Source organism: Labrus mixtus, chromosome 7, assembly GCF_963584025.1.
Source record: "Labrus mixtus chromosome 7, fLabMix1.1, whole genome shotgun sequence".
NCBI lineage: Eukaryota > Metazoa > Chordata > Actinopteri > Labriformes > Labridae > Labrus > Labrus mixtus.
This window is the reverse complement of record NC_083618.1, coordinates 15452655-15509780: the sequence shown is the minus strand read 5'-3', so window position 1 is coordinate 15509780 and position 57126 is coordinate 15452655. Positions and strand designations below refer to the sequence as shown.

General features: G+C 39.7%; 1 protein-coding gene across 1 annotated transcript; it reads right to left on the bottom strand.

Moving 5' to 3' along the window:
* Positions 1 to 1533: 1533 nt before the first annotated feature.
* Positions 1534 to 44950, bottom strand: LOC132978159 (neurexophilin-2). Its single transcript, XM_061043254.1, has 2 exons — positions 44512 to 44950; positions 1534 to 3784 (listed from the first exon to the last, which is right to left on the bottom strand). The coding sequence occupies exons 1-2, from the start codon at positions 44563 to 44565 to the stop codon at positions 2966 to 2968; spliced, it is 873 nt and encodes a 290-aa protein (XP_060899237.1). The 5' UTR covers positions 44566 to 44950; the 3' UTR covers positions 1534 to 2965.
* Positions 44951 to 57126: the final 12176 nt, after the last annotated feature.

The window sequence follows — 57126 nt, the reverse complement described above, 5'->3', positions numbered from 1 at the left end:
GCCCTGCTAAGCATCTCATGTATTATTCCTGTGAAAACCAAATTTCGTTAATGAAAGTTACTGAAGGAAAATTAAGAGGAATTATCTGTCTGAGAGAGGAGCGTCGGGACACTGGCCAACATAATGGTGGTTGGAGGGGCCCATTTTGCCAAGGGCCCCAACAGACTCTCGAATCACCACTGTTTATAACCTCTTTGTATGTTTGTATGTACACATAACTTGTGCCCATATTTGTCAGATACATGTAATGGAGTAAGAAGTACTTTTTAATAGTAGTTTTTTAATTAGGCCGTAATTGGTGATAAATTCTGTGAAAAAAAGATAACAAGTTTTACATGTATCATTGTAGCCTATTGCTTTATGGATTTGGCAACTGTTGTGTGTTGTCATTAAAAGTTGCAGATACCATCTCACTCAATGTGTATCTGTATTAACATTAAAGAGACGTGGCACATTGCAATGTCAGTATATTTACCTTATTTATAAATAGTTTTTCCAATTCACTGTCCTTTTTATGAGTAAGGAACACCTTTGATTAATGAAATGTACGCTCAAAATCTTGAAATGTTTTGTAACAATGATGACAGGATGGAGTGGTTGTTTCATTTAAATTTCAACTTTTGTTTTTAAAGCTTGGAAGAAATGTCAGGATGGTTTATTTTCATTATTATAATCATTGTCTACTTTTGGTCTTTGGTCTCTTTGTATTAAAAATAGTGTCTTGTAAGCCTGTTTTGGGTTGGGCATATTCTTTATGCATGACACAAGAATCAAATTTTTCCCACAAATAGGGTTCCATCATGTTTTTCCACCAAAGTAATGGACCCATTTTCACTAATCAAGCTTAGTATCCCAAATGAGCTGCTCTCATTACACTCCAGTGTCCTAAAGTCACCAGACTGTTGTGTATATACCACATTATTAATGTTTCTATACAGCTATGCTGTTGTGAGGTGTTATTCATCTTTGATACAAATGTTTTCACAAGGGTGTTAATATTTTATTGTTTATTAAATGTTTAAATCGTTGACTTATTTTGAATAAAATAATAAACCATGAACTATTTTCTTGTTAACTCCCTTACAAACGCATGCTATGCAGTAGGATATCTTGCTTAATGGCGGAGATTTAGAATATAGTCATGTAAAATAATGAATTTATAAGTATTTACAGAAATTATGGTAAATATACCTGGATAAACATTCATGTGCAAAATAATTAGTGTCACACACCGACATTAACATGCATCAGAACCCTGTACCGCCACACCCACGGAGTGGATTGCATATATATACAATGATCCGTCCAGAACAACTAGTGTGGTGATCCTTCACAAACCACTGTAGAGAACCTGTGTAACAAAGAGCAGAACTCAGAGGAATCTAGGTCTCTGCGCCTCCATCAATCTCTGTGCCTGGACTGTCCACAGCAACTTGTGTAAGATACATGGACCTCCCCGGACCTCCATCCCCGGTGTAATTGATCAAGAGCATAATAGGGTATTGAGCCAGGATGAGATGAAGATTCAATTAGCATCGACTGTGTGTTTTCTAATGAAATTCTGAGCACCATTATCGTCACATCAAAAGTGTGGAGAGCAAAAAGCCAAAGACTCTCCCCTGAGGGAGAAAAAAAGTGAGCGAAAGAAGAGAAACACAGAGTAAGTCAGAGGTGTATGATGTTTGTTTTTTTGATTTAAAGAGGTGGGTGGGTGGATTAAACCTCTAATCCAGATACAGATACATTTTTTTGGCAGAAGTGAGTGACGCTATCCTGCTGCTTCACCTATCCATAATCTCATATATTTGGCATAAAGGAAGAAAGGAAAAAGAGTAAATATTAAGTAGCTGAGATAATATCAGTGTCAGAAGTAAATACAACATTCAATAAAATGTGAGAAAGCCACCTGGAGGTTTAGGTGCAACTGACAAATGTTTTCTCAGATGTCTTGTATTTTCCTTGCTTGCATGATCAAACAAGCAAAAATCTGTCTGCAGTATTACCTCCAATACAATAGTTATTTTCAGTTTCAGGGTAAATGTGATCAAAAATGATACCTCACTCGGATTCTATTAGCATAAATACAGGCTCCCTCAAAAGGAGTCATACACCACCCATCATCTTAAGAATGTTTCACGGTTGGGTTTCATGTTATAATTGAATCCATAACCAACTTCCCTTCAATATATTTCAGAAAATTAGACTTACATATCTTCACAGAGAGCTCGGGCATGAATTCCCAATCAGAGTGAAATGTAACTTTATTCATTAGTCTCCTAGCTGAGTAAGATAGATAGCATGAATATGCTGCCCAGCTTGTGCTCTGTGTGCTTCTAGCTCTGAACAAAAACATTCACAAATCAGTAAAAAAGACAGTTTAAGAGATTTTAATGTGCTTTTCGTACAGTATATTGTATGCATATCCAGCATAGCATTTCTCATACATATAACTCTCTTATATCCAGGGTTTGCAACTTAGAGCTGAGAGGATGATTAACAGTCAGCCTACCATAACATTAGGTCTGTCATACAGCGTCGGCACAGCACAGCCATTTGCCAGGCTTCTTCTGTAGTCAAAGGGCATAATTCTAAATCCAGCTGTTTTCAACCGAATTCCCCAAATGCAAAAAATAAATAACACTGAGAAACCAATATCTAAAAACAGTAAGAGAGCTGAGGCTGAGTACAATATTTACAGAAAGAAGAAACAAAATAAATTAAAACAGAGGGTAACAAATACAAAGTTTGAAGGAAAGTCAGAGAAATCTGAAATATTCTAACCATCCTTAACTCTGATTATATTTGATTTAAATCCACAATTCACAGCAGTTCAGAGGCAAAAAAAACGGTCCCCTGTTTCTTCATAGTAATCAATATGACTATCATTTCCTTCATTATCATTATAATAATCATCGTTGTAGTCATTAATATAGTCTCTATTTTTTGCTTCTCAGTTCAGTCTAATTTATCCTAAGTAAGGGCGCTCGCTTTGGAAGTTGTAGTCCGGACACACTTTTTGAACCAGCTTGTAGTCGATGCTAAAGAAAGAGATGAAGATGCAGATCACCTTGAAGGGTTTGGCACAGAGCCAGGCGGCATGAGACTGGGTGTGCTCCGTGAAGCAGGTCTGAGATGGATCATACAGGCAGGGTTTGGGCTTCTTTGATCTGTTGGTTTTCTCATACTCCACCCGACAGTTAAAGGTTTTTGTCTCTTTGTGGTCGACGGTGGCCTGCTGGGTCTCCTGGAGCCGGACTTCTTGTTGAGTGTGGGGGTGAAGCTGCTGCTGCTGAAGAACCTCAAACTCCACCACTTTAGTTGGCGGCACGATGCTGACCGAGACGTTTCCCAGGCTGGATGAGTTGTGCCGGAAGTAAACAGTGAACGTCCCATTGATGTGGTCCACAATTTTCCCTGTCACCAATAAACTGAACTTCATGGTCTTGACATTAAAGTAGAAGTCCCCCCAGCCAAAGATCTTTTTGGTCTTCATGGCGGTCTTTAGCGAGGGTTTACGCTTGGAGCGGTAGCCTGTCTGGTCTAGGAAGAGCGACTGGTTCCGGGCCGAGTCATACGGGTTGAAGAAACTGTAGGTGGGAGGCTTGGATTTCATTGGTGTCTGGTCGATGGAGGTGGAGAAGATGCGTGTTTGGTATGGAGGCTTAACAACTCCCCCTGTCGTTCCCCCTGCTGTGCCTCCACCCATGCCATATGGAAGAGTCTTCATCACAGACCCCACTGGGCCCAGATCTGAGAAATCCACCTGCTTCTCCAACCCTTGGACCTGGAGATAGGACAAAAGAGAAAAACATATTTTACAATGGTGCAAAGACTGATACATTTACATTTTAAAATATTCTCAAAGAGACTGTGCAACCACACAAAAATAACAGCATCAGTTATTTCAAATATTTGCAGTGCATTTTCCTATTTTTGACCTCGGCCTCCATAAAAAATTTAACTTTGGAAAAGTAATATTTCTTGTGAATATTGTGAATGGATTCACAAAATCTGCAGAGGTTAGGAGTCAGGGAGGAGCGGTTGATCAAGACTTTGCCATTGAAGGTTGTAGTTCGGTCTCGCTTCTGTTTTTGTTCTATTTTCTTTCCTGTATTTGACACGACAGCTTAAGGGAGACGGAAAATTTGGGGAGAGCGTGAGGGATGACATGCACCAAATGGCGTCAGGACCAGGGAATTGATAATTCAACAAGAGCATCAAGGACGATAGCCTCTGTACATGGAGCATCTGCTCTACCAACTAAGCTAAAGCAGCACCCCTGGTCTCTGTCCTCACCATCAGTCAATGCTGTTTTTCTTTGACCAAGACTTTAACAAATTGATTGCAACCATAAACATGAAGGTTCCTGATGTACAGAACTTTTTTTTTTAACACATACCATGATCTTTGATGTACCTTCAAGTCTTCAGCTAGCCTACACCTATCCAAACCTTTTTCACAGCACTATATCATGTTTGGGAAAGTGATCTGTTACTATTTAAGATGGTAATATAAAACTGTTTTGTCTGACTGTTACTGGCATCAAAAAACACTTGCTAAGGGAGGGCTGGCCCAAATTTCTATACTTTTGTAAGACTTAAAATGTATGGATTCACCAATAAACTCCAACGCATACAGATTTTCTTTTCAAAACAGAATTTCAAGTTAGGCAAACACTGTATGTTTTTTATGTAGCTTGCAGCGTTAGCTTTCCCGACTTGTTCTTTTCAACTCATTTGCAAGCAAAATAAAATCCTAGGCGTTGTCAAGACTACGTTCAGGAAAGGTGCTTTTTTAAATCTAAATCTGTATTTTGGCAGCATACTAACTAGGCTTATTGGTGACTGTTTTGATTTAATTAATCAACAACAAACCCAACAGGAATTTAACCCCAAATTGCAAATAATTTGGGGTAAAAATCTCGATAAAGCTGTCTGCCTGGCAGTTCAACATCCATGTAGCAGTTCCAGGGTTTCAAACCTTGGTTCAAGGACAATAAATAATAATACGATGATGAGATGTACTGTAATATCAGCCCCCTTCCTCACAATGCAACCAGTTCTCTGTGTGGCCTCTTCAACCTCTTAGAGGGTATTTTATCTAGAAATTTACATTAGGTCTGGTCTAGTCCTATTATACCAACAAAATTTTGTCCCAGTCGTATTTTACCCACATAATCATAGTCTCAAATGTTGTACAGGTCACTCTGCTGCAGAGATCTTCGTTTCTCACATGATTTTATTTCCTTGAGCATCCAAATTGTTAGATGTTTCTGTGTTTCATCTCTTGAATCCGAGAAAACAAAACCATCTATTTTTGTTAACACACTTTAATTTTGTTGTCAGTCTTGTTCCGGAGAGAAAAACAACTCTGCATGTGAGGTAATGGATGTGAGCCTTTGTTAGTTCAGACAGCTTTCTGCCTTTAAGCCACAGTCGAGGTGCTTATTTACAGGGCTGATTGACTGGAAATCTTCCTCCGCTCTCTTTCATGTCTCATCAATCACATCACTGCCATGCTCCCATCCATATGCATACATGAACAAACACACACTTTTAAAAAACACACACTCAGGCACACAGACACATCGGCACACATGCAAACTTCAAGCTCAGAGCTGTCATGAAGTGACAGTGAGAGGTATTGCAACTATCCAGAGGGGTTATATGTGCTTCCCCCGAGGATGCATTTGGATGGAGTTTAAAACAGTTCTTTGAGCCGATAAACAAACCAAACAACACAAAATAAATGAAGTCCGCATTTCAAAAACAAGCACAGGATCAGATCTTTGTGTCTACTCATGTTTCTGTCTCATTCCTTCACTTATATGCAGGGCAGTGGAACCGACAGGCTTGTTCCAAAGCTCTCCTCATCTTTCATCAATCACAGAACCTAATAATAACTCCATATTGCAACAGTGCAGCGCTCAATACGGCTTCTAATGTGTTCAGTCATTCAATTAATGCATCTATGTCTGTTGGCCATTCATTAACATACCTGCAGAGGGCTGGTTTCTAAGTAGATTGATTGAGGGGAAAATAACTGAAAGTTTATTGACCACCGGAGGAATGAATTAGTAAAAAAAAGAAAGGTGTTGATAAATGACCTGTGACTGGGATAATGACCCACTGAAGATTTTTAACAGACCCAGAGTAAATTTGCTGCCATGGCGAGAAATGTATGCTAGGGCAGTTCATTTGCTTTTTTAGAACTGACAGATTTTAAAAAGACAAAGATGTAACCAGGCATGGCATTTACGAACTCCTCCTCCTTGATAAAGGAATTTATAAGAAACTTAAATCTTTGTAAAGATCTTTGAAAAGAAGGGCGGGACGGACGGGACGGGATGGACAGGACAGGACAGGACAGGACAGGACAGGACAGGATAGGATAGGATAGGATAGAATAGGATAGGATAGGATAGGATAGGATAGAATAGGATAGGATAGAATAGGATAGGATAGGATAGGATAGGATATGATAGGATAGGATAGGATAGGATAGGATAGAATAGGATAGGATAGGATAGGACAGGACAGGACAGGACAGGACAGGACAGGATAGGATAGGATAGGATAGGACAGGACGGGACCAGACGGGAAGGGACCGGATGGGATTGGAAAGGACAGGACGGGTATGGGACGTGACAGGACGGGATTGGACAAGACTGGACGAGACTGGACAGGATAGGATAGGATATGATAGGACAGGACAGGAAGAGTACAAGATAGGACAGACCAAGATAGGACAGGATGAGAAATGAAACTAAAATTCATGAAACATTTGTATTGGACTTGAATGCTGCACACAATGAGCTGTCTCTTCACCATTATTAATAAATAAACAACCTTAAACAAAAAAAATACTTCATACCACATTTGCACGTTGCCTACATTGCCCACATTCCGCATATATGTAAAATGAGAGATAAGAGATAGGAGCACAAGAACACAATAAAGCTATATATTGCACAACCACCAAAGCCACAAGAACCATTATTCACAATTTTGATTTTTGCAAGAGATAAAAAATTGGTTTAAAAGGGTTCACTTAGAATTGGGGTACTCTGTGTTGTCTGGCCCGAATCTCATTTTGCTCGACATGTCTGGGCTAACAACAGACATTACAACTCATTGAGCTGAATTGCCTACAAACAAAATAATGCATGAGAGGTTACGTCTCCTATTGTTTATGTTTTTAAATATTTTTTTCACATGTATATATTTTTTTAGGGGTTTGATTGAGGTTAAAAAAAGGGCTTGATTGGCGCTATTGCTGCCAATTGGTATAGGTCGGGCCGATGCAGTGGTCTTGAAATTTTTAAGCCGCTGAATTAGTGATGTGACTGACTATGGCAGTGACAGGTAGGAATAAGCTACACTTGATGGCAGAAAAAACCCATCCAAATACGGACAGCAACAAACAGTGTGTACAGTGCATACAAGATAGGGACTTCCTGTGAATGCGCTGTCAGCAGTGCTGTCAGCTAGCTCTGTGTGTTGCCATCTGTCAGGCTAACACTCTGCTGGTGCAGTCCTAATCATTTCTCCTGCTGATGGCACACAGCTCGAACTAGCACCATCATCATAATCCTTAACCATCCTCGGCGGCAACATCACGCCGCGAACCTCCACCTAACCTTCAGGGTCAACTGTATGAAGCCCAGAAATGATTTCATGATGGGGTCTGAGGTCAGCCTGGGTTTTTCTGAGGGGGAACAAGCAACTGTACACAGTCAGCAGCTTTAACAAACATCGATCGAGTTCTGTGGCATAGAGAAAATAAATGCCAACAGAAGCCAATAAATAGACGGACCTGGTATTAGCATGAATATGAATTTTTTGTTGTGGACATTTAATCCATTTAACGGGTGAGGATTTGTTAGAAGAAATATCAGATATTTTCTCTTGACATGAAATCTATGAGTAATAGACTTTTTGCAAAATGGTGGATGTTTGCTATAAGGTCATACGAGGCTGCTTAAACCATCAAAAGATTCACAGTTTGAAAAAAAAGAAAAGAGAAACAGAACCACACTTTTCTTTCTGCTCAGCCTCTCTTCAGTTTGGATTCGATATGTGAGAAGTAACTTTTGAAGCATTAGCCAGAGGGATGATGCTGGGGGTATGAAGAGGAGATGAGACAGAGTACACACAGGTGCACACACATAATCACACATAATCACACATAATCACACAGTAAACACATTATATTTACACGCAGAGCAGCTCTAATAAGACAGACCTGCAGATTAAAATGTAAAGAATGTTTGTAAGAAACATGCACCGACTGGTATTAATCAGCGACAAAAAAATGTAAAGCTGTTGTTTAAAAGCTTTTACAAAGTTTTTCCTATGGTCAATCGACTGTATGTTTGAAACCACATCCATCAGTTAAAGTCGCATAAATGATTTCAGCAAAGTGCTCAAAGTGTTCTGATCTTACCAACACACTGATGTCAAAGCTGGTTCACATTTGCCAATAATCAGTGAGCACAACGTGGGTCTAAAGCTGATTCAAATAAAGTTAGTTTTGCTGGTGGTTTGTCATATACCAAAGTACTGAACTGAATACAAGTACATGATCACTCACATCAAAGATCACATAAAAGATTGACGTTCATAACAATAAATATAATTCTCCTCCTAAGAGGAACATAAACGTCTGCACTAAATGTCACGTCAATCCATCTGATGGTTGTTGAAACATTTCATTAGTGCTAAGAGCTTTCATTAGATCTTCATTAGCGCTTAGAACTAAAGTGAGCCTTGAGAGGAGAGAAGTCAAGGGAGCATGAATATAGCTGGGATGTATCCTGTGGGCACCATGAATATCTAAATGATAACAAAATGATGTCAAAAGTTGTCGAGATATTTCAATCTGAACCAAATTGGTGAACAGATTGGCAGATAATGCCAGAGCAACGAGGTTAAAAATCTTCATCTTATTTGGATCAGGTGAAATTTAAGGCAATGACACAAAATAGTTTTAAACAATTTTACATGAAAATTAACCTGTCATGCTATGGGTTCCCTCTTGTGGCTGTTTTAGGCTCCCAACCCTCTAACGTTCCTCACATATTGAAGCTGTACACATGTCAACGAGGCATTAGTGTTTCCCCCATTCAGAAATGAAATTCCTGTTTGGTTGGATGCAGTAGAAGATGGAATGAGCATTGTGGTGGACTTATACATATGTATGATACAGACAACTCAATAAGAGCACAATCATAGGAAGAACAATCAAATTACAGAGCTTTGGAGATAGAGGGAGATAGTGAAGAAAATGTTATTAGTGGAGAAGTGGGATGAGCAGAGGAGAGTGTAAGGAGATCTTGTACATTTTCTAGGAATGGGGAACATTAATCATCTTTAACTTCATTTGGAGGTTCATATGAGCAGAAAAGCATTTTTAGTAGCTGCTTATAGGAGGGAGGAATATAACCTACCTGGAAGAACATGCAAGAATGAAATGTAGGGATTGTTCAATGAGGGGGTTGTGATAGCAGATCAGACAGGAGGGGGAACATGAGTGACAGAGAAAAGAGAAGCACATAATCAGATAATCAGAGAGAGAGAGAGAAATGTAGTCACACTAACAGATGAATCAAGCAACCTTTGTAAGTGTGTAAAATACAGGAGAAAGAAACACATCAAATTCATGCCACACAAAGAGGCACATCAAGGGGCGGCACACTCTTAAATCTGATTGGCCACCACAGGTGCTATCCCAATAATCCTATTGGCTATCAGGCCATTCGGAGGTGAGTTTGAGATCTACATTTCCTTTTTGATTCCAAAAGTAGGGAATATTTAAAAACATTAAAAAACATGTACTTTGTTCAATATAGGGTCCATATTGTTAACTATGTGTGTATAATATGGTCTGGCCAAACCTCCAAGTTCCCATTAGGTTAGTCTTTATTCCCAAGGTGGGCCTAGCTTGATGAAACACCCGTGAAGGGGGGGTGCAAACTTGATAACACCAGTGATCTGTAGGTTCTTGCTACATATATAGTATAGTATAGTAAGGGGGGGGGGGGGGGGGGGGGGGGGGGGGGGGGGGGGGGGGGGGCATAAAGGGTCATAAAGGAAATATAGTATCAGCATTGTCAATACCTGGAGCTTGCATGTATGGAGACTTTGTCTGTTGAAGGTGGTTTTGCTGGTTTGCGGTGGCCAGTAAGGGTCATATGGGAGGTAAGGTAAATTATGAGTAGTCCAAAAGCATGAGGTCAGAATGTGAGGGGAGGGGGGGGGATTCATCACTGAGGAATGCTTACTGCTCATCCTTCTTATTGGGGCACAAGTATTTTTTATTTTTCTCTATTATTATTTATTTTGCCTTATGAGCTAAAGTTTGGTCAGTAAAATTTGTATCTTTTGGGTAAAAGAAAATAATAAATAAAAAATCTCCTGTTTGAAGTGTTGCTTTGGCTCAGTAGGCAGAGCAGGCATCCTGTATACAGAAACTACAGCCCTTGAGGCACTGACCACTGGTTTGACACCCGGCTGCTACCAATTGATGCAAGCCATCTCCCCACATTTACCATCTCTACAGATTTCCCTGTCAAATGAAGGTCAAAAGTTATAGAAAAAGACTTGTTTTCTTGTGCCTCACTTCCAGAGGGTTTTATAGCATACTTCCACTCCAGGCTGGGGGTTAGAGACAGCACTTTATGTAAGAGACCCTCCACGTGAGTGCTCAAACGAAGTGGAAATGCATAAGGGAAGGGTATCGAGTTAGAGAAAGGTCTATAGACTGCATGAAGAACTTTACACCGTCTTATTAAATGAGAGGTCAGGTGAGCTACCAGTAAAACCTGATACATTATCTGCTACCACAATTAAGATCTCTTTTCATCATTAAGGAAGCTCTGGATCAATGGAAGCACCTTTGTCTCTGCTCTCCCTTTCTTTCTCTTTCTCTCTCTCTCTGTCTATCAGGTAACTGATCATCTGCAGCTCACTCACTCTCACATTCTTCCATAACTTCCTCACCTCCTTCATAGTGAGGATCTTCAGGGGAAATGGACCTCACCCCCCCATCCCCCACTCCCTGAGGACTGATGAGAAGAAGAGAGCTGCTTGTCTTGGAGCTCTCTCCCTGGCTTGTTTCTTTGTTTAATTGGAGTTTTATTGGTGACAATCAATTCATTTCTATCTGTGCTCCAGGCTGCATCGATCTGCTGTCACAGAGAAAAGTTAAATGTACAGAACCCCTCCCAACACACTACAAACTGCAGCCTCTGATGCCAACCACTGATAGTTTTTTTTTTCGTTTTCTGTTCCTACTACTCTACGTCTTGTTGTGATTAGACGCGGCGATGGCTTCTGTTTTTTTTCTACACATGTCTTTTTTACTTGAAAACTTGGAGACGACACAATCAATTTCTGAGCAGACACAATTAAGGATGAAATGTTGTAAAGATGAATGCACGACACTTTTTTACTATAAAGTACTTTTTACCCTAAATGCTCCTTCATCATTTCTTCCATTCTTAGATATAAATAACATAAATCTGTTCAATGTTCTGGTGGAAAGGTTAAACTTTCAAGTTATAAGAGATGCCTTATTATGGTCTTTAAAGATGAAATGTGATAAGACCCTGAAATTAGATTTTTTTTAATTTTTTTTTATTATTTATTCAAGTATAGCGCCTTGAGATGAGGCATCTCATTTTCAAGGAGCTCTTAACACAAATACAAAGTAATACACAAATATACAAATATCGTGATTTCATTCATTGTCGGCCTGAATGGGCTGGGACATCCAACGCATGCTGTGGAGAGTGGAATGGGTTTGCTCACTGATGGACACTGAAGGTGTGTTTCAACTGATGAATAATTTTCTTAAACTGAAGTACTGCACATAAATAGCTGCCTTAACAGTAGTATTTATATGTAATAATATAAAAGCAAATGACATCCACCCTAACCCTAACCCTATACCAGTGAAAACCACCAACAGCATATATTAACTTATATTACCAATATTTCAAATGATCCACATATCACCACATGATATGTGAAAAGGTTATGCAGGAAGATATGAAGGTGAAGAACAGACAAAGCCTCAAAACCAGACATTTGGCTTGTCACTATGTTTGAGTGTCTCAGGTTGAAAAGGGTAAGGGGTCAGGAATTAAGACCTCCAGGAAGAGATTGAAGAACAGGCAATACCTGCATGGAAAGGAGACAGTTAAGGTTATTTTGGGCATCTACAGCTCTTGTGACATAACAGACACATCTCAATGGGATCTCAGGACAGACCTGTAGATGTCATCCCAGAAATTATACATCCCAACTGCCTTATGAATTAACTGGAAATGTAGAATGTTGTTGAAAAGAAAAACGCCTCGTCTACATTGCTAAACCTGCCATCACCAAAACCTGGATCTGAATAAGCAAAGAAAACAGATGGACAGACGTCTTTGGACTAAGCTGTGAACAGTCACTTAAGATATGATGTAAGTGAATCTATAAATTAGGTAAAAGGATATATCATAATCATTTATCACATACTGTTTCTCTTATGATTAAATTATTGTGAGGTAAATAAGACAGAGAAATTAACATATTAGTGCTCCTGTGGCTCATATATTTTCCATATTTGCAGCAGTGACTCTGCTCTGTTCTGACAACGATCATATAATAATAATGAAAAAGAAAATTTTTCTTCCTTCTTCTGAAAAAAAAGGGAGAACTAAAAATGACATTTAATTACAAAAAGCAAAATAAAGCCAGGAGGAAAAAAGATAAACCAGTGGGGGGAAAATGGAGAGAGAGAGGGGGGGAGAGAGAGAGAGAGAGAGAGAGAGAGAGAGAGAGAGAGAGAGAGAGAGAACGTAAGAGTAAAAAAGAGAAAAAGAAAAGGCAGTAAAAGCGATTTCGCAGTCCAGTGGTGTCGCTGGATTATCATGAAAATGAAAGCTACTGAGTCAGGGAGTATCAGGGAGCAAGGAAATGGAGCTGAGACAGATAACAATGTAAGGGAGGAGAAGAAAACGAATAAGAGAACTAGTGTAGAGAAAGCACAGAGCTCTGTAAGACAATATGAAAAAGAAAGTCCAAAGAAAGAGAGAGAAAAGGTAAAAAGACAATATATATACAGCACGCAGTGATATTATGAGTGCAATAAGCCAAAAAATGAGAATCACTTCACCCCATAGAGAATAATCAGGGGTTTCTCGAGAAGTAATATCTGTAATATTGTTTCAAGAAGACTGGCTCAGCTCCCAAATAATTTTTGGTTAAAAAAGGAATGAAGTCTTCTTTTCCTCATGTGTCAGGCAAAATGTAAAAATGTATCCCGGTTGAACATGAGCAGAAGTTTAATAAAGTACAGAGGTTGGACTTTCTGCATATTTTTGTAGCATTTACAGTAAATTTAAGCTTCATCTAAGCCTTGTTTGGATCAAGATTTAATGAACGAGAGATAGGAAGTGAGTAGACTGAAAGACAGAAAGATGAAGAAAACAAACAAGAAAGATGAAAGAACGAGTGCTGTCTGCCATTTGCAGTCGACATAAGAGGATTTATGAAGTTATTGTGTGCCGGCTTAAGTGTTATATGCCGACAATATTGCAACATATTGCAGATGCCACTATGATTGGACTCAGAGGGAAATGTAGAAGTCCCTGGTTGTAGCATGTGAACAGCAACATGTGCAATTAAATAAAAAAAAGGTAGCAAAACAAACCTTTAAGGGAATCATTTCTGTGGCATTGCTTTGTCACTTGGACACTCGTTGATGTTCTGAATGGTTTAATGCTACCTGTAATTGTCTTTACAAAGCTTCATGTTCATCAATGAGCATATTAAAGAAACCGTGAACAAGGGCCAGAGAAGTTCTTCCTAACTATTGCATGTCAAATTGAAGGAGACAATTGTTGAGTTTTGTTTTTGTTTTTGTGTTTTAGCTTTTGTTTTTGCAGTGGCAGAGAGTCTGCATCAGAGACTCAGGTGAAACAGAGAAGTCAGTAGAAGTCAGACAGGTTGAGAGACAATACACCACTGCTATAAAGGATTTATAAACCTTCCTTTCCTTTAGTATTACAAAGCAAATCTAGTCACGTTTCTAGAGCAATAGATCACAATTTTGGGAAATATGGCGATTTGCTATCATGCAGAGTGAGATCATTAAATCCATTTGACAACCAAATCAATTGGGTAAAATTAGGCTACAATATATATGTAGCTGGTTAGCTCATCTTAGCATTGTTGCATTCTTACAGAAAACAGGTGGAAATGTGCAGCCTGGCTGTGTTGCTATGATTAGCTTTTATGTCCCAAAAGCTTCACGACCAGAAAGCATTTGTTTGAGGGAAATTCTACATAATGTCTGGTCCACACTGGTTACCTGAGTAGTGCATGTGTGTTGAAACTCGGTGGTTTGCTTGGTTTTCATCCCAGTGCCCATGTTAATAGGTTAGAGCAGCTAAAACCACAGAGAAAAGAGTGAGTGACTTCAACCCGATTCTGATCTTCTACAGTAACTTCGGTGCCTTGGCCTGTCAAAGTACACGTTTAAAAATGGTTGCAGTTTGGTTAGGTTTAGGAACTCTAATAACTTACAGAGCATTTAGTTACCAAATCACTTGGATATGTTCAGAGACACATGATGGTTTGTATTAAAATAAGTCAGTGTTTGATTTTGTTTTTTCTTGGAGAGCATAAACAGTGGTTTGATCACAGCCATTTACAGAACAATATGTTAGAACGAGCTGAACATTAACATATAAAAACATGTAGGCTTGCTCTGTCTGAATCGCACAAAGTTAACCAACTCTCGCCTTTAAAACTCATTAAATATGGTTTTATATTGGGATTGTTTAATCAGTAAAAAAAAACACAAAAGTATGTGTAAAATAAATAGTTGTAGTTTTACTGAGTGTCATGACTATTTTCTCTGAGCAGAAATGTCTTGATGTCTCCTCTTGTTGCCAGGAGTTAAACACTAGTTTAGCTACAATATCTTTTGTGTTTATTCTTAGTTCAGGCAACTTGCTGCTTAGTTTAGCTGTATACTGTATTTAAAGGACAGATGCAAGAGCTTTATAGATTTTTTCATCCAATGTCCTGCACAAAAGAAGGAAGTATATTTACAAAAAGCCTCACTATTCCTTAAAAGGCAATTTTCTTGGTATTGAGGTCCCATAATACTGCTCTGGATCTCCTGCAAAAAAAAATCAACTTAGGAATTGAATTGCCATCATCTAACAATCCATTTTTATGATTATGTTTACACCCTAAGCCCCTCCTTCCTTTGGATCAAGAGTTAAACCTGCCCACACTGCCACACAGGGCTGTCCAGTGTACATTTGGATTACATTTAAGTGAGTCACACGCTTAAAAGGAACAAGACCAGCTACAGCCAAAGACTTGAGGAAAGACAACAGGTTGTTTTTGTCCTGGAAAAAGGTGCTGATACAGTCTCTGTAGACAAGATAATAAAGAAAAGTAACATAGATTGACTGCATCAACCAGACCACACTACTCGTGTTATAACAACTTTTTAAAAGATGGGATGATGGAAACCTGTTTGACAATACTGACCTTAGGACAATGCATTGAAGGATGGACCACTGCTTAATAAACACACAATGCTTTCAGCAATTTGGGCACGAGTTCCAGCATTGAGAAAGTTTCAATTCATTCATGTTTTATGGAATTCACACCACCAATAGTTGTCTGAAATTGTATTTTAATGCTATATCCATGTGTCATGATAGTATGAGATCTGCAGTGCAGTCACCAAATAAAGGATGATATCAGCCAAAAATGTTCAAACATGTTGCTCAAACCACTGCATAAAACACAAGTGTTTTTCCAAAAAATTAACAAGCCATGTTGTTGAAGACATCTCCATGAAGATATCTGCAGCAAGAAAACCTGGAGCTGTTTCAGACTGGCTAAATGCAATTTTCCTGCTCTGGATATTGTGTATCTGACTGGATATCCCACGTTTAACATGTATTTTGTCTATGTTAATAGGTAAGAATATTGTGTTATTGAAGCACCTATTGCTGAAAATGTTGACTTTTCTAGATTGACCTTTAAAAACAAGACTTAAATGGACATCTTATTTTCAGAAAAGGCAAAATATAAGCAAAGGGAAGCCAGTAACAGGTACCTTGTAATGTGTAAGAGGATGTGTTAGATTCAAATGTAAGGGTGGTAATGGTAACATATTGTGTTTAAATAACTTAAAATTACAATAGATAGAAGATATGCCATCAAATAAATATTTTTATATAACCTAATTTTGCCTTATAATCCAAAATCAGTCTTTTAAAATAAGTTTCCAAACAGGACTTTGAGCACACAGCCAGTGTTTGTTGTCCTGCATTGAACTTCTCCCTGTGTTGTCTGCAGAGAGGTAGACAGAGAAGGGAGAGAATACAAACTGCAGTATGCTTTATCTATAAAGTCATTAGAAGATTTTGCTCTCTGGAGCCTGACTTCAGTGGCCCATAGATCAACTGTGTGCAGCAGTCCAACCTTGTTCCTCCTATCTTACTGATCACATCAGATCAGCATGCTGGAGTGTTTTTTCCTGGCTGGCTGGCTGGGTGGGTGGGTGGGTGGGTGGCTGGGTGGGCATACTTCCCACTTGTCACCAGTGATGCCATGGCACCTGATCAATCACCCAAGGCAACTCATCGGGGACCCATCGAAGAGAAAGGGAGGGACGAAAAAAGAGGAGAGAGAGAGAGTGTCTCGTTTGCATGCAGGATGGCAGGCAATGCATCAAAAGATGACAGCGATCCCATTCTTCCTTAAATAAGAGTGGTGAGACTCCGGCTGGCTGTGCCTTAACTTTAATCATTCATCTAAATAACTGTTCCAGAAGTCTGCGACTGGAGGGGGCCTGCAGCGCCAAGCAGGCTGCCATGGGCGTGGGGGAGTATGAAAACTGACGTTGCGCTCCTGCTTTTCTCATTTGTAAATGTGTAAACATATATTTAAGTCAGATTGCAGAAGCAACAAAGCGCTTGTACTCAACACCCACAATCCTCCCCACACACTCTCTCTCCTTCTTTCTCTTGTATGTTTATGTATTGAAAGGGTTTCAATTCATAGAGGTTAGACTAAGCAAAAAAAAAAGGCTGGAAAAGAGGAGCAGGGTACTTGGGTTCTGGCAGCCTGAGCGACGTGTTGAGCAGCTAAGTGACAGTGATTGATGCCCTTGGTGTTTGCAACTTATCAAGCGCATATACACACTCGCTTGTCAGACAGACAAACAGCACAAACATTTGAGAGAAATAAGGACAAAATAAACACAAGGGAATGATAAAAAAAAATGGTGATAAAAACAAATCTGCATAGTGAATAGATGAGATAAGAGAAGGAGGGAGAAGCGCACATTCCCAGCGGGTGAAACGGAGCCCAGGAGACGTCAGTGGGGAGGGATGCAGGGACACATGGGCCTGTGACGACTCCGACAAGTCACCGAGGCGGCAAAATAAAGCCTGGCTTCCTCAGATTTGTTTCCAGCGCTCATCAGTAGGAGAGCTGGATGACGGATGGACTGGCGCTGGGCTCAACGCGAGCGTGTCAAAGTTACTCACCATAATAAAGACCTGCTCGTTTCCCCTCAATTCGCTTCCTCTTTTTACACAGCCACCTGCGCTCCCACTGCCTGAAACCCATTTCATTTTATTCTGCCTTTGTGTCTTCCTCCACCTCTCTACTCTATCCTTTACTTTAATCAAATCTCTCATTTGCCTTTTACCTCCCTATTTCTTCCTTTTTTTCTTTCATCCTCCCTTTATTCCTCCTTCTTGCTTCTTTCAGGTCTTTACCATCCAACCATCCACAACTTTAACATGACTACAGTTGGTGTCCAGCTCTGGCTAAAGGGTTCCCTCTTTTTCATTCATCTTTCTCTTCTTCCTCTAAATCTGCAACCTTTCCTAGTCACCCATCCTTCCTTCCCTCAAACGACCCATTCATGACTTACAGTAATAGATCTAAGACCTTAGACGCAGACTGTGTGTAGGAAGTAGACATATAGCCTTACACATTGGCTAAAGTTTAAAGGCTGGTCTGAAAAGTTTGGCCAATGGGAAAGAACCTTAAACCAGCATTTATTTGAAAAGCCGGAGAGGGGGAAGCCACTAGTTGCAAAAAGAAGTCTGATGGCACAAAAATGACCTGCTGACAGGCATTAATGGAGAGATGTCAGAGTGAGAGACTGGAGTTGGACAGCAGTTGGGAGTTAGGCAAAACTGGCACCTCTCCAGCTACCAGGCCAATTTCCAGACTTGGTCCATATCTGGACTTGAACCAGCAACTCTCTGGTGCCCAATCCAAGTCCTTACAAATTGAGCAAAAGCCGTGCCTGCTGTATGTATTATCTGTTATCCCCTCATTTTGCATCCTCTCTTTCTTTCCTTCCCTGTTTCCTCTCCATTTAGGAATATGACAATACTAGTTACAACTACTTCCTGATGCCCACCAAAAAATGCCCACCTATTCACCCAGTAACAACAGCTGTAACTTTCTCTTGATATTTTTTGATACAATGTAATGTCAGCCCCTCATTCTTAATTACACCTCTTTGAATTGTTCCTTTCCAATTCCCTTCCATCCTGCTACACAGTCCCATGCCCTCCAGTCTCTGTCCCTGCTGTGGGAGTCACACGACTTTAAGGATGTAATAGGTTGATGCTTAGGCAAATGATTAGGCAAAGATGAAAAGACTTTGCGTTTCAGTGTCTACTTGTTCCCTGCTGTGACAAATTCTTTCTCTCTTTGCGTTTGGGGCCTTAGCGAAATGTGAGGTCTGAGCAGGGGCAGAGTGGGGGCTTAATGTAGGCAAAGCTCAAAACTACAAGGGGATACAAGGTTCTCCGACTTGGGGCAGACTGTCTAAACTGGGGCTGATGGCAGAGTTAATTGGAGAGAAAACAGTGGGTGGTGCCAATGAATACAACCCCTTAGAGATGCTGACAGCAGGGCACGGCGACATTCCCCCTGTGTGCTTCAAGGTTATGCGCACACATGGAAACACACACCTGCTACTGAGGCTGAAAAAATGATATCTGTGTAGTATTATTTGCATAGAAAGCACAGGATTAGCGAAATGTTAAATTTATACTGGACCAGTGATTTGATTACAGTACATGGAAAATACAACAGGCAAGAGAGATGACAAAAAGACAACCCACACACATTATAACACACAATATAAGGTAAGTTAGCTCCTCTCCTGCCTTCTGGATGCCTTTGCCAGCGTATAAATCACCCGGTTTCAAGGACACAGCATCAGGACCCCTAACTGGGATCTTTCACATCCACCATCTGGACACAGAAAAGCAGAGTGCTGACCAGCGGCCCTGCTCTCATTCTGTTCCTCAGGATGGGCCACAAGACGGGAGGGGGGGGATGGTGGGTTTATACAGTAGATAGAAACCTAATCAATCCAAATACTGCTAAGTTTGGACAGGACTTCATCAAAAAAAACCCTCTCTGGAGATTGAGAGAGGCTGAATATTGCAGGAATGATGCGGTGAAAGGGAATGAATGAGAGACAATGGTTGGGAGTAAGAAAAAGAAAGAGAGAGCCTGTCAGTGTCTCTGCTCATCCAGAACTGTCCAAAATATTCATTCACACACTCCCACTGTCTCTCTTTTCTCTATCCTCCTCTAGACTCATAGTTCTTCCATCATTCAACTTGGTTTCACACTTGGAGACCCAATATAGAATTAGATATGAACAAAATACACAGTACAGGATTGTCTCTCTGCAGACAGTCATGTCCACAGAGGGTTTTTTATATCATGTAATCCACTGGTTTAGGTAAGCCTTTTTCTCTGTTTTTTTTTTTTAGCTCAGGTCGTCTCACCTGCAGGGTGCTGCCTGATCACTTGGTCACTGTCAACACTCAGATATGCACCAGCAGAGATGCAAAGTCACAATACTCTTGACCGCAGATGTCTGCAAGCAGCGGTGTTGTGGTGCCTGGAGAAGTTGGTGTAGCATGTTTAAGCCTCAAATGTTTCTTTAATGTAAGCAGCCTATCCAGCAAAGTATAAACACTCTGTTACAAACAGTGACATGGAAGTCCACTCATGCATATCTAGTTCACTTTCAAATGGGCCTTCTTTACTATTTGCACATCGACACTAAACTCCTGCTGCTTGACTTCAGGGCGTAATGATTATTATAAAATTACATTACAGAAGAGGAGCAGACTTTGCCGTCAATATCGGCCCACAAACTGGTGAGGGTGAGATAACTACATAATTATGCATTTTGACTGAACTAGTCCTTATTCCTTAGCAGTGCTCGGGGTAACACGTTACAAAGCAATGCGCTGGTCCACTCAGATTGAAAACCTATAATAATTTATCTGTCAATTAAAAATGTTGTTTAAGCTAGAGACAAATGTCCTTTGATTCCATGTTGACTTTATTTGTAGCCATCGTTAATGTCATGGCTCTGATAGAACTGTTCTTCAGTCCAGCTGCTGAGAATAGCTCTAGAGTTCGACATTACAATTATAAATAGACTTTTAACTTTACAGCTCGCTCATCTGCAACCTCTAGCTCTCTCTGGACTCTGACATATATTGTTATATTGTAAATAAAGTAGATAACAAAGAGTATGATCCATACCTGCTCTTATTGTAAAGTGTCTTGAGATACTGTTTGTTAAGAATTGTCGCTGTACAAACAAAGATTAAGATGGACAAATACAATAGTCATGTGTCCCAAATCAGTTTATGTTATGCTCTTGGTGTAGGTGTAGCACCACCGCTGAGATGTAGGAAGGCTAACCTGGACATGTTGTTAACAGGTCAATAATTCAAGCAGGTTAAACAAAAAGAGAGAACTTCCTAAACCAAAAAGTCCATCATGGACAGATGTGAAACTTTACCATTAGATTGAACCATAAATTATGACCGCTTCCTTTTAAAAAGAAATGTTGTTAAAACCTCTTAGTGCTCCTCTCTTGAGTTCTTTTTATCTAAGCACCTGTTTACCCCAATCATATCATTTAGAGAAAATGTCCATAAAACTATTGTTAACATTTAGTTTGAAATGTAAATTGTGCTTTAAAAGATACAACAGTTGACAGATTTTAATCTTCTCATTGCAACATAAGCCCAGTTTTGTGAGACTTCAGCACAAAGAAATCGTTTTGCTCTCCGGTCAGAACCTGTAGCAGCAGATTTGTGTACATATAAGGAAAATGATGGCCCTGCTATGATAGCTACATTTGTATCACTGACCTGCTCTCGCTCACTCTGCTCATGTTGATTCCACAGCGATAAAAGTCTGTGGACAGAGCGAGCCTTGTGACTAATAGTCCAGCAGGATCTGTGGTTCAATTACCGTGTGGGGCAGCTCTCCTTTGTCCCTGGGCTACACACTTTACTGGAATAGCCTCAGTAAAAAAAAAAAACACACACACACACACACACACAAACACTGCTTTTATAAATGTGATGTCACTGACCAAAGGATATCTACGCTGATACATTTCTCGCCCTCATTTTTTCTTCAAGATATGTCCAGGAGAAACGTATTGGAAGATTGGATATTGGCACTATCTAAATGAATGTCTTCAGGCCCTGGGGAGGCTCGCTGCACACCGTCTGGGTCTTTAAAAGAATCAGAGGACAGCTGATGAAAAGCTCAGCTGAAACCGTTTATCCACAATGAGGAGAGAAAACACAGGAAATGAAGAGTGACCTGTGAAGTCAATGCCAGCACTTTCACAGAACTCTTTTGACAGTTTAGACGCTGCAAATCTCAAACAGTCTCTGCTGGATTCATAGTCTCACTGGGCTGAAAACTGTTCTTTTGTTGGCTTGAATGGCGTGACTTTACTTATAACGTGCATCTTAAGCAAAGAAACAAGACATTATATTCTTTTGAGCACAGCCTCAGTTTGGACAATATGTGCTTCGGAGGACAACAGCTGAAATCAACAAAACCAGCTCATCCTTGGCAAAAATGACGGCTGCAACAAAGACATTACAAGATTTTTTTATTTACTTCCGACCTACGGCGACATAACTGAACCGACTGACACGCACACGCGCACACACACACACACACACGCGCACACACACAGCGCTAACACTAACACGAGACAGGTCTGAGGATCTGGCATGTTTCCAGAGCAGATGGGTGGGTGGGTCGGGGAGTCGGGTGGGCCTGGTGGGTGGGGGTTACAGGATAGTGCCAATCTGTCATTTCTAACAAGCCAGGAGACTTAGAGCCAGGGCAGGTCACAGACACAGGACACACACAGGACACACACACACACACACACACACACACACACACACGCACACTCACACACACTCCTCGTCCTTACGCAGGCATCACATTCCAACTGTGGCATTCCTGCTAATTAGAACAGAAATTAATGATCCAACATGTGAGACAGGCTGACTCTGCCTCCCTCTAGTCAACATTTAGCCTTCCTCCTGGTTTCATTTACCTCTGTGTTAGATTCTTCTTCTGTGTTTAATCCTTTTCTTTCCGTTTAATCCCCCTCCCCCTCTGTCTATGTATGCACCTCCTCCTCTTCCATGACAGGGGAGAAAACATTCTAGGACTGTTGCCTTCGAACTTGAGCCAGATTCGTGGACGGCAGCCTCTGTACGTGGGGAGCACGGACTAACCACTAGTGCACCGGCGCCCCATACACACTACCTTTAATTGTTGAATGGGGACTGTCCAAACACGTCTGCTTACGCTCTCTGTGTAAAGGTGTTCAGTTGGTAAATTATCTTATTACATATGTTTCTAAATTGAAAAACTTCTATGGAAAGTATCTGGGTAAGCTTAGAGGAGATTTTGAAAAAAAAGATGGTAATGATAAATCAAACCAGGGAGTGGGCGGGGGCAGGACAGCAACTGATACAGGATTATAAAGAACAGCAGTCCACATATTTCTCAAAAATTACATCTATATTTTCCACTCTGCTATTATAATCACTTGTCCATTGATTTGATGGAGTGCTGTATTTGCTGCCAGATTGGCCTTTATGTGTTGAACATCCATGTTGCTGTGAGATATAACAATGCATATAGTTTTCATGATGCAGCCATGTAAAAAAAATCTAAATTTGGGGTTAACCATGTAGTTAATCTCAAGTTGCCCAATCCCTTTGAAAATCCTGCTGTCTTTGTCTCTCTGAAATTACTTTTCTATTAGCATTAATGTGAAACTATCGGAGCATTACTTGAAACACCTCTGAAAAATGGAGAGTGTAACTTGCAGAACAAGAGCTTGTAGTCCCCTCTCAGTGTGCACTGCTGAATAAATTGCTTGTTCTGCGATTGTATCTGTTTTTCTTTCAGGAACCGCAGTGATAAATTCTGGGGCAAAGTCACACAAAACCACAACAACACAAACAACAAACTCAATCTGGCAGTGCACCACGGCGGCCTGGGACACCTTGCCCACGATGCATCAGTGCAGGTCTGACCTTGAGTGCTAGGCATTAAGGTCAGGAAGCATCATTAGTCCTGTTCTCGCCACTGCAGCGCTAAGAATAGGAACACAGACACAATCAGTCACTCATCATCTCCATACAGCTTTTCTTTCTAGCTCTTTTATCTTTCCATAAGTCAATATTTTTGTTCAGGATTTCCTGGGAAGACTGAAACACTTAAAGGGATAGTCCATGTTTTTTTTTTTTTTAAAGTGGAGCTGTGTTAGGTTTTCATCAATAGTAAGTGTGCTTTGTACAATAGTAAACAGTGAGCATGGTGTCTCGATGAGCCATTCTACAAAGAAGCTATAATATGTACAAGACAACATATACATTAACCAGTCAAGAAAATCCTATCAACATTTCAGTTTAATTTTTCACAACTTGTTTGATGTTTGTTTGATGTTTTGATAGCCTGACATTTTCATACATCACATGTGTTCTTATATTTGATATTGTTTTAAGCTTTCATCATTTTCTTACACTTGTGTTTTTTCATCATGAGGTTAAATAAAAATGAACCTAGAATACAAACTTTTGTGTCAGTCAACAATAGTCAATTTAGCCTCTTTCTTTAATAGTCCATTCTCTTCAGACATTGTGATGGCTTTTGAAGTCAATCCACTTTTTGTAGACTTAAATTGTGTGGAAGGTTCTCCATATCATGAAGTTTCTCAACAATGTCCAACCAGTTTTTCTGAGTGTGTGTGTGTGTGGTGGGGGGGGGGGGGGGGGAGTCATCCTTATACACGTATAAGTCTTAAACGTACAATTTGTAGAATTGTATTACAATGTTTACACTAAAATTAATAAAAAATGGACTAAACCTATATTTTTTTATTGAGTACTTTCATTATTTCAGATATTTCCAAAAGTTATCAAAGCCAGAGAAATCTGTAATTTTATAGTTTTAACGGGACATGTTTATCGTTGCCGTAGAAACACCGTATGTTACATCAAAGACAGCTAAATGAAGAGGCAGGAATCGCTACTGTAAGCCGCCGTACTGTTGCTGTATGTGGTAAACAATGGTAAACATATTCTCTTCCTCAGGTCTGTTTTGCCCATATGTCGTGTATATGGTCAACTCGGAATACATCATGTATTTGTTTTGATTGACCCCTGGGTGCGTATTTACAAACTGTGACTTTCATTTAACATAAAGAACTAACAATATTATTTTAACTTTCTATGGATCACGTGTCTTAGTTTCCTGTTTACTTTTAAGATTCAGATCAACTACAACGCTTTCCAAACTTTACTTTTTTGTCTTCCTCTCTAGGTTTCCTTTCTGGATGATATTGCTTTATTCAAACATTTTTAGTCATAGTGTTCCGTGCACCAAACACCACTACTTTTTGTTTGATTGTCTCTATATTCGAAGTCTTGTTACAGAAATGTCCCTGAGGTAATTTGTCAGCGACTGAAGTGCAATTGCTTTGATTTTTTGGGAATAAATAAAATCACCGTGCTCGTTTGAGTCAAGTATGATACAAAATAACACCTCAGTTGGCAGGGAAATTTTTTTTTTTAAATGCACACAAATCACATGCCGGTCTCAGCCCACACCCTCCATCTCTGTCTCCCTCTCTACAGTCCCAGTTGGGGCTCTGGCTCACAATCAATAGCTTTCACTGCTAAGCCAATCTGCAATAATAAAGGCATTACAGACAGGGAAAAATAACACCAAATCTTATTAAATATGAGCGATGGTTTCTTCTCTTACATGTCTTCCTGTCTCTTGTTGCCTAGGTGAGCTGTAAGCCGCTCCATTGGACAAATCGCAGCAGTTGGTTTGATCCCTAAATGTTTGGGGATGATCAGTGAGCTCAGGATGGGGGCCCGCATGGTGGGCTACAGGTAGAGTTTGGAGCTTAGCATTCAGCTTGACTCCCCCAGCAGCCATGTATATTTCAAAGGATTGTCTTTTATATTCAGTCTGGGGCTCACTGGAGCACTCATATTTATTTCATTTTGTGGCATTTTTTAATTTTGGCAGAGGATTTTTTTTTTTTTACACCCTCCTCTTCTTCGACTCCCTCCATCCTTCCTGACATCCCCCTCTGCTGACTGAATGAGTAATGACATTATGCTTCTTTCACTGTGGAACTTTCAGAAAAGTAACTTCTAGCAATACAATTTCTGCCACTACTGCACCAAGCACGGGAAAGGAGATACTCAATATAATATTCTATGTATAATATTTTGAAATAAACATTCTCTATCACAATAAACCATCCAATTAACAACTCACCTTTCTCATTTAAGGTCATCATTGTAATTTAAAAATAATTGAAACCTTTTCAGAAAATATGAAATTTAGATTTTACCCAAATTCAGTGTAAACTAAACACCTGCCAGTGTTAAAAGAATGTATTAAAAATGGGTATTTCTCCTCTCCACTTTGCAAAAATAATATACTTGTTGATTTATTTTTCGATGCAATACATTTTATCTTCATATATATACGAGTTGATGAGGTGACAATAATTCTATTTCATACATACAGTATACTGTCGGCAAGTTTGATTCAGTTTATGGACAATGATAATAGATTTGTAAAAACTGAACTTGCATTGTTACTGATAAATGGGTGGATAAATAAAGGAGTGAGGAGTACTTTGTGTCCCTCTAAAATGCATAGTGTAGAAAACTACAGAAAGAGAAATACTCAAGTGAATAACAGGAACCTCAGAGAACACTACTTAAGTAAAATGTCAAAATGAGAAATGAAGTGTTTTATGTTCTTTCTACCCTTTAACATCTCATCACATACATATTCATCTTAAACATGCTGCGGTTGTTTTTTCAGCAGCGTGAAAATGATGACAGAGATGTCAGATTATGTCAACAACAGTTTTGACGTACCAGCTTGTTTGTTGTCTTGGTTAAATTGGTCAACTGGACTATCAAAATGTCCTTATAATTGAAAGATTAACTGAAATGGAGTCTTCTTGATAATAAAATAATAATCAAACCACCCAAACGCAACTCACTCTGAAAGACAAACCAGAACTAAATCCATCATCCTGCTTGTAAACTGCTGCATAAATCACCCCAAAAACTTCTTCTGGAAAATTCTCTGAAATAAAACGCAGAGAGGAGTTCTTTTTTCTGCAATGACCTCTGCTGCTGTTCTATCACTTTGACCCCTTCTTTTGATGCAAAGTAGAAATGGATCAATCTGGGAGTGATCCAGCTCTTTTAAAATACAGAGTTTCAGTTTTTAACCCTGAACTAACCTCCATCAATGCAGAGAGGAAATAAGACTCGTCAAAGAACATCAGTACTAAAGCTCTAGTGCTGGGTAGAGAAAAACTGTTGTTATTATTATTATTGGTTATATGTTCCTGCACGTCTATAGAGAAACACTTAGACACAGAAATAGGAAATTGCAGCAATTAGTTATTTACACAGAAAAAAGCCTAACCATTTATCATCTGGCATGAGCAAAATAAGTTTGAACAACATGCTAATATAAACACAAAAACAATGTTATTCCACTGAGACTTCTTTAAGGGGCACATCAGGTCCACTAAATTTAACTGAGGACTGCATTTGAATTGATGACAAACTAAGTGATAAAACTGTTTGCTGAGCAAGTCGCTGCATAACATTCGTGAAACCACTCGTGATGATGATGAGCTAATTTTAAACAACCTCGTAGAGCACGATAAAATGTGATCTCTCATATCTCCTTTAAATGATACAAGCAGTAAGCTTGTAAAAAATAATAACTGAGAATAATTGTGCAGTCTAAAAGATTTATAGAGAACCTACCAGCAACAACTATTTCCTTTTAACATTTTTTTTTTTTTTATGCAATGCCTTAACATAAGGGCTGATACCAACAACCTAATACAAGGACATTTAATAATAAACACAACTTGGAGAAAACACAAACCTTTAAAATATAAAACATCCAGCTCAAGAGTGACCAAGCACAACAGTTAAATCATAAATCCTGCAGGAGCATGTTTTGAATCTCTATCATTAGAAACAATGAGTCTATTGTTTCCACAGGCTCACCAAAACATCGTTCTTACTTCACAGGCCTTGCATTGTAAAAATGGCTGCATGCCATATAACGTTTCCAGATTGTCCTGATGCAAGAATAGAAAACATAAAAATAAAAACAACGATGTAGCACAAATCCACAGCTGCAGGTATATGTAGAAAAACATCTGGGTCTTAAAGGATTGACATATTTTTATCTAACATGACATTCAGGCTGATCTATAAAACAAGTATAACATTATTTGGCAACAGATTGTAATCTGCTTTACTACAATAAAAAAAGGAGCCGCTGTGGTTTGATATCTCAATGGAGAACAAGAATGAAATCATTAACTACACCATTTGGCAGCAGAATCCAATCTTTGCTACATCTCATGTGGTAAATGAAAATGGGAGGCTATGTTGATTTCTCAACAAAGAACATTTGTTATCACGGATGAAAATCAATCCTTACCAGAATAGGAATCATTGTGGAGCTAAATGTGCATAAAGACACAGACAGAGGTGTTTTGGCTGGTAGGACGGGTACATAAAGCTGGATTTAAGAAATGTTCACAAACACAATATTTAAGCCTTTAAATCCTTGTCCTGTAAAGAACAATACAAAATAGAGCAGGTGATGTAAAAATGCAGAAAATGGAGGGGGAGGAATGTGAATTAGAGAATTGATATGGGTGACACAAGGGGGGCTTGTTGAAGCTCTGACCTCGTGGATTAAACATCGTCGAAAATTACAGAAAACATTTATCAGCGACATTCATTTGTAAATCTCATTTTAATCTCTCTTTAGTTGATGTGGCAATCTCAAAATAATGCACATGCAGTTAAATACAAATTGCTTTGCCTGATGAGATTTTTTGTAAGATGTGATAAACCTTGAGGCACACGATAATGCAGGAGCAAAATTTGTGGACACATCATTTTTTAATATAACTCTAAGGTTAAATCCTCAAGACGATCTCAAGAATGATGTTCGGATAGTAAACTGTGTCATAAATTGTGGGAGTGTGTCGCTCTGGGAGTCATGGTTTACTCACTCAAGGTCTGCACAGGAGCTTTGATGTCATACAGCCTACTGCACAGGTACGTAATACAGGGGTGAGGTTTTTTTTTAACAGTTCTATTTTACAAGGCAAAAGGGTAGTCAATCTCTCCTGGATATCTTTTTAATCTCTTTCTTTCTGTCCTTGTGCGTGCATGTGCTTGATTTATGTGGTTCAGCGGGCCAGCAGGACACGAAGTCGGCCTCTCAATACACCGCTGTCTGATGTAGCAAGACATGAGATCACACCGGGCTCCTTATCTGAACTACAAGAAAACATCTAACCACACAGTGACAGAGAGAAAATATAGAGGAAATGAACAACAAGAAAACGTTAAGAGCTGGGATAACACTGGCGATTAGACGAGCTAGAAGTGAAGGGGAGAACAAGACACTACCAACTTTGTGAGGATTTAAAGCCGTTTTTCTTTTAGCTAAATGCTAATGCTTGCGAGGCAAATGCTAACAATGTCAATGTTAACTTTCTGAAGTTTGGCCAATTTAAAGTTTGCCATTGTCACCACCTTAATCTATCCTGTAAGCATGTCATAATTTCCTAATTAGCCCAACTCACATAAAGTGAATAAAAATTTAATTGGACACAAAGTTTTGGGAACACAACCCATGAAAAGGTTTAGTTCATATCATGGAGATTCATAAAAGAGATACCAAAATATTTTAATAAGAAAATATCCATAGGGAAACCTATGGTGGAGCAACATGAAAAGTCAGGACACCACAAAAATTAGCGGTGAGATGGTTAGCGGTTTGGGAACAACAAAAATACGAAGAGTGATTAAAAAGACAACTGGACTGGGTTAAGGATCGAAAACATTTACTGCTTAAAGCTTGCTCTTGCACAACTCAGGAGACAAAACGTTTATTCTCCTTTCTTTTCAAAAAAGAGTCACAAAATTTGAAATAAAACATTTTTTCCGAGCTTGACGAGGTCTCTCTCTTTTTTATTAGATTACTTTTTGGCCTTCATTGGTAGTGGTGTGTCCAGAGGGGTGACCAAGGGTGCCATATGTGTCTATGTACATACTTTATGCAACCCCTACATAAATTAGTGCCCCAGTTGGGCCACCTCAGAAGTTTGGACACGCCACTATTTGTGGGACAGGGAAAGCTGAAGAGAGACATGAAATATGGGGAGAGAGAGTGTGGGGGATGACGTGCACCAAATGGTCGCAGCCGGGAGTCAAACCAACAATCAGTGCGTCAAGAATCGAGCCTCTGAACACCGGGCACCTGCTCTACCAACTGAACTAAACTAATGCCTGGATTAGGTCTCTTTTAAAATTAAAAGGGGTCTAATCTGAGATTTTGTGCATGTTTTTATTTGACAGTAAAAAGTGAGGCGGGAGAAAGAAAAGATGTAATCTGATTTTGCTTTCACACAGATCTCATATCATCTCAGGGAAATAAATAAATCCTTTTTGAGATCTCCTCCCCGAATGTGTTTTTCTCTGGGCCAGGCTAAAGTCCACTTGCCTTTTGTATCAAGCTTTGAATTACAAAGAGCTGGGTGACTGAAAACCTTTGCTGATATCATCAATGAAAAAATGGGATGTAAATTTCTATGTACACAAGGTAACAGCAGTGCAACTGAACAGAGCATGCACATGGCTTTAAAGCTAAACACTTGTAATCTAAGTGGTTCTCCTTTTGGTTCACCTTTTCCCTACAAATAAAACAATTAACGTGAAATTAAAAGAGTTGATTTGTTTGTTCTGTAAACTGACTTTAAATTTAGGGGAACATTAAAAAGTAGCACAGACAAGCTAGTTTCCAAAAGAGGAGGTAAGAAGTGAAGACATTTACAGCTTGTAGAAGTTGTTAACAGGAGGAGTCAAATGGATCGCAGAGTTTGCAAATTAACTTGATTCATTCAAGCGATCAGTCTATCCATCCCTTAACTGTAGTTAGCTGAACTTCACACGGTCACCCATGCAACATATTTGACTTCAGCCGTCATGCACTGACAGTTTAAGGCAACACCGCTGCCACCTCTTCTACCCAAAGACATAAGGAGAGGAGGATGAGTTTGATCAGCATTCCCTGGTCTGTCTCTGTCTTTGTTTTCTCTTCATCATATCGTTTCACAGTCTCCTCAGCTGAACACACAGATGCTCAGCTCTCTGCAGTGAGACATCCGGCCAATCGCTGTGGAAACATATGTGTCTGTTTCTCAGTCTGTCTCTTCCTCGCCATCATTCTCCTCATTCTCTAGGTGACACATTATGTCACTGTCACTGACTGGTCATGTCTGTACATGCAGGTCGGGGTCTGGTCCAAGAGTTTGCCGAGGGGAGGGTGACATCTGGTGAGCAAAGTGAACTCAGGCATCAGGAAACTGGTTCCATCTGTGCTTTTTGACCACACACTGACACACAGAGAGAAAGACGTTTTCTTAATTTGTATACAATCATGAGGGATCCGGCTGTGAATGACAAGGGCAGAAGTTTCAATTATCCTTATCAAGGCCGAAGTCTGAATATTTCTCAGAACCTCAAGTCACATTCATCTGCTGAATCTCTCAAAAATGATTAGTGTTTAATGTCAACCAGTGATGATTAGTTCACCAGAGCTATGTGCGGGAGCAAACAGAGAAACAGACAATGGGGCTTCAGTAACCCAAGAAGAGTCCAAGGAAAGTGCTTGATGTTTAAAATAAGAAAAGAAGAAGCTTGGCGTTAAGAGGGAGATTTAAGAAAAAAGATAAAAAATCAAGGATTGACAGCAAGGATGAATGTGGATGTAAATGTAGTTATCCTATTGGAGAGCACTGAAAAATGAAAGAAGTGTCACTAGCATGCGTCAACATTGTTTGGAAATTACTCTCACTGCTGGAGAAGACACAAAAGTTCTCTCTCTCTCAGTTGAACCACTTTATACAAGTGCTTAGTCAAGGTAATGGACCTTTACTGTGACAATTAACAACTTGGATTATTTAAAAAATAATGTCTCTTCAAATTTTCAGCTGCTTCTGGATGTACCAAAACAAAGAGTCTCTGGAGAAGCACTTGTGGATGGCTCAAGGTTTTTTCTTTTTAATACCAGTCAGAAAGGAGATCTTACTAAAAGTGTACAGTATTGTCAAGGGTTTGTACACCTTTCCACCCATCCCCAACCTACATTAAAGATATCTACACTGCATTTACAGCCAGTCAGAACAGCTGGAATATATCTACGTACTTTCTAACTAGTAAAAAATGAATCATTGGGTTGTATAACGAATCTTGTTTATAAAAATCAACACAAATTATGATTAGCCAAAACCCAAATGCAAGATACTACAGTAGGTTCTGTCAAAGATCAATGTCTGTCAAAAACAATAAATGAGGATCGAGTCATCAAAGGTATTGGTCGACATCACCTCCTTTTTTTCCCACCTTAAAGAAACCACATAGGGAGTCAATACTGTGGGCTGTTTCTACATAGAAAAGTAACTTTCTCACTAACAGCTACAGCCCTTCAGAATAGAATCCCCTTGTTCAGAGTCTGTAATAACATCAAAGGCATAAAGGTCCTCTAAGACATCCTGATAGTTTAACTCTGCATGATGAGTGTAACGCAAGTTTCCAATGTGAGGGCAGCTAAAAAGTGAGAAGATTTTATGATGTTCTCTTTGCCCACACAGCCTCAAGTTCAGTTCACTCTTGCATCCTCTCCATCCCCGGACCTGACCTAGACTGCCTCCCTACTGACCCCCTCTGGGCCAAGTTGGACCAAGTTAAAGGAGAGAAAGTCTACCATCGCCGCCTCTGCACACACCCTCCTCTCCCCTCGTCATCAATCTCTCCATCCCCCCCCCCCCCCCGCTTCTTCGATGCTGCAGCTAATTAACTAAAAAACCAAGCAGAGATTTTATATTATTCAGCAGTGAGAACTGCCATGTCTTGATCCAGAAACACCCAGAGAGAAACATGATAACTGGAGCCAGAAAGCACCAGGAGAGGAAGAAGGGAGAAAAAAAAAAAAAGCACACGTCTTGTCTCCACCAGGGCGCGAGGAACTGAGAGCTGAGTTTCTGAGATTCTACTCACATATTTTACTTCTTCCAGGGCTACATTTTAATCAGACACACTGGCAAAGTAGTTGCGGGCCGGGCATGACCATGTGGAGGAAGTGGAAAGAGCATGCAAAAGGAGAAATGGAGCGACGCAGGGAAAGATAGAGGCTCAATTGTGAAGGTTTTGACAGGCAGGTGGCAGGTGAGAGAGGTGTAAGATGAAAGACAGCGGGAGAGAAAGACAGAGAAATAGACTGAGAGGAGTGCGAGAGATCTGTGACCAAATGGTTCTGCCAAGTGCTAGCTGCTCGGCTCAAATCTCCAGACCGCTCTCCATTAAGCTTCAGTCCAGGAAACAATATATAAAGAAAGTTCTGTCACGGGAAAACAGTCTGCAGAAAACAAATCTCTTAATATAACAGCTTGTAAAAACATATTTTCCAGTTTTCATCTCAATAATACATCACATGTAGCTGTGAAAATCCTTAAAGGACGAAAAGGAATGCAAACAAGACTCCTTTATTACATGTCGTCTTAAGACACAACTGCAGCAAATCCTGGAGATTCTTGTATGTCCCGAGGATTTCTGCAGGATCTTATATTTATTAAGACAGCATGATTGCACACTGAGGCTTACCAAAAGGGTCACAATTCTAGCTGGGTTACCCGTGTCGTTTTTTTCCGCCCTCTCACCCTGCCTCAGTTCCTCCAATAAATTCAATGCATGTCTGAATTAATGCATTACAAGGCCTGCTGGAGATATTAAAAAATGATAAAAACTAATCCCTCCTCTGCCGACCCGTCTGTGGCAGGGTCCTCACACCGAGCTGACCCTGAGCATTCTCTGCCGTCTGCAACATGAGTTATGATATTTGGTGTCGCTCGGATTACACTTTAATATTTCATTACATGCACAAAATCCTATTCTATATATCTCCCCGAGGTGTGTCACTATTAATCATAAGACGTTGTGTGAACCCAAGGCTGTCTTCCTCCGAACAATGTGTGCTACACTCATACACAACTACTGTGTGGACGGAGAAAGAAAAGATTGACTAAAGGTACATCTACAGCGTATATCTAGGTAATTACAAATTGTGCACGTAATAACAACACATACGCACAAGGAAACAACTGACTTTTTTTTTCTTTAAGATTCTGCCAGAATTCTGCGCTCAGTGTGAGCTCTGCTCAGTTCACATGTCTGTCTCTCGCATCAGTAAACACACGTGAACACATCAGAGTACACACTGCTATATCAAATAGCAAAAGCATGAAGCCCAGCGTGTGTTTTCACCCTAGGGAAGCTGAGACGAGGCAACACACTGACCAATGGGGCGGCAGCATGATGCCAGGACTGGTGTCTCCCTGCCGAGAGCAGAGCTGCTCATCATGCATGTATGAAACCAACACAGTGCCCATCATCGGGAGCCAAGCGTCCATTCTGATGAGATTTATTTCCGAAGCTCGAGTCTGGTCCTCACAGCCAGAAAAAAGGAGAGACAGAGAGGGAGAGAAAGAGGCAGGGAGATATTAACACACTTCTCACATCACAGAGTTGACAGGGGACGTCTCAAAGTGGAGCAACACCAGTGGAGAAATCCAAAGTAGGGCTGACCACTTCACACCCAGAACCTCCCTCTGCTGCTTTATTTATTAAGTCATGCAAAAGAGGACGACAACAACAGATCCCCAGTGGAGATTCAGGCGAACTAACAGTTGAATACATTACTAAAGAAAACAAACAGAAAAACACTGCCGCCCACAAAAAAAGGCATAATGTGCTGATTAACAATAACATTCAGCTTTTAAAATTTTGAAATGCAATACCCACACTTCAGGACCCTAACAAAACTTATTTTTGAGGATATTTTTCTACAAAACCCTGTTTTAAATTAAACATAATAATCCAGAAGTCTTTCAACTCAAATGTTTATCAGAGAGACAAACAAGTCCTCTTTGCAGTGGTTCTTAAATGCGATTTTCAGCATGCCAGACATATGCTTTGAAAAGCCACGTACAAGAATGTACATTTGAAATCAATTCAACTTGCTTTTTGAAATTCTCCATTCAACAGCGGTTTGTTTATGGTGTAGTGTAAAACAATGATCCAAAACTAGGAGTGCAGAGGAACATGGACATAACTATTCAGAAGGTTCATCTTTAGTCTGAGACCTCGCTGCTCAATCGAGGGATACAAGTGGACATCTCTCTCCCTCTGATGTGCATAGCAGGTGTTTAACACGACTTAAACATGTAAGAGAGGAGATGAGCGCAAGGAGAGACTCTACATTAGTGTATCGATCTTGATTGGCGACCTTAAACGGAGAAGATTTTTTAAATAAAAAGGCTAAAATGGTCGGCTAATACTGTCCATGTGTGCGAAACACAATAGACAACTTAAAATGCCATTATTATTATTTTTATAATTATTTGCTTATTTGGCATACTTCCCCGCCGGACATTTTTGCCGTCAGTATCTACATCACAACTGTGCATGTTGTGGGGTATAAGCCCGTGGATTATGGCTAATGTAAACCCCTACCATAGAGCCATTCTGTATATCATGCCCGACAGGAAACAATCATTTATGAGCTTGCCAATTTAAATTAGTGAGAAAACATGGCTTTTTCCAATCGCTTATTTGTATGAAGATAATGGATCAGAACATTAAAAGATACATTTAAGTTCCTGTGATCGGCCCCCTGTTGATTTCGGTGCCCCCCTGTGGACAGGGCTGTCTTTGCTGGTTTTGTACATGTGTCGTGATTTAGTAATTTATCTAGAATTTCAGCTTTGAATAATGAAAAAAAGGATAGTATGGTGGCAATCAGTTAAGTACTTCATCTGAAACATCCCGTAGCAGTATTTTCAGACATTGAAAATAACGAAATAAAAATAATCAATCTTCTTACTGATGGTCTCTTGCTCTTGTAGGTCATACAGAAATAATTAAACTAATATCAGTCAACTGTGTTGCAATTACCTGGAAGAAAGCACTTAAATATCTACAATTTTTTATTAGTGTAACAGTATTTCAAACTGTCCAGCCATGGAAAAACTAACTTAAGCCACTAAATGAAAAAATAAGCTTTTTTTATGGGGGAAATGTAGCATATATTTTGAAAGTAATCTACCGAGATGCAAGTTTACTCAGAATATGATGTAATACATAAAGACAATGCAATTTTATTCAGCATAATAGAAAGCATGTGGGTTGTAGTTTTTTGCATTATTGAGTTTTTCGTGGGTTTTGGTTAAATGTTTTTATGTTGTGTTATGCCTCAGAGAGCACAATAAATATCATGCTGATCAATGCTATTTTCCTTTTGTTCAGGACATGTTACCACGACAGATGTGTGCCGCTGTTTGTGGATAGTGTTACGTGGCCATGATAACAAACCCAGCTCTAATGTTTATCGGCTTCAGCTGTAATTGTTCATTTTCTCCCCTCTCTGCCATTATGCCTCCAACACCTCCACGATAATTGCTGCGTAATAGATAAGCTCTTTGTCTATCACACTGTAGTCAAAATGTAGAATCGAATACTGATGTACCCTACATTCCCTAGTTCTACCTCCTAGTTGTATTCTGTTTATGCCTGTGCTCGGGGATAATTCATTTCATTCTCTGCATGCACGTCTGTGTCACATATCTTTGCAGCAAACGGATTACGAGTAATATTCTCAAATTGATTCCTTTTCAGGCGTTATCATCTCCTCAGACATTCCCTTTTTTTGCCTCCACAACTCTTCTCAGGGAGCAATTTTCCATACAGCTGGGTGAGTCATACACGGTACTGTTGAAATAATGGCTGGCCATCCATTGGGGGAGACGGAGATGCATTAAAATGCTGTGTGAGTGTGTGTTTTGCAGTGTGAGTAGAGCTCGGTTCAAGACAGATCAGGTGTGGTTATTTTGACCTGGACCCCCGTATGTGCTTTTTCCTGGTCTGCCCTCGCTCTCCCTCCCTTCACTCTGGGAAAAGGGGGAGACAGAAAGACAAATAAAGCAAATCAAGGACGTCTGACAGGAAAAGGAGAAACAAAACCTGCAACCTGTAGCCCAACAAAAATCTCTGACGTTCTCCATCATCATATTGCAGGCTGGCAGGTGCATAGAGAGCTGTGTCAGAGGCTGGTGGATGTATCAGGCCATGAGATGTGCCACCCTCTCGGGGTTGAAGAAGCAGCTGTGCACAGGCCTTCTTCTGAGATGATCCTGGCAGTGAAACCTGGGTTGCATGGTCTGATGTTGAGCCCAGAGTTCTGCTTCTGTGTCTATCTGACCGTATTTCCACTGACGCACCAGAAGTAAGCTTTCTAACACCAGGTCAGGGATATTTGGGTCTTATTTTAAAGTGTAGTACACTGTTGAAGGATTATTCCCCTTGCCGAGCTTGGTTCAATCGGGCTTGAAGGATATTTTTTTTTAAACCTCAAATTAATATTATTTTTACTCTTTCTTCTGGTTGTGTTCGATGAAACATATTTTTGTTGCACTATAATTGTTAATACTGTACATGGCCAAAATGCAGAGAACCGAGAAGTAAGGTGATTTAAGCACCAATCTGGTTTCATTCTGACCCATTACAGTACTCTACATTCATTTTATCACATTATTTTTAACTGCTGCCAGCGAAGGCTTTATTAATTTAGTGCAAGTAATAACTGCTCTGTATGTGTAGCTTTATTCAGAAAGAAGTGGAATATTCAGTATTTAATTATTTTTCACAATTTAAGTTCTGAAGAGTATTCATTATTATTTGAGCTCTAGTAAGGTAAAAAGTCAAGTCATAAAGTCAACACCGGTGGTCTCTTGCTCAGTGTCAGAAACCAAATCATTACTTTAATTCCAATGCTGTACTAAGAACAGGTTTCATGGACTCTCAACTTTTTCTGCATTTGCTGCTTTAAACTTTACTCAACTTCTGGAGAAATATTGTAATTTCACTCCACTGTGTTTTATTTACAACTACAGTGACTTTGAAAGATTTCTCATGGATTGGAAAACATTAATAATTAAATAATTAAACAGGATGCATTGATAACAGTCAAACTAATCAAGTATACTTACACAAGTATGCTAACACATACCAAACACTGACACATCCTCACCCCCACCCTTCACAGACTATTTGCACAGTCAAATTGCATTAATTCAAAATTAAATAATTTTTACCTCTACTAAATTTGCACATGCACACCTGTCACTTTAAAGTTTGTAAAATCTATTGTTCTGTTGCTCTAAAGAAATCTGTCTGCAATTAATACAACTTTTTAAGTTTTGTTCTAGCTCTACGTGTTTTACCTTTTTTATTTCACTGTTTACTTATTTTTAAACTTTACAACACAGGTGAGAAGTCAACATAGTATAGTGACAGTAAGGTTCATTCTGATTCAGTACATGCGAGTGTTAAGCAAAATGTCTTCCTCATGAGTCTGCATCATCAAAATGCTGCTTATATATCACTTTACTGACCGTTTCTGAAGGTAACTTTGAATGCAGGAGTTCAACACTTTGGTGCTACTTTGTCCAAAGGTTAGGACAGAAAACAATCTCCCATCAGTATCTTTCTAATTATTACACCAGCTCTGCCAACTCTGTCATTTTATCTAAACATGTTGGATAAGTTGCAGATCAAATTAAAGAGTCTGTGTGCTATTACTAATTGAAATTATTTTTTTTATAAAGTAAAGAAAACATAAAGAACTTGGTAATAAGTAAACCATGAAGACCAGCATCCCTTCCTTTTCACAAGTTCATCAAATTTCCCCAGGTGCTATTCAATTAAATTATATTCATTCAGCTACAGTCCGACCGTCACACCTTCTAACAGAGACTATCTTTAACCACATCACAACTCAATAGCTTTAAAAGTATGCAGAACTGTGTCTGGCTTTATCACAAGTTTATTTGGATGTGATGTGACTTGGCAACCAGCCCCAGTAACATACCAGCATTCCCATACATTATCCAAAAAATAATAATCTGATAAGGCTTTGTGAATCTGGAAGAGTATTTAAAGTAACTACACAGCTATGCATACAATCTGTGCAGGAATTTAAAGGCTCCAGTTTTTAGCATTATTTGACTTTTGGTTCAGTTACTCCCTGATTTAAAGGATTTGTTCTCATTTTCCTCATAATGACAAAGTAAACTCTCAACACCTTTAAAACAGACAGTAAGGGTAGTAAATCTCAAACAAGAAAGCAAAGGAAGCCTTTTTGCTGTATGTGATCACTGCTATCATGCTGTAAACTGTTACTTTATGAATCTGTTTACTATTTTTATTAACTGGAGCTTTCTGGAACAGCAGAGGATCCCAGATGAGACAGGCGGGGACGTTTTATTCAAGTTGTTTGCTTCTGCTTCTCTGATTTCCATATTTTTCCTTCCAACACAAGAGCTTCTACCAATTGCCAGTGTTATTTGCAGTTATGTGAGAGCCCACCATCTGGCATTCACAGCGCAGTCAATCCAAACCAAAGCAAGACTCTTAAGACAGCTGGAGGCTAGTTTGTTAAATTAAACAGAAAAATTAACTTGATTTTTCACAAAATCCTGCCTTTCTCCTCTCTGCATGCACCTTGTCCTATTTGAAATCAGCTAAGACAAGGGAGAGATGGAGAGCAAATAGTTCTAATTAAAGCACTGCAGAAGAAGTTCAACAGCAGGAATTTAGTGAAAATATGAATCATTCCACTGTTAACTGAGCACAGCAGGATGAGGTAACACAAGGTTAGATTAAGAGAGCCAATAGAAAACTGAAACCTGCTCCTTGTTTGTATACAGGGCATCAACTATACGTCTGTGAAGACCTCATGGTTTGTTTCATTCCAACAGCAGCAAAAAAGGACACAGCTCCAAATATTGCACTTAGCTTTTGTTGTTGACTTGATCTCTTAAACGCACAGTATGTAAAATGTGTCGCCAGGGGGCCCTCAATCAAAACAATAACAGTTATATAATACAATAATAAGTTAAATCAAAATCTGTCACAAACTAATTTGACTATCACATAAGCTCCTTGCTCTGCAAAAACATAAAAACAAGTGATTTTAATTCAATTAAATATATTTCAACTTATTTCCTGTCAACTCAACAAATGATACAATTATTTATTATTACAATTAATTACAAGTTTTAGGCACATGACCAAACTATGATATAAGAACTTTGTTGCCTTATTGCTGCCTGCAGAGATATTTTTTTCTGTAATTTTTAAGACACATATACTTAATCATCTCAGCTTAAATGGAAAAGCTTCCCTCTGCACATTAGACTCGGTGTAATTTATTTTGCTGAGCTCCTCCAACAAATTCCATATGTTAAAGGCTCAATTCAAATCTTTAAATTTGCCGAAAATAAAATAAAGTCACCACATTGTAGTCATAAATGAAGATGATTGTAGTTTACTGCTTCAGTCAAATTGTGTCCTGGCTGTGGTGCTTTTAATGTGTTTCATCTGAAGGTGTAACTAATTACACTGTAAGGGTTTCAAACACGAATGCCTGTAATATTAGAAAACATCCAAAATGTAGGACAGGAGGACTTATTTTGACAGCTACGTTGACCTGGACTGGGACTAAGTTCTGATTTGGGTCGTGACTTTAAGAAGTTTTAAAGGACCCAACCCAGAAACCAGCTCCTAATCCAGATCTAGGTGTGACAGTAAACACAACATCCCTCCCTTTCCAGCTGTTTCCTGTCTGCCTGCAGAAGTGTGATGTGCCTCAGCATGTAAACCTCAGACCCATCTGCTCTGCTCCACACTGCTGAGGAAAAAAGCTGGTTCAACAATCTTTGGTCTTTAGAAAATAAGCTAACATGTCTGACACATTTAGTGTTGAAGGGGCCAGAAATGAAACATCCTTTTTCATTCTCACCAATGTGTTGCTTTTTACAAAAAATATATTTTAAAAATCCTGAAAACACGTTGAGATATATCTGAAAATGTGTTCCTTAGACGAAAACATGAACTTGATCCTGTCTTACTAATACACCTCTCTTCTTTCCTTAGTGGTACTTGTATTGTCAGTTTAAATTAACATAGATAAAAAAGTACATTTTTTTTTTTATACTTCTAGACTGATTGTTATAGAATCCCCCCCCCAATATACATGAAAGTATCAGATTTAACTTAAAATATGAGGCTTTCTTTTTTATTTAATGTGTATAAAATGCTGATATTAGTTTTGTCATTAAATAAAACGTTAATATTATTCTTAGACATGAATGCATCATCAGTAACATAAATCCAATGGAACTAAACAATAGAAAAGAAATGACTGGGATAATAACTCAACATTATGTGTGCTGCTTTCTTGGAAAACTAGCTGTACTTAAATTAATAGGTTTTTTTATGAAGACGTTAAGCATGTATTGGAGTATTTTCAAACTGATGAATCATTGCTTTTTGAACTTTAAAAAAGGCTTCACATAGTCTACTTCCACCACTCCATATTAAAACTCAAGGTTCACTCTGAAATCACAATTAGGATCATTTAAAAGAACAAAAAAGTTGATTTAACGTGTACGATACGAGCACAACTTGGACCCAGACATAACTTTGACGACCACATTTTTAACCTGAACACATCTCGAACAGGAAGTGAACCAACCACAAACAAACAAACACACACATACACACACACACACACACACACACACACACACACACACACACACACACACACAAACACACACACACACACACACACACACACACACACACACACACACACAAACAACTTTTTTTTGGCTTTCTTTAAACTGCATCTTCTGGAAACTGTCACATAGTTGTGGCATTAGGAGTCATTTATTGGAGTAGTGTGTGTTTTTCTTTTTAATGAAAGCAGCACAAATGTGAGTACACAGCCCTACATGGGCACCATATCCTGGATAGTGGTGACAAATGCTCGTTCGAAGCAGAACCTACATTTCTGTAATGAAGTTTTATTTTACATTAGTCTAATAAATATGACATCTTCACACATTTAAATGAAATTTCCCCCTCTCCTTACGGCTAATACAAAGCCTGAGGAGGATCTATTCACTGCAGCGAGAAAGCGATAACTCATTTTAAAAGTAATGGCTTGTCAAAAATGGGGCAGAGGGCTGTTGAAAGGGGAGAAAACAAATTAAATAAAAATGGATCGTTGCTTAACCTTAAGCAAACCATGTTGGAATCCATTAAAATACTGCATGAATCAGTGGCTTTTTTTTTTAGGTTAAAGAATACTTTGATCTCTGGGTACAATTTCAGAGGCAATAGATATCGGCCCTAATGTGATTGCTTCTGTCATCATGATTCAACAGATTACGTATCTAATCGGTTAGTGAACAGAGAATATAATTTGCACAGATTACAAACCCAGTGGTGCCTCCTGCTGCTGCTCGGTGAAACTGGGCCGCTTGACAGTTTAGATGATCCAAAGACGGACAGATGGGTGGACGAAAAGACAGCGAGTGGGAGGGAAAACCACCAAGCACCTGGTTTAATCCGTGGTGGAAAAAAAACAAACATCTGATCCTGTTCTAGAGATGGCTCAGATTTTTCTGGCGTGAAGATGTGCCCAACATGTGGGCACGGGAAAACATGGGAGCATGGAATCACACACATCCACATTTTCCCCGAGACTGAAATGCAAAGCTATGCAGAATATCTGAGACATGATTGCAAAGGAAGTAGGACTATATATAATGAAATTAAAGTGACTCAGGCGCTGTAATATCCCTGGGGTATATAGCTAGTTGTTTTATGGGGGGAGATAAGAGGATTTTGTCAGGTTGAGATGCCGGCTAATGCTATTGTTCCTACTGGGAGCATAAAACAGCAAAGGAGCTTTTCACACATCTTTTCTTTCTTTGTAGTGCTGTTACTGTAGATATCATTTCAAAGCACAAGGTGGGAAAAAATACCATACCATTGCAGCATCAGACATCATATGCAAAGAACGCAGCTTATTTATTTATGTGAGAACCCACCCACTAAATGTTCCTCTCTGAGTATTTACAGACAAATTCATTTAAGGAAAAGACATTTTAAAACAAGTTTGCAGTCAGAGAACAGCCTTTAAAGAAATTACGCAGAAAATCTCCTCCTTTCTACTCATCCTCTCCTCCCCATCTCGCACTTATGCGCTCCCACATGTACATAATCAGGCCTTGAAGGTACTGAAAATGACCACTGAGGACCAGTTCTGTTCAAATGACCATGAAATTCAGTTAGAAAGATGTCTAATGTTAACTTTTCTTCCATTACCTTACAATGATTTTTACTGCAACATTTCCTCTTATCCCTATTTAGTCATTTTCCTACCTGTCTTCACTTCTTCTTCACTCATTAATCCCTCCAGCTAAAAGTGATACAAAATATGGAACTTGTCATATCAAGTCAGCCAAATCACTGAGTCATCTACACCTCCTAGGTGTTGAAAACAAACACATTCATCCACTTTTTTACACCTCAGAAAAAAACAATCAGAAAACAGGAAAGAAGAAAAAATTACATTAGAATTTTACATTGCATGTTACTGTAAAGCTCCAGTGAAATAATCCGATACCAAGTCGATCCGTATAATTGAACCCAGGTTGCACTCTCATGCACAAGAGGCAGAGTCACACTGTGCGGCAGAAATGATTTGCATTCAATTTACAAAAGAAGTGCAGGTGGTATTACCTGTCACAATCCAACTTTACACCAATCTGCCAGCAGCCAACAGGGCATTTTTAAACAATCTCACGCTAAAATAACCCTGCATGCAGTCACCGTTTACTCGCATTATGAGAGAGATTGCTGGGGACTGTGGGGGCCGCAGAGCAGATCTGTACTGAAGAAGTGAAGGTTTCCCACCCGTCCCCCCTCCTTAAATCCATAAAGCCCTAACACCTGAACCAAGTGGTGTTCATCAAAAGACTTGTTTTACACCTGAGTACAGTAAAAAAAAAAAAAAGAAGAAAAAAAAGAGCCACAGTGTCAGGTGATTTTTACACCTGTAGTTAAAGAAACAGTTAGGGTTTTTAAATGAAAATCAGTTGGGGGTAAAATGATCCATAATGGAAGAAGAGGAAAGGAAGAGGAAGAAGGAGGAAAATGAAGGAGTCAGAGGTGAGGAGAAGGATCCTGAAAAAAGTCATGTTTTTATTCTCTTTCATTTCAGGCTGAGGCTGAAGACACACTGAGCAGCTCCACGTTGTCTGCATTAGCAAGGACAGACAGCCTGCTATTGTATTCTGTATTATATTGTGTTATATGTTTGTATAAACTGACTGCATCTCTACTGCCAGAGTAAAGCAATCAGAAAAAAACACTCAAGGATAATACAACACGCACTTTTACGCACGCACACATTTACCCACACATTATCAGCATCTGCAGCAGAAGCATCAGAGCCGAACTAGGCGCACAAACTCTTTGCCATAGCGATGCTGAGATAATAAAACAAGCCACGGGCGTGTTTAACTTCTAAAGGAAAATTAGAGGAAGTTGCTGGGAGCGCGAATAGATAGATATAGATAAAGGAGGGGCAGCTTAAGTGGGAGCAAAGGGGGAACGCTTAGTGAGCAGAAATCTGCGCGTTTTGTAGACTGGAGAAAAGACTCACAGCCGTTCATTAAGATGAGTTAATACAAAACAAAGAATGAATAGTTTAAAGGTGTTTCTGTGGTCTGAACAGCTGATGTGAAGTTTTAACTACTTCCAATCAAGTTCCAGCGCGCAAAGATGTTGTGGAGATCCTGCAAATTCTGCTGAAATCCAAATAACCATACAAATCTACAGGTTATAGTATATAAAAATCCTATATAGCTTAGTTAAAAACTATTTATTTGAGCCGATTAAAAAAAAAAAAGCGTGTTTCTTTTTGAGCTGAAGGAATTCGAGGAAACGGACCCTCTGAGTGGAGAGTGCAGGTGGATAAATGTGAAAAATGTGTACTCTAAGGTGTTTTCTTCCCATTAATATTAACTTACCTTCCGTAGGATCCACTGGCAGAGGAGAACTACGGTCCAACCGAGAACCTGCATGTCACCGTCCTTAACTAAGACCACCCCGTAAAAAAAAACTACACGTCTCCCCGACTGGACATAAAAAGACGCACCGTGGAATCCAAGCAATCCCAACAGGCAGGCGACAGGTGAAAAGTATTACGGAAGCAGAAAAACACACGCAAAGTTGTGTGTTTGTTCAGTCGGAGTCGCCGATGGTGCTTTCGAAAAACTTTGAGCGTTGTGATCAGTTCCTGTGGTCCGCCTCATGTGGCACATCCATGCGGTCTGCCTCCGCTCATGCTGCTGCGCGTCTGCTGGAAGTTTGCGCGGAGACGAAGTCAGTTTGGAGGGTGGACGCGGGGAGAGGATCATCAGCGCTTCCTGTGTTTTTGGACACTGACTGGTTGATTTAGAGAAATGAGATCCCTCTTTCTCTATCTCTCTCTCTCTCCCCCTCCCACCCTCAATCTCTTTCTCTCGGTGTCCACGCGCGCGTCACAGCGCACATGCAGCGAACGATTATTGGCAGCCACACTGGCCACAGCTGCATGCTCGTATTTTTTTTTTTTGTGGTGGGGGAATAATGAGGTGACTATACTCCTCTAAGTACTTAATCAAAGACATGTCAGGAGTTTCATGTGTGGGATTAGGTTTAAGTCAACTTTAAGGTAGTGTAGTTTTAGAATGAAAAGTGGATACAATATGACTTTTAGATGCTAATCTTCTCAAACAGGTATTATTTTCAACTATTCTTGCAGAGCTGAAGTAATAATTTTACAAATGGATGAACAATTATTTAAAAGCGCTTGTTGAAGCGGATATGGCAAACAGTTCCTTTTTCAGCTTGACAAATGTGAGAATTATACATTTCTCTGTCACATCAAATAGCAAATTAAATATATCTGAGTTGCAATTTGAAACTGCATAATCAGAAGTAGTTTATAAGTACTGATATAAGGCTAAGTTTTGTCATTCTTTTTTAAAAAACACATTTCGCTGACGTTTTATCAAAATATATTAACGAGTCTAACGAGAATATTTGCTTTATTATGATTATCAATAGACAACCAAGTTTCACAGGCGTGTGGCTATTACTTTGCACACATTGTTATCTTCACTCTCTCTGCATTCCTACACTTTAGGAGAACCAACCAAACAGTACGCAGATAGAATAAACTGGAGTAAAAACTCCACAGATTCTCCATTTGAGATTCAACGCATGTGTTTAGTCTTTGTAACAACTACAGTAATCTGTGAGTCTGGCTTACAAAAAGTCTAACACAAACAAAAAACAATCATTATATTACTAGACTAAAACCTTGACTGCTCTGTTTAAAGTGTGTGTTTGTGTGAACGTGTGTGATGGAGGCCAGCAGCACAAGCTGGCCTGACTATAAATTCCCAGAAAAACAATTTTGAAATATTAATGTTGCATGGATATATTGGGGCAGCGTGGCCCCACATCTCTCCCTGATGGCCGGTCCCAGCTGCTGCTCGCCTGATTGTGGACCTTTAAAATGTACTGATCTGGGATGCACACAGTTTGTCTGTTCGGAGATCACTGTGTGTGTGAGTGTGTGTGTGTGTATGTGTGCGTGTGTGTGTGTGTGTGTGTGTGTGTGTGTGTGTGTGTGTGTGTAGGGTTATATTATGCTGACAATCAGTCATACTGAACTGCTGAATAGATAGTGGACGTCTCTTCTGTATTTCATTTCATTTCACCCGTCTGTCTGCATGACTGACTGACCAGCTAACCACCATGTTAACCTCTCTGTCTGATTATCTGTTCACCTGTTTTTGTCCTGTTAAAAAAGTATATATTTACAGTGTCTTTACAGTATTAAGGGCACAAACTTGACTATATTTTCAATGTCTGTCAAAGACATTTTTTCTGAATCCAAAGATGAAAGTCTTCACAGACATTTGAGCGCTTTGTTGTTCAGATATCAGATATTTGAGCTCACCTGCTGCATGTCCTCACACTCTTCTTCTTGCATTTACAAAGCCACTCCTCCTGTTGGTGGACTCAGAGGCAGAGGTAAAGTTGAGCTGGTCAGTGCAGTGAGACCCTGTCACAGATGGAGAGGAGTGTCTGTGTAAAATGAGCTGCTTTGTGGGTATGTGTGGATCCATATATGTGTATATTAGCAATCTGTTATAAGTCTTTGAATGCAGGATGTCTGCAGTCTGTCTGTGACACAGCACTGCCTCCCTGCGAGGCAAACAGTCATTGCATGCAAAGGCAAACATAGTGCTGAGGAGAACATTTTAACAAAGAAGTGAGTGGAGTGGCACACATCTTTCTGATGGTTACTTCCTAGAACCAAAAAAAAAACTGAATTTAAAGCATGCAGACATCTTTCATGGAGTATTGTTTGGCCATTGCATATTTCACATAATCTGGAAAGACACCAAGAGAGAAACACTCGAGGGTCGGACTGAGAAGAACTCTAATGAGAAGGAAGAAGACAAGTTGGATTATTTCACCAATGTTTTTCTACAGTAAAATATGATTAAAATCTTAACGTGGGAGAGTACATCATATCCATTTTTTATACCTATGATTTTCTGCTGGGCTTTTCCCCGCCTTCATTGAACAGAGACAGCAGAGAGAGCGATTCTGGCCAGTGATGGTGAAACCATAGCAATGAAGCATGCTATGAAAACAGTAGCTGCCATTACTTTTATACAAAGCAACTTAAAGTAAATGCACTCCAGCATGTATATTCAATTAATAAATTGCATGAACCATGCCGGTACATGTTTTTTTTTACCGATGCTAAATACAATGCTTTTGCTAAACTGCTAAAAATGACTGTCTTAAAAATAGCTCTAGCACGAAAACCCAAAACCATTCAAGAAATGCATCCAGTACTATGTTTCTTAATCAATAAAAAAAATAAAAATTCTAGGATGTATTTGCTGTGTTGCAAAATCTTTACAATGGACGCAATTCACTGACAACTTGTAAAGCTAAATATGTGCTCTTTTAGCAGCTAAATCACTGTCACAGATATTTCTTTAAGAAAAAAACAGGGACTTGGTTAGATCAGTCGTAAGTGACTTAAGGCATGGCGTGTTTACCAATTATGTAATGAGACATCTTCCCTCACCTTTACCAAAGTAATTAAAAACTAAATCACTGATGGAACTGCATATACAAACCTCAGATCTGTGGTCAGTCTTAGTCACACTTTAGGTGTGTTATCAAACTATATAGAAATCTTTGCCTGAACGTAACTTTGTTAATTTATAGCTAAGTTTGGTTGAAGCACATTTTGGATAAAGTAGTATGAAAACAACATTTCAAAGAGATCAAGGTCGAATGTATGATTTTAGAGAAACACAAAAGGCCTTTAAGAAATATGAATACTTCATGTTTCCTTAACTAACATAAAAAAATGATTCATTGGGTTCATCAAACACCATGAGAATAAGTTACCCTTACTGTCCATCTTCCAGTTGCTGTAGATCAGTGTGTTACAGTCATTGCTTCATTTTAAGCAGACCATGAAAACTTGTCCATCAAAAGCAGCAGGTCTCAAAGAATGTGACCGTTTCCCATTTCCACCACCGCCCTCCATTCAATCTACTGTCTGTGATTTGTACGGCCACAACACACCTTGTCCTCCTGTTTCCTCTCTATTTTCCCCACTGTCGGATAGGGTCTGCCGGTGTGAGTGCAATTTCTGATCCACATTGGAAGTGGCAGGTGAATTTCTCCCAGCTGCTCCCCTCCTCTGTTCCACTTAGCGGCGACGCTTCTGTTTCGAGTCACTCGGTCAATGCACGGTGATCCTAAATGAATGAACATGCTCTGAGCGAAAGCAGAGTGCATCTACTTCTACGAATACCATCCTCACATTATTCTTCCACTTCTTCCCTTCTCATATGTCAGAATAAAGTTCTATCATCAGCATAACTGCTCACTTTAAGGCTGCATGTGTTCATCAACTTGTTTTTTGCAAACATATTGAAATAGGAATGTATCAATAATGACAATTAATTACAGTCTTCTTAGAGAGCATGCAGAAGTTTTTTAACCTCCAACCAACCTTGAAGCACAACTGATGTCTTTTGATTGGTTAGGAGAAAAGCAGGCAGAGGTTGGGGAGAAGGTGGAAGGATAGTGATGGAGTAAGATAAAGCTTCTAATGGGAACTAGCGAACCATGAGGAAAAAAAGAGAGGATTAGTACGTAAATATGAATGGAGGAAGCCTGAGTGACGTCACCCATCTGTTACTGCAGGGGGCTTTGGAAGCCCTTTGGTGGCAGTCGCCGGCTGGAAATGCTGTCTCAACCTAACTTTCAGTCAACCGAACGACAGGCTTAGAGCTGGAGCTTAGAAAAGTTTAAAGCCTCTTGACAAATCGTTTCATCATGCCTGCCTGTAAATCAGGTCAGCCACACACCTATATGCATGACTTGTATCCTTCATAAAATCAAAACAGAGGAGTGTGCTGATGAAGACAATAACTAACCAGACCAACATCATTTTTGTGTACCAGGCTGTAAACATGTTCATTTCTGCTGTTAAAACAAGTGGACACTCGAGGAACTGCCGTTTTTTGCACTTCGGCGTCGGCTTCATTTTTCAACATCGGAGGTGATCACTGGCACACACTGTACGGGGTGTGAATTTGTTTTGTAAACGGCTCTGTTTTGATTTTGAAAATGATACATGTTATCCATAGTTAGGCACGTGGCTGACATGATTGACAGGTGGGCTTAAAATCTTGTCGTTAGGGTGACAAAGTTAGGCTGAGACAGGATTTCCAGCATGGCAGCTGCTGCTGATGGGCCTCCGGAGCCCCCTGCTGTAACAGATGACTGATGTCACTCAGACGTCGTCCATTAATATTTATAGCTTTGATTTTGCTCCACAAACTCAACTAGTTCCAAAACTGAACTGAAATTGAACTGTTGCCAAGCAACCCAAACATCACTATTGCTACTTTGTTGTGCCTATGGTTACAACAGATCAGCTATTTTATTTTTTGCACATTTATGTGTGAGTCCAATCAGATTACTTGGTCGGAACTAACTGTTTTATAATCCATAATGTAGCATCCTATATCATGATCAATCAATATTTTGCTTTAATATCTTTGGTACTTTTTACACTTAACAACTTGAGTTTCTCCCGAGCTAAAAAACACTTCTACACTTACATCAATGGGTTTGGCAATAACAGTTAAGCTAGCTACTGTAAGCAATATCCATAAAGATAATCACAAACATGAATCACATTTAAGGCTCTTCCACATGCTGCTCCCTCACACATACAGATCAATGGATGGGTAATTTAACTGATCAGAGGCTAGATCAATGAAATGACTTCGTATATGATCTTATCTGTGGAATTCCCAAGAGCTTCTTTTTTCTGTTGCTGTAGTAAGACAGGGAGAACAATGTCTTCACTGTTACTGTTATTACAGGGGACAGACACAGAAGAGGTTTTTGTAAAAGGGGCATTCGTCTATCCATCGTTTTAATGTTACCACTGCTGTCAATTTGAGGAAAAATAAAATGAAATAAACTTTTGAGTGAAAGAAAAATAGAGATATTGTTCAGTTTCTACAGTCTCTGTGGAGAATCTCGCTGCACATTTTACAGACCCAACAACTTCATCTCAGTGCATACAAAAACATGTTCCCATGCCAAAAAATCCTTCTCTTTGTGAAAACATGCATTAGTAACCGTGTTCATGTGCACACTCTGAGGCGCTGGATACTCTCCTATAATTATGCAGAATTAGATACAATTGCAGAGCTGGAAAATGCTCAGATTTATCCTCCTGAGTCTACAGAATAAAGTCACTTATCCATTATTAAGGTGCAACACTTCTGAGTCACTGCATACAGGTCTTAATGAATAAAGGAAATAATAATCATTCCAGCATTTCACATTTCTGACAGCAGGAATTCTCTTAAAGACAGAAGGCTAGACATTGTGAACATGACGGAAAAAAAATATGGAGAAAAAAAGTCAGCATGAATGACAGCATCCTTGCTGTTGCAAGAGGAGCTCTGGTACATACACAATTGAACTGCTCAGTTCACGCACACACATACACACACGCAAGCACACACACACGCACACAAACCTTCAATCACATACATTGCAGCGCTGATCCTGGGGTGTCTAACTCGGAGGTTAAAGAACACAATGACGAGAGGTCACCTGGCAGTAATGGAGCTTTTTGTGTGTGGAAATAGTCATTTCCCTGTGTAGTCTCGGGGTATCACAGCAGTGATATGAAACCCTGTCATTTTGTTTTCCTTTCCATCGATTTCAGAAAGCAGAACGTGTGGATGGGAGAGAGGGTGAGAGAAGCACAGGAGGTGAGCACAAGAGCTGTGCCTGTTGCGGGTGTTAGGATTGTGCTATTGTCATTCAAATGTTTTGTTGCAGGATGGGAATGTGAGAGGAGAATGGGAGATGAGCACTAATGGGGAGCAAAGGGAGAAGTGGTATAATTGGATTTGATTATGTCTGTCTGTCAGAACAGGACAGGACATAATATGTGGCTGGAATTATTTCGAGAGTGACACGCTGTGGAGGACTCTTTGTGAAGTCTGTCCGACATGAAGAATGAGAATTGTCTGGAGTGAGATTCATAGGCCAGCTACAAGCAAGGCTCTGGGGAATCTCTATGTCTGGTAAGTCAGACACTTTGGTCCAGACAGACAAAAATCTTAGAGGTGCTGGTGATGCACAGATGGTAGAGAAGGCACCCCCATGTACAAAGGCTATGATTCTTGTCGCACTGTGTTGACATAAAGGGAAATATGTATGATCTCAATTGTAAGAAGGTTGTTCTGTGCGGTGTTAATGACAAGTGACAGCAGCCAATGACATGCGCTCATATTCATAGTTGAAGTGCGCATGTATGTCAAGTGAAGTGTGTCGATAAAGTTTCTCCCTCCTGAGAGAGTGTGAGATCCAGTTCACGTAGAACCGATGCCCCACAGTGTGTTTATTCCTCCGTATATATTTCGGTCTCGGTCGATATTTTGTCTCAACCCTTAAAGGAACATCTCTAGTACATTTAAGGGATTTAATCTTTATTTATGCTTATCTGCATATCTTCCACCAAGAACTGATTCTTTGGGGTAAGAATCACTACTCTTGTGTACTCTCTGTTCTCCACTTAATACAATTCCAAACACACAACCACAAAAACACAATAAACCATAGCATTTCTGTTTCAGTTCTATCAGTAACCGTTAAAGATAAATAGTAGCACATTTAAGCAACAATAGCTATAGTTTACAAAAAATAATCTGGCAGCCAGGAAGCATACAGGGCCTGTCAGCACTCTGCTACTCCCCATCTGTCACACATCAAACACACACACACACACATATATACACACACACACACACACACACACACACACACACACACACACACACACACACACACACAAACACACAAACTATAACAGCAGCAACATGCGTCCTCGCCAACCTCCTCTACCCCCACCTTATTAAGATTCATATCCCTGAAAGGTGACTTCTTAGTCGGGTGCAGTGACAATCCCCCGCCCCTCAGCACTCCTCAGCACCCTGCCCCACAAGCTGCCTGCAGGTACAGGCACACTGACAGGTAGCTCTTCACTCCCCTGGGCCGTGGGCAGGGGTGCAGAGGTGAAGGTATGTGTCTGTGTGTTTGTACTTGTGTTTGTGTGTGGGGAGTTCAGGGTGGTAAAAGTGACGAGTAGCAGGATTATCAAGTCAAAGATGCCCCCTGTAGATAAGAATTCTCCGGGGAGAAGTGCCTGTCTGCGGGTGTTGGGAACTGAAGCCTCTCTGTCGTCCTTTAACTACCTGTGCTGCTGCTGCACAGGTCCGTGTGTCTGTTTCTTTTCTCTCTGGGCTTATCTAGCTCTCACCTCCTACGGTTTGCCATTCTCTTTATCCTCTAACACTCCTACCCCGTTCTCCTCCTCCTCCTCTTCCTCTCTGCGTGCCATTCCTAGCTGTGAGCACTCCCTCTGCACTCCAACAAATGTTTCCAGCCACTTGACTCCTGATCCGTCGTGCTGTTAAAGCAAATACACAGCTCCCCACAGCAGCCATATGGGGGGGGGGGGGGGGGGCTTACACTTATTCTTGTTCCCCTTAGATTGCACAAGTTTGTAAGAGGTTGAGAGTTCCCTCTTTGTTTATCTGCCATGGGAGGTTTGGCTGCCATCATGTTTGCTCTGTTCTATTCAGCCATATTTACCAGTAAGCCTTTCATCACAGTGTAACACATTTTTAGATGTCCAAAAGATTTTGCCTTGCATGTACTGTAGCTTTCTTTTTTATACTATACTATTATATCATTAGTATTATTCTATCATTTGTATTTTTCTTTTTATTATTATTTTTGCTTCTTTTATAATTAGTAGTAGTACTGTTCAAACCAAGGATCCCCCACCCCCACACAGTCACACTTGCTTTACATAATCCATACATTTCTATTGTCATTTTTTGTATTTTGTCAATTATCCCTCTGCCACTATTGTTTTCATGTTTTTCACCAATAATAAAGAAAAAAAGTTATCAGATACGCTGATGATCGGTTGTTATTACAACAGTTCAGTAAAAAGAAATTGATTGCTTGTATTGTCTGGTATTTGATCAGGAACACCTGTGAGTTCAGGTGCTTCAGCAGACATTCTTTGTGTGTAAAAGGAGGCGGACTCACTCACTGTAGACCAAATCTACTTACAGGTACAAATAAAGTTAGCTTACCTTACCTTACTTATCCTCATGACGATATAAATATTCCCAAATGCAGTGTAATAGAATGCAATGCAGCACCTGTTAACCAGAGATAATTAGTGGTGTTCGGAGGACACAGGTAGAAATGCACAAAATAAACAAGTACAAATAGATCTGCATGAGGTGCAGACATTAGAGTTGCTGAGTCTGAATTGGATGGTCACACACTCAGAGATTTGTTGCAGTGTTATCATTCTTTTTGAAGAAGCAAGCAGGCTACACCAGAGTCTATGAGCAGTGAAAACAGAGTGTATTCATGTCTTACCCCCTCTGTCCAGTGTGTGAAGCGACTTGTATGACAGAATATAATTTAAGTTTGCATAAATCTAATCTTTTATTAGTTGCATCGCTCCTCAATAAACACGAATAGAGCTAAAGATGGCTGTCAACTGCTGCACAAGAGCACTTCACAGTGTATCCTTCCAGCGGAGGTACTATTTCCTGGGGACAAGAGAGCTTGTGAAAAGAGCCCAAAGGAGCTGAGGTTGTCAGAGACATTCAAAGGAGGAAACGGTCAAAGTGAGGGACTGAAGCTGAGGTTCTGGTTGGTGGCACCCATCAGGTGAGGTGTTTAATGAGGCGGTCCAAGCAGACAGGCAAGGCTAATACCTTCACACCAGGCTGATTAGTGTGAACCTCCCCAAGGCTGCCAGCCAGAAGCAGGTATAGGTGCCAACCTGGTCCTCATTATTACTCTTCAAGCAGGGAGGAAAGAGACTGTGTTTTTTTTCTACCTTTTCCCCCCATAGTCAAAGTACTACCAATACACTGGAGGGTTTACTTTGGTAGGGTTGAAATGATCCCACATTTTTGCTGAGATTTTAAAACACGTGAAGTACTTTGTTACTTTACAATGTACACATTTTATACAGTAAAATCAGCATTTTGAATCTACCTAAAACCAGTATAAAAATGTCTCTGGATGATGGAGCTGAGCTGTGAGTGATGTGGTAAAGTTTTTTTAGTTTTTTAGTTTTTTTACCATGTTTTAATAATTTTTGCTGCAAGTCAAGATGTTTTAACTTGCAGGATTTCTATGACAATGAATACCAATTTAAATCTTTTTTTTCCATTTTCTAGAGTTTCTAAAATAACCTGAAAAACGTGGCCAATCAATATTAGAATTTGAGGAACTTTTCGGCCATCACTATTTGCTGCTTTTAAAATTATTCAAAGTATGTGGGATGAAGTTTTCTGTAATAAAACCCAAGAATCTATTTATAAATATTTTTGGTATTGTGACCAAGATACATGCTGCATGTAATATTTTTGAGAGAACATCATCAAGAACAAATGCCGGAAAAGATGACACTTTTGAGCTGAATTCAAGCTGTTTACTGCTCACCTCTAACTGATTCCTAAAACCAGTACTTGCTTTTCTGCAACTCACTAGCTCCAGGTACAGTGACTCCGCCAACGAGAGAAGTTGGATACCCTCTATTTGGTGGGATGAACAGATTAGAATTTGGTGGTCAAAGGTCTTTATGGTTAATAAAAAAACAACTTTTGAGCTATTATTAGAGAGTCATATAGTTATTATGTCGCAATTTCACACCAATGCCTGATACAGAGAAAATGGATGAATTTGGTTACGCCCCCGTGAAACTGTGGTGATCTGATTACATTTGGTGATGACAGGTCAAAGGCAAAGGTCACCGTGATCGTTTACCTGTCCTATCTGGTGGAGGAGATATCTCACCAAAACCTACAGGGGGAATATTTTACCACTGTTTTTTTTTTTTTTTTTATCTGTTTGAAAGAACAATGACATCTGCATCTGACATATGATCTAATTATAAGACAGTATTAAAGTAAAAAGACTAAGTGAACATTTCATGTAGCAATGGTTGGTCACACTCTCTCATGGTAAAACTAATCAACAGCTACAGAACTGCAGATTTGACCTCAGGTCCACAGGATAATGATTTCTATATGAGGGACTGGCTCATGTATTACTGTAGAGGGAAAAACACCCACTTCACGTTTACAACAGCTAATGATGTTCCAGTGTTATGCTCGTCACTTTTTACTATACAAGGCACTCAACATCATATGGAACAAGCAATTAAATGTGTTTGCAAGGCAAAAGTGGAAAGACGCCTTTGGCTGGAAAATACATTTTTATACCAACAGCAGCACAACAAGGGGTCAAAAAAAGGGAACATTTTAAACAGGCAGAAAAGTCTGCTGAAGTTTGTCTAACAATTTAATCTTATTGAGCCTGAGTCAAAGATGCACAGCAGTGGCGTAGCCAGACTGTTTTTTACTGGGGTGGCTGAACCAGGCCAGATGTAAAGGTGTCAGCCTACACCTGAAACTGTGTAGTTTATCCAGTGATATACTATATGTCCCAAGAGGCCATGGATCTATCATGAATCAGTCCCTCCAGGACGTAATTTAAGTGTTGTCACCAAAAGTGCCTGATTTTGTGACACCTTTTAATGGAAGGTTGCAATGCAAGCAGCTATTTTTTAAGGCTTTTTTCAATAATAAGAAATGCACCATGAAAAAAAAAGTAGATTCAGAAAATGTCAGAACAAAAACTCTTCCACAGAGATTATTGATAGACATCAGTAACTGTCGCAGACAATGTTATCAAAGAAAAATCGATATGTTATTTATTACATTTACAGGGTTCTGCTTGTTATTTCAGCTGCTTAACTTCATAGTATAAAACCCTTGATAAGAGAGAGAGAAACACACATCAGTAGTGAAGCTGGTGGAAAGATTAGAAATTCACAACTTCCAGGAGAAACTGACTTAACAATTTAATCTCATTAGGCTTCATTCAAAGCTGTCACCCTACACTGCAAACACTGTAATCAATGCAGTGGCCATTACCTGGAAGACAGACCCAAAATGTCAAAGTGTTGGTGCTTACAACCAACAGAATAGTCTTTCCACAGCATAAGCAATTACACACAAAGGCACGACCGTCCTACCAACACCACAAGCTGCCCACACACTCCCTCAGCATGCACTTCATTAGCATGCATTGTCTAAAGCAGGATGCAATGCTCAGGTCCTGTCCTTCATTCTGAGGTGTTGATGGAGCAGGGTAGAGCAGGTTAGCAGGGATGGGCCGTGGCTCTTAATGAGCTCCTCGGTGCCTGCACTGGTTTACCCCTTGCACGGCATCCTGGGAGCTTGTTAAGAGGCATTCCCTTTAAACAATCATCTGCCAGCAATCATCCGCTCCCTGTTTCCTAAAGTAACTATATATCAAGCCTTCAGTGACAAGAGTGGTTTTTCTCAGTCCTCTCACAGGAGCATCTTTCCCCACATCCATATCACCTGCTACTCAGCCGCTTTACTCGGCCTTTGGATAGGTGGCAGGGGCTCCCCTGGGGAGCAGATCTACAGTTTGACATGTTTAAGAGGGCTCAGAATGACAGGAAGTGCATATGAGATGAGAGCCAGCTAAAATGCAGCTAAAGGTATACAGTAAGTATCTCTGCTGCAGAGAGTTGAGAGGAGATTGAGACAGTGTAGAAGATATAAAGCAGGTACTGTATAGTTGTAATGTATTTGAAAATGAGAACAAAGCAGAGAGCTTTGGGAGCCGCAACCGTGTATTGAACAAAAGATAAATATACCACTACTATGTAAAGATCTACACTATATTGAGGACAAAAGTCATGTGTAACTTATTTTTAATTAAAAGATACGTTAATGTAAAGCCATTAAAATTGTGTTTGCTATCCTTTCTGGAAATTTGGGTTCAGGCTGCTTCTAGTGAACAGAGTTGAGTTACTGAGCAACTATTGATCTTATCCAAAAGCTCGAAAATAAAATTCACGTACCTGTAATATTTTTACTTGT

Excerpts from the sequence above, each read along its gene's own strand:
- LOC132978159 (XM_061043254.1), bottom strand. The coding sequence starts at position 44,565 with ATGCAGGTTCTCGGTTGGACCGTAGTTCTCCTCTGCCAGTGGATCCTA. Across the intron at positions 3,785-44,511 it reads GCCAGTGGATCCTACGGAAG|GTCCAAGGGTTGGAGAAGCA; the intron begins GTAAGTTAATAT and ends TCCTATCTCCAG.